This window comes from Herpailurus yagouaroundi, unplaced genomic scaffold (genome assembly GCF_014898765.1).
Source record: "Herpailurus yagouaroundi ecotype Mexico unplaced genomic scaffold, PumYag 100, whole genome shotgun sequence".
NCBI lineage: Eukaryota > Metazoa > Chordata > Mammalia > Carnivora > Felidae > Herpailurus > Herpailurus yagouaroundi.
Genome location: NW_024412391.1, coordinates 65,313,717 through 65,378,592, shown reverse-complemented (window position 1 = coordinate 65,378,592; position 64,876 = coordinate 65,313,717). Strand labels below are relative to the sequence as shown.

Sequence of the window (64,876 nt, the reverse complement as noted above, 5' to 3'; positions counted from 1 at the left end):
TTTTTTTTTGGCTTAGACAACAGAATTTAATATTCTCACAGTTCTGGAGGTTGGAATTCCCAGATCAAGGTGCTAGCTGATTCAGTTCCTAACAAGAGCTCTTTCCTGGCTTATAGACAGTCATCTTCTCTCTGTGTCCTTACATGGTGGAGAGAACTCTGATGTCTCTTCCTCTTCTTATATGGATGACACCACATAAAACAAACAAAAAACAACAAACAATCAAACAAAAAGGATGACATCAGCCTTGGATTAGGGCCCCTCCGTTATGACCTATTTTAACCTTTATCAGTTCCTTACAGGCCCTATCTCTGCATATAGTCACATAGGAGTTAAGAGCTTCAACATATGAATTTTGTCTTCATTACTGTACCTTTCTTATAAGTTTGAAATTGGGAAATATGAGTTTTCCAGCTTGTTTATTAATTTTTAGGGCTGTTTTGGTTTTTCTGTGTCCCTCAAATTTTTATATGAATTTTAGGATCAGCTTATCAATTTCTTTAATCCATGAACATCCATGAACAGCGATGTCTTTCCATTTATTTAAGTCTTCTTTAATTTCTTTGAATGATGTAAAGTGTTCTGTTCATCAGCCTTCCATTTCTCTTGTTAAATGCATTTTTAAGTATTTTATTTGTATGACATTATACATGGATACATGGTGTTATACATGGGATAATTTTTCTCTTTTTTTCTTGTTCTTTTTCTTTCTTTCTTTCTTTTTTTTTTTTTTTTTTTTTTTTTGAGAGAGAGAGAGAGCCCATGCATGCCAGTAGGGTAGGGGCAGAGGGAAGGAGAGAAAATCTTAAAGCAAGCTGCATGCCTAGCACAGAGCTGACACAAGGCTCAATCTCGGGACCAACCATGAGATCATGGCCTGAGCCAAAATCAAGAGTCAGACACAACTGAGACACCCAGGCACCCCACATAGGATAATTTTCTTAATTGCATTTTAGATTGTTCATTATAACTGTATAGAATTACAGTTGCTTTTTGTAAATTGATCTTGTATCCTGCTACCTTACTGAACTCACTTACTAGTTCTAATAGGTTTTCAGTAGTTCATTGGGATTTTCCATATACAAGATTATGTCATCTGCATATATAATTTTATTTTTTCCTTTCCAGTATGATTTCTTTCGTTTTTTTTTTTTTTTGGTTTTTGTTTGTTTGTTTGTTTGTTTTGTCTAATTGTCATGGCTTGAAACTCCAGCACAATGTTGAATAGAAATGGTAAGAACAGACACCCCTGATGATGCTGGCTGTGAGTTTTTTGGTAGATACTCTTTATCAGATTGAGTTAATTCCCTTCTATTATTAGTTTGTTCAGTGTTTTTATCTTGCAGGGGTGTTGCATTTTTTTCAAGTGCCTTTTCTATGTCTACTGAGCTGATCATGTTGTTTTTGTCCTTATTAATATATCATATTGCATTGATTTTCATTTGTTGAACCAACCTGGTCATGGTATATAATTATTTTTGTATGTTGCTGGATTTGATTTGCTTGTATTTTGATGAGGATCTTTGCATCTGTATTCATAAGGAATATTGACTGACCTTTTCTTAGGATGTCTTTGTTTGGTTTTGGTATCAGGATAATACTGGCCTCATAGAGGCCATTTGGATCTAATAATTTAATTTGCTGTTTTTTGTTTTGATTATTGTAGGCTTTCTGTGCTGAGGATCAGCCTAAGGTTTAAACTTAATGTCTTTTCTGAGTCTTTCCTTGGGGGTTGCTCACTTTCTGATTTTCCTTGTATGTGCAATTGTTTTTGAATGTCCTGGTCTTTAATGTCTGGCTCCCAAAAGAGGAAAAAGAAAAATGAAGGGAGAAGGGAAGGGCACTAGCCCTTTAAATCCCAGAGAAGTCACTTCAGCCTGAGGGGGAGGGTCTTGCAATATCTAGGAGAGGTGCAATAATGGTCACCTATTTATTGACTACACCTCTCTATTTAGAAGCAGCAGTCAGCCAGAAGAGCTCAGATATCTAATATTTGGAGGACAGGGTCCTTTTTTTGCCCATTCTGGCTCCTGCAGGTTGTGTGCAGACTGCTCCTGGAACATGTGCACAACTGCCTGTGAGGGGATTGGGATGGGGAATGGTAAATACACAGGCTATTTGATTTTATTTTAATTCCAGTATAATTAACATATAATATTATATTAGCTTAAGGTATACAATATAATTATTCAACAATTCTATAAATTAGTCACTGTTCATCAAGATAAGTGTACTTTTATTCCCCTTCATCTATTTCACCCATATATATATATATATATATATATATATATATATATATATATATGGTATATATACCATGCATATATATACACCATATATGGTATATATACCATACATATATGGTGGTAATATATATGGTATATATGGTATCCATATCCTTGCCAATGCTGGTTGTTTCTTGTGTTTTTTATTTTAGCCATCCTGACAGGTCTGAAGTGATATCTCATTGTGGTTTTGATTTGCATTTCCCTAATGATTAGCGATGTTGAGCATTGTTTCATGTGTTTGTTGGCCATGTGTATTCATGTCTTCTGCCCATTTTCTAATTGGATTGTTAGTTTTTTTGGTGTTGGGTTGCATCAGTTCTTTGTACATTTTGGATACTAATCTTTCATTGGATGTGTCATTTGCAAATATCTTCTCCCGTTTAGTAGGTTGTCTTTTAGTTTTGTTGATATTTCATTGACTGTGCAGAAACTTTCTATTTTGATGTAGTCCCATTAGTTTATTTTTGCTTTTATTTCCCTTTTCTCAGGAGACACATCTGGAAAAATATTGTACTGGCCAATGTCAGAGAAATTACTGCCTGTGCTCTCTTCTAGAATTTTTATGCTTTCAGATCTCACATTTAGGTCTTAAATCCATTTTTAGTTTATTTTTGTGTATAGTGTAACAAAGTGGTCCTGTTTCATTCTTTTGCATCTAAATGTCCTGTTTTCCCAACACCACTTATTGAAGAGACATTCTTTTTCCCATTAGATATTTTTGCTTTCTTTGTCAAAGATTAATTGACCATATAATTGTGGGTTCATGTCTGGGTTCTCTATTCTGTTCCATTGATATGTGTATCTATTTTTGTGCTACTAACATACTCTTTTGATTACTACAGCCTTGTAGTATATCTTGAAATCTGGGATTGTGATACCTCCAGTTTTGTTTTTCTTTTTCAAGATTGCTTAGGTATTCAGGGTCTTTTGTAGTTCCATACAAATTTTTGGATTGTTTGTTCTAGTTCTGTGAAAAAGGTATTTTGATAGGGATTACATTAAATCTGTAGATTGCTCTGGATGGTATGGACATTTTAACAGTACTTCTTCTTCCAATCCATGAGCATAGAATATCTTTCCATTTGTTTGTGTGATCTTCAATTTCTTTCATCAGTGTTTCATAGTTTTCAGAGTACAGGTCTTTCACCTCCCTAAGTTTATTCCTAGTTATTATTTTTGATGTAACTGCAAATGAGATTGTTTTCTTGATTTTTCTTTTTGCTGTTTCATTATTAGTGTATAGAAATGCAACGAATTTCTGTATATTTTGTATCCAGCAATTTTATTGAATTCATTTATCAGTTCTGATTGTTTTTTGGGGCAGTCCTTAGGCTTTTCTATATGTAGTATCATATCATCTGCAGATAGTGAAAGTTTTACTTCTTCCTTACCAATTTGAATGCCTTTTATTTCTTTTTCTTGTCTGATTGCTATGGCTAGGACTTCCAGTACTATGTTGAATAGAAGTGGTAAGAGTGGACATCCTTGTCTTGTTCCTGACTTTACAGGAAAATCTCTGTTTTCACCATTGAGTGTGATGTTAGCTGTGGGTTTTTCATATATGCCTTTATTATGTTAAGTATGTTTTATCTAAACCTACTTTATTACGAGTTTTTATCATGAATAGGATGCTGCACTTTGTCAAATGCTCTTCCTACATATATTGAAATCATCATATAATTTTTATTCTTTCTCTTATTGATGTGATGCCTCATATTGATTGATTTACAAATATTGAAACATCCTTGCATCCCAGGAATAAGTCCCAATTGGTCACAGTGAATGATTTTTTAATGTATTATTGGATTCAATTTGCTACTATTTTGTTGAAGATTTTTGCACTTATGTCCATCATAGATACTGGCTATAGTTCTGTTTTTTGTAGTGTCTTTATCTGGTTTTGGTATCAGGGTAATGCTGGCCTCAATACATAGGCAGTTTTAAAAGCTAACATATTATAAATTTGGTTTGTAACTCTATATTTTTCTATATATTTAAGACATTAATGCCTTTAAAAGAATTATTAGTTTATGTTTGGGGCACACATTGTATAATTTTGTGACATAACAACCAAAGGGACAGAGCTGTAAAGAAGCAGAGTTTTGTATGTTATTGAAATTAAGGTTGCATAAATTCAAATTAGTGTTACAACTTCGGCATGTTAAATGTAATCCCCATGGTAACCACAGAGAAAAAATAGCTATGAAATACACATGAAAGTAAATAAGAAGGGAATTTAAAGAGTTCACTGCAAAAAAAAAAAAAAAATCGGCCAAGCACAAAAGAAGACTGCAAGGCAGGTAATGAAGGTCAAAAATGTTATATGGCATATAGAAAACATACAGCACAAGGACAGAATTTAAATCCTCCATCAGTAATTACTTTAACTATAAATGAATAAGAGAGTCACAAAAACACAAAAACATATGATTCCACTTATATGAAGTACTTAGTGTAGTCAGAATCCTAGAGACAGAAAGAATGGTGGTTGTCGGGACTGGAGGGAAGGAGAAATGGGGAGTTATTGTTTAATTAGAGTTTCAGTTTTGTAAGACAAAAGTCATGGAGATGATGATAATGATAATTGCATAACATTATAAATATATTTAACAGCATACTTAAAAATAACTAAGATAGTAAATTTTGTTGTGTATTTTACTGCAATAAAAATTTTGAGGGGCGCCTGGGTGGCTCAGTCAGTTGATTGTCCGACTTCAGCTCAGGTCATGATCTCGCACTCCATGAGTTCAAGCCCCATGTCGGGCCCTGTGCTGACAGCTCAGAGCCTGGAGCCTGTTTCAGATTCTGTGTCTCCCTCTCTCTCTGCCCCTCTCCTGCTCATGCTCTCTCTCAATGTCAAAAATGAATAAATGTTAAAAAAAATTTTTTAAATAAATACAAAAAATTTTTGAAAAAAAAATGTTTAATGCAGCAATGGCTATGAAAGCCAAGTATTGGAAGCAACCTAAATGTCAACTGCCTAACATTTTTCGACCAAGACGATCCTTGAATAAGATGGGTTTGAACTGCGTGGGTCCACTTATATATAGATTTTTTTTGATACATACAGTACTGAAAATGTATTTTCTATTCTTTAGGATTTTCTTAATAACATTTTACTTTCTCCTAGTTTACTTTATTGTAAGAATACAATACATAGTACCTATAACATACAAAATATGTGTTACTCAACTGTTTATGTTATTGGTAAGGCTCCTGCTCAACAGTAGGCTATTAGTAGTTAAGGTTTGGGGGAGTCAAAGTTATATAAAGGGACTTCTGGGTGGCTCAGTCATTCAAGTGTCCGACTTTGGCTCAGGTCATGATCTCACAGTTTGTGAGTTCGAGCCCCATGTCGGGCTCTGTGCTGACAGCATGGAGCCTGGAGCCTGCTTCGTATTCTGTGTCTCCCTCTCTCTGCCTCTCCCCCGTTTGTGCTCTGTCTCTCTGTCTCTATCTCCCAAAAATATAAGCATTAAAAAAAGTTATATACAGATTTACAACTGCCTGGAGGGTCAGTGCTCCAACTTCGCATTGTTCAAGGGTCAACTGTACTTTATTACTATATTTCATAATGGAACATTAAACAACAGATGGAATGCTTACCAAAATATAATTATGAAGATCATATAGAAAAGTGGGGAAATATAAAATTTTAATATATATTAATAGTTGCTAATTACAAAAACATATGTGCTAGAAATTGCTTTTTTTTTTTTTTTTTTTTGCATTTAATCCATTATATACACTAAATCTTCACCACAGCATGACACTTTAGGAATTTTTTTATCAGAAGAGAAAATCAAGACGGGTGCCTGGGTGGCTTAGTCAGTTAAGCAGCCGACTTCGGCTCAGATCATGGTCTCACAGTTTGTGATTTCAAGCCTGCGTCGGGCCCTATACTGACAGTTCAGAGCCTGGAGCCTGTGTTGGATTCTGTGTCTCCTTCTCTCTCTGCCCCTCCCCTGCTCATGATCGCTCTCTCTCTTTCAAAAGCAAATAAACATTAAAAAAAATTTTTTTTAAAAAGAGAAAATCAAGGGACAGATTAAATGACTTTCACAAGACCAAGGAGTTAATTAGGGATGCAAAATAGTTTGGTTCCAAAGTCCAGTATTTTACTGTACTGCTATTATGTAAAACAAACTATATGCATATGTTATAAACTCGAAAGTAAAAGATAACATGCAAACATTAAATTGGCTATGTTAAGAGAATAGGATCATGTGACTTAATTTTTACTCTTTAAAAAAAATTTCTTTTAATGTTTTTATTTATTTTTGAGAGAGCAAGAGAGACAGACAGAGGATGAGTGGGGGAGGGGCGGAAAGAGGGAGACAGAATCTGAAGAAGGCTCCAGGTTCTGACCTGTCAACACAGAGCCCAATGCAGGGCTCGAACTCCAAGATCTTGACCTGAGCTGAAGTCAGATGCTTAACTGACTGAGTCACCCAGGTGCCCCCATTTTTACCCTTTTTGTAACATGTACTCATTGAGAAAAAAGTGGAAAATACAAATGAGCAAAAAGAAAATTAAAGTTAACTGTCATCTCAGTCCCCCTAGATTTAATCACTGTTACATTGTTTCCTATTTAAAAACTTCTTTTACTGTTATTTCACCATGTTTTCTAATTAGAATAATAAAATAGATGCATACTACACATGATAATAAGCCAAGGTAAACAGTGGAAAATTCAGTTATAGTTTCCTCAAGGAGCATAATAGACAGTCATAAAGATTAACAGGGCTTACAATGTTTAAATGTTAAACAGAACTCTATTAATAGCTGGTATTTATTAATCATCTATATGTGAAGCACTTTTCTTTTTTTTTATTTTATTTAATGCTTATTCATTTTTGAAAGAGAGAGACAGAGCACAAGCAGGGGTGGGGCGGACAGAGAGGGGGACACAGAATCTGAGGCAGGCTCCAGGCTCTTAGCTGTAAGCACAAAGCCTGACACTGGTCTTGAACTCATGAACCGCGAGATCATGACCTGAGCCGAAGTTGGACACTCAACCGACTGAGCCACCCAGGCACCCCATTGAAGCACCTTTCTTTTGATGACTCTAGAGAAAGTTTCAGCTGCCTCTCAGTTTTTCTAATCCCTCCTTTAATTCTGCCAATAAGGAGGAATGCTAATATAAATGAAAAGGAAGGTAAGGGTATTTACTGAATCATAAAACCCTTACAAATTTCTCTTCCAAGACTTTGGCACGAGGACAGTCCTGCATCTGCTCTTGCTTAGGCTACTCCTATGGTTAGGGTAGGTTAACTGCTACAACAAAACACCCCAAAACCTCAGACTCTCAGTAAGTTTCTCACTTATGTAACAGTACAAAATAGCCATGCCTAGTTGAGGAGCTGTGTTACAAAACAGGACTTCCAGTTAGGGAATGGAATGTCTGTTTAGAAGCTAGGTCTGGAAACAGCTTAATCATTTCTGCCTGTTTCATTAGTGAGAATTCAATCACAGTAGACCCACATAACCACAGGGGATGTTTAGAAATGTAGTCTCGTAGCATGCCAAGAAGGAAAAGAAAATGGGGTTTGTTGTAGAGGTAAGTGGTAACAGTAACCACATATGTCTTAGGCTGGCCTGGGAGGAGTGGATGGATTATGCTATGTTCTAGGTTTAGGATGAAAAATTTCCTTTTGCTGGTATTCTTTAAATTTGTCTTTCTTCATCATCAGAATTTGAAAATAAGGTTAGGGATAAAAGAAACTACTCACTTGTTTTGTTTATAATCCACTAAAATATATCAGTCCAAGATGTAGGCTCAGTACAAACCAAGCTAATTGGATTCCTTTTCTAGAATATCTAGATACAAAGAAATAAATCAACTTTTTTTTAATGAGCTACCAAAAGGATGTCTCTGTGACATCCTTTGTCACAGAGAAGAGCCTGAGAAAATGAGGCTAAAACATAGACTCTGAGTCAAACGAAAAGCAAAGAATCCTGATACTCGTGAAATAAAAATAGAAGGCGCTCTTTCTCATTCTTTAGGGAAAAAATATTTTAAAAAATATTAACTTTCTCTTTAAGAATGAAAGTTAGCTTCTTACCACTAAAATTTGTTAGCTAGATAGAAAGCCAAAAGAAACACATTTTTGTTTAACAACTTACTTTTCACAAGATAAAAATTTTCTTTGTGAAAATAAAGTTACTAGTTTACTTTTCTGTTACACAAATGAAGACTTTAAAGATTTTATTGCTTCAAATGTTTGTGAAAAATTATTTACCTAATTTAAAAAGTCACAAAATAATAATTCTGAAAATTAGATAGTTTTACATTGTATCTGTTTGTGTAAATTATGCAACAATAAGCCTCAGCTTTTTTTTTTAATGCGTTGAACCCTAGAAACTACAGTTTTAACTATTTTGTTCTCTTCCTACTACAAGTAAAAATTTAATGAAATGATTTTAAACAGTTTTTGCCCCTAGAACCCAAACACAATGCAATGTGTTTTGTTTCATTAAACTTTTCTTCCTCACAGTTAACTCAAAGTTAGTTTCACCTAGGTCTTCTCTGGCTTCAGTTACATGAGCAAGGTTTTTGTTTTTGTGGTTTTGTGTTGTTGTTGTTGTTGTTGTTGTTGTTGTTGTTGTTTAGGTTAAGTAGATAAGGTTTCTGTCCTTTGCAATGGAAAGAATTTTGACAAAACAGCACTTGCTTGATCTCATTCTCCATTCATAGGGCCTTCTTCAAGTCATCAGAGGGTGACTGGGACAAAGCAGGATTCTAGATGTTGAGTCTCAGACAAGCAGCATCACCCAATTTCAAAATGACTGGCAGCCTTTTTTTTTTTTAATCCCCACAATAATCCTGCAAAATATTGTTACCCCATATAGTATTCTTAATGCCCTCCTCAAATCTCCTAGCTATGTCCTATTCATGTTATAGATAATGTTGTCCTAATGTATGTACCTGTAACTTTCCAACTTAACAGCTTTCTCTTGGCTAGCCTGGGTAGGCCAGAAGTGCTGTGGAATCCCTAGAAGTAGCCCCTCAGCCATGATGAAAGAGAGTTAAGAAATAAGTACCATTCTGTACTCATACAACCATTCTGTTTTTCACTTTCAGTATTCAATAAGTTACATGAGATATTTAACACTTTGTTATAAAATAGGCTTTGTGTTAGATGATTTTGCCCAACTGTAGGCTAATGTAAGTATTCTGTGCACATTTGAGGTAGGCTAGGGTAAACTATGATGTTCAGTAGATTAGCTGTGTTAACTACTTCTTTTAAATTAAATTTTTAATTTTAATTCCAGTATTGTTAACATACAGTGTTATATTAGTTTCAGCTGTGAAGTATAGTGATTCAACAATTCTGTTCATTACTCAGTGCTCTTCATAATAAGTGTACTCTTTAATCCCCATCAGTTATTTTACTGATCCCTCACCCAACTCCCCTCTGGTAACCATCAGTCTGTTTCTTGGTGGGGATGGGGGGAGAAAAGAATCTGTTTCTTGGTCTGTCTCTCTTTTGTCCTTTACTCATTTAGTTTCTTAAATTCCACATATGAGCAAAATTATAGGGTATTTGCCTTTCTCCGATTTATTTAGCTTAGCATTATGCTCTCTATCTCCATCCATGTTGTTGCAAATGATAAGATTTCATTCTTATTGGGGTGCCTGGGTGGCTCAGTCGGCTGGGCATCCAACTCTTGATGTCTCCTCAGGTCATAATCCCAGCGTCACGAGATCAAGGCCCACATTGGGCCCCACCCTGAGTATGGAGCCTGCTTGAGATTCTCTCTCTCTCCCTCTTTCCATCTTCCCCACTCATGCTCTTTCTCTCTCTCTCCAAACTAAAAAAAAAAAAAAAATTAAGACTTTATTCTTTTTTATGGCTGAATAATATTTTATTGTGTATAGATACCACACCTTCCTTATCCATTCAACAAAACTAAAAGGCAGCCTACTGAATGGGAGAAGATATTTGCAAATGACATATCCAATAAAAAGTTAGTATTCAGGGGCGCCTGGGTGGCGCAGTCGGTTAAGCGTCCAACTTCAGCCAGGTCACGATCTCGCGGTCCGTGAGTTCGAGCCCCGCGTCAGGCTCTGGGCTGATGGCTCAGAGCCTGGAGCCTGTTTCCAATTCTGTGTCTCCCTCTCTCTCTGCCCCTCCCCCGTTCATGCTCTGTCTCTCTCTGTCCCAAAAATAAATAAACTTTAAAAAAAAAAGTTAGTATTCAAAATATATAAAGAACTGATACAACTCAGCATCCAAGTAAACAAATAAACCAGTTAAAAAATAGGTGGGAGACATGAACAGACATTTCTTGAAGGAAGACATACACATGGCCAGCAGACACATAAAATGATGCTCAACATCACTAACCATTGGGGAAATGCACATCAAAACTACAATGAGATATCACCTTATAACTGTCAGAATGACTAAATTAGAAACACAAGAAACAAGAGTTGGTGAAGATGTGGAGAAAAAGGAACCCTCTTGCACTGTTGGTAGGAATGAAAACTGGTGTAGCCACTGTGGAAAACAGTTTGGAGGTTCCTCAAAAAAATTAAAAAATAGAACTACCCCTTGATCCAGTAATCACACTACTCGGCATTTACCCAAAAAATGCAAAAATACTAATTCAAAGGGATGCATGCACTCTTACATTTATTGCAGCATTATATACAATAGCTAAATTTGGAAGCAGCCCAAATGTCCATCAATAAATGAATGGGTAAAGAAGATGTGGTATAAACTGCTTTTTGGATTTACGTTATTTTAAATTCATATTGGATTTATCGGGATGGGACCCTATTAAAAATTGAGGGAGATCTGTAGAGGATTACTGATCTTGGCTCTGGTTTATATTTAACAGAGCTCTCCCATTCCTAATGAAGAAACAGTAGGAATGGTACATGAATTTCAGTTTTTAAGCTAGCCTCTAAAACAAAATTGCCCTGCTTTCTAACTCCAATGAAAGTTACTAATGACCTTATTACCTATAAATCCTGGGTTGTATAAAAGCATTATATAACAAAGAATTAAAAAAATTTTTTTTCTAATGTTTATTTATGAGAGAGAAGAGAGAGAGACAGAGTGCAAGTGAGAGAGGAGCAGAGAGAGAGAGAGAGAGACATAGAATCTGAAGCAGGCTCCAGGCCTGACGGCAGGGCTCGAACCCACGAACCATGAAATCATGACCTGAGCTAAAGTCCGGCACTTATCTGTCTGAGCCAACCAGGTGCCCCTATAACAAAGAATTTTTAAGTGGAATTATTTCTTTTTAAAAATCATTACCAAGGCATGTGGGTGGCTCAGTCAGTTAAGCGTCCAACTCTTGATTTTGGCTCAGATCATAATCTCACAATTTGTGGGATTGAGCCCCATGCTGGGCTCTTACTGACAGCACAGAGCCTGCTTGAGATTCTCTCTCTCCCTGTCTCTTTGCCCCTCCCCCGCTCTTTCTCAAAATAAACAAAAAATTTTTTTATTATTATCATAATTCCAGGGCAACATGACAAATACACAAACCAGTGTCTGTGATATTTTATTATCACAGTGATTAAAGTGATAGCCATAAATTATCATTATCTCTTAGGAATGCATGAAAAGAGACATGACATGCAATTCTCTTTTGTCCAGTTTTAATTATGTAAGTACATTATAAATTTTCAGTTTTTATTATGAGTACACTGTTCAGAATTTAATTGCACGTGTAAAAACTTTTAAAGCTGTTATTTTGTCCATAATTTCATATGCTCCTATCATCATTAGTGCCCGAGTTAGTTGGTCTGTTAAAGCAGCTATAGTTAGTGACAGGTTGTTACTTTCTGTTTTCCACCTATTAAGTGCTTGGCGGACTCTCTCACTTAATGAAACAGTGCTGAAAATTTTAAAGATAATATTATTTTAATGACCAATTAAGAACATTGTTTTAAGTTACTTCAATATTACTCCCCTACATTTTCAAACCAATTTACCTGATTGAAGTGAGGATTAAATTAATTGATGAAGAAAGTTTATATAAAATTTAGCACAGAGCTTGGCAAATAGTGAATGAATGTTAGCCCCATGCCAACCCTTATTTCCTGGTAGGAAATCAATTCAATTAACATTCAGTTCTAAGAGATTTACTCAAGATCTCAAAACAATAATTGTGGGTTATTTATTCTCAGGCAGTGTATTACTTCTATAGTACTACATGCTTAATAATTTAATCTCATGACACTCTCTTAGTTAAATATATCTATTTTACCAGTGGAGAAACTGAAGCACCTGTAAGTTAAGGGACTTATACAAGGTTACAAAACTCGTTGTGATTTAAAGCCAAGCAGTTTGCCTTGAGAGCCCTTACTCTTAACTACTCTACTCACATGATTCACAAATACATAGTAAACTAAAATCAGAGTCTTTTACAGCAAATTAGAATTCATGTTAATATGACTGTTTCAAAACCTTATAATATCAATATGATATAAACCAACATGAGAATAAGCTTATACCACATATTGTCACTCATACATACCTCTTTGTAGGCATATCTGTTTCTGAGATTGCCAAGCTTGGTTTTTGACACAAAAACTTAAAATTTGTTTCAGTGATATTTTTGGCAACTATGTTGAAGATCTTCTCTAGGATTTTCTCTACATTTGAACATAAAAGAAAATATAAGCCATCTCTTTTGAAAAATATACTCTACTTTGGGTTAATATTAAATCTGGGTTCCTTATTCTGTGCTCCTATCAAATGTCCATGTCAAGTAAAATTGAAAAGAAGATGCAGACCTAATTTACAAACTGAAATTTGAATCATTTGTTCTATTTTTTCTAAAATCTGAATAACCTACAACATAAAATGGCCATTTAAAAGTATATTATAGGGGCGCCTGGGTGGCGCAGTCGGTTAAGCGTCCAACTTCAGCCAGGTCACGATCTCGCGGTCCGTGAGTTCGAGCCCCGTGTCGGGCTCTGGGCTGATGGCTCAGAGCCTGGAGCCTGCTTCCCATTCTGTGTCTCCCTCTCTCTCTGCCCCTCCCCCGTTCATGCTCTGTCTCTCTCTGTCCCAAAAATAAATAAACGTTGAAAAAAAAAATTAAAAGTATATTATAAGTAACCTCAAAGTGATTTTGAAACCCTTTCTTTAATCCTTTCATGGCTTGAAATGAATTTAACTCTTTCCTTTGATTCTGGCTTCTTAATGGGCTTCTTCGTGTACCACCATGAGAAACCGAGTTCACATCTACTATAGATATAGTGTGTATATGTATATTTTATATTCAAATGACTTATTTAATGAATGCTAGCTTAGATGTAAGTAGAGAGTTTTTAGGTTTTTTTTTTTTTTTTTTAAGCTTCTAACTATCTTGGACTAGATTTATTTCGTTGACTAAGGTACTTTGGGAAGTTTCAAGAACTATCAATCTCCCACCCCTCTATAATCATCTCAGTCCCTCAGGCTAGATTGTATGCTAATGATATAAATGAAAGTCCAATATCCTAAGCAAAATCATAAGGAAGAAACCCCATGTTCTTTGTTAATTGGGGAATAAATACATTTCTCATGACAACTTCCTCTCTACTGTCCCTGGGTGCCTGCAGTATGAAGGCCCCTTGAACATAGAAAGGAAAGGGGCACCTGAGTGGCTCAGGCAGTTAAGTGCCCAACTTGGGCTCAGGTCATGATCTCATGGTGGTTTGTGAGTTCAAGCCCCGTGTTGGGCTCTGTGCTGACAGCTCAGAGCCTGGAGCCTACTTTAGATTCTGTGACTCCCTCTCTCTGCCCCTCCCCTGCTCGCACTCTGTCTCTCTCTCTCTCTCAAATATAAACACTAATTTTTCTTTTAAAAAAGGAGACAAATGGCTAGGGTTCTCTCATTTTTGCTGACTTTGATCTGTTGCCATTTCCCATTGCACTTTCCCCATTGAGGATAGAATGACATGAGTCCTCCCTCCTTGGGAACTTGAGTAACAGAATTTTAGCAGGGAAGTTCAATTGTGTAACTATACAGCCCTTCTCTAAAGTACTGTATTCCTAACAGTATTCCTATACTTTATGGATCCTTGGAAACTTCAAAAAAACTTTATTTTATAGAAATAGTTACCACAAAATATACCTTTTTAATGAAAATAATTAGGAGAACCAACTTGCTTAGCAAGTTAGAAAAAACAGCTACTGTGACTTTTAATTTTATCTCTTAGGTTCCTTCCATCAGTGAGGCCCAAATCTTGCAAAAAATTCTGACTGGTAGTGATGCATATGCATGTATATTGTGGCTTAACGATATGTATATTTTAGTGACCCTACCACTAGATTATGAGATTATGCTGATGCAAGCTTCTGATCCCACAGACAGGGAACATAGTAGAATGATTTGGGTGGAGAGTTTTGTATATTCCCTTTCCCCAAATCTGGATCAGTACGTATTAAATTGATTTAATATTTCTTAAGTACTGCGTTGAATTGGAAGACCAAAATCTGAATCCAGTCTAAGGACTGGCTATAAGAAACAAAGTCAGAGTCCTAGCAAAAAGCTTAGTTGTTGGGAATCTAGCCCCAAGGAAAAAATTGGACAGTGAAACTTCCATCCCAGAGGCTTGGAGAAACCAGTCTCCATCTGGTCCAGTGGAAAGACACTTAAAGAAAATGGACCTTCTGTGTGAAATAATCAGGGACAACCAAAGGAATGCTTAAGGACAAAGAATGAAGACTACCCACAGACTGCAGATAGGTGATCATAGTGGGCCAAAACCTGATTGGGTTCAATGGAAAGATGGAAGGACTTTCTTCAAGGCCAGATGAGAGTTTTAGAGCAACTATATATGGTGATACAGATCAGAACCAGTGAATAAATTTTTGTGTGGAATATCTAAGTTTGGCCACAACCATAATGAAAAACTTGTTGAAGGGCATTGAGGCCAACAGGTGGAAAGCAGCCCAACCCTCCACTTGGGTTTGCCTATTTTCAATGGTTTAGTTTGTGTGGACACAGATTAAATAATATGAATTATCAAAATAAACTCCTAACCTTCAGAAAAGGGAAGATAATGAATATTTCCATGCCTATGCCAGATTGAAAACCTCTAACGAAAGAAAACTATTTTCTAATTTATAGATGATACTAGAAAATGACATGTAAACTAGTGAATCACTCACTTATCACTTACCATCTCTTTGATCTGCCCTCTCTAGATAGTGTGCAATCGTATAGAGTTGTTTTCCTTTACAGATTTCCATAGGAGGTCTCAGCAAAGTGTTATCATCAAAATTTATCTCCTTCGGTGAAAAAAGGTTGTGGATATCCCTAGGCAGATCTGTCAGATTATTTCCTAGTAGAAAAAAATTATAATTGAATTATACCTTTCTGTATAAAGAAAAATATGAAGATAAACAACTATTTATGGAGCATTTACTGTGTCTCACTGGCACAGTACCAGAGGACCCTCACAGTGCTGGCAGATGTAAATTCTTACTGAAGTCCACTTGCTAGGCGTGAAAAGGAGGATGTATAGAAACTGAGCTGTGGTTCCATTCTCTCAGAGGATGGAAAAATGAGTTAAGAGGCTGTCCTCTTACAGTACGGGAAAGTGATGGTAATTTTTTAAGGATAATTAGATTGTTTAGAATAATTTCAGATTTACAGCAAGTTGCAGAAATTGTAGAGAATTCTTGAATATAGATTCCTCATCCAGATTTAGTTTCCCCTAATGTCATCATCTCACAATATCATATTATATTTGTCAAAACTAGGAAACTAACATTGGCACATTACTATTAAACTTCAGACAATTTTGGATTTCATTAGTTTTTCTATCGGTGTCCTTTTTCTGTTCCAAAATCCATGCCAGGATAACACATTGCATATAGTTATGTCTTCTTAGTCTCCTCTGGTCCGAGACAGTTTCTCAGTCTTTCCTTGTTTTTCATGATCTTCACAGTTTTGAATAGTAATGACTAGGTATTTTGTAGAATATTCCTTAGTTTGAATTTACCTGATATATTTTCTCATGATAACACTTGGGTTATGGGGTTTTTTGGAAAGAATGCCACAGAAGTGAAGAACTCTCATCATATCACAGCAAAGGTACCTAATACCTGTATGACATCACTAGCGATGTTAGGCTTGATCCCACAGCTAAATTAGTGTCTTGCCAGGTTTCTCCAATATAATGTTGTCATTCTTTTCTTGTCCATACTCTATTTTTTTAGAACTGAGTTCCAAACTAAGCTAAGTCTAGTCCACCATCAAGGAGTGTGAATTAAACTCTACTTCCCTAAATATGTTTTCAACATCACCTTACTCAATATAAACTAAACATAAAAAGTAAAGTTGTGGTAACTGACAAGGTAAGAATTTGTAATCATTTAGAGAGGAACTGGCCTAAAGTTTGCCTTTATTTATACATTTATAGTTATATTATTTATAGTCATAAATAAAGGAACCTGCTTCCTTTTAATGAAGAATGGCATTCAGAAACCAAGATCTGGGGGCACCTGGGTAGCTCAGTTGGTTGAGCATCCAACTCTTGATTTTGGCTCAGATTGTGATTTCATGGTTGTGGGATAGCTCTGCACTGGGCATGGAGTCTGCTTGAGATTCTCTCTCCCTCTCACTCTGTCCCTCACTCCCTTGCTTGTGCATGCTCTCACTTTCTCTCTCAAAAAAAACAAAGAAACCAAGATCTGGAGATCTGGATACTAGTTTTGCTCATTGCTTTTGGGAATGGGTATGTGCAGATAGATGTACAAATACATACCTACATATGTATATGGGGTTTTATAAACATTGTAAGCCCATAATTATAAATATATAATGTTTATGCATATGTATAATAAATATAAGTCACAACATATTCTATTTAGGGTTTGACTTTAATTTAGCATAATACATTAGAGATTTATTGGTGTCTATTGACATAGCAATAGTTTGTTCCTTTTTATTAATGAGAAGTATTCCATTATATGGATGTGATAATGTATCCATCCACTAAATAAGTGATGTTTAGAATGATTCCACTTGATATGAATGAATAAATAATGAAAAATAATGAAATGAAATGAAATGAAATGAAAAATAATGAAAAATAATGAATAAAACCACTCTATATATTTGTACTCAGTTTTTTATTGAATCTAAATTTTCATTTCGCTTAAAAGTGTAGTTGGAGTGTGATTGATGGGTTGTATGGTAAATATACATATAACTTTATAAGAAATTATGAAACCGTTTTCTAGAGTGTGTACCCTTTTGCATTCCTACCATCAGTGTATCAGAGTTCCAGGTGTAGTTCTTGGTAATGTCAGATTTTAATTTTAGTTATTCTAATACAAAGATCTCATTGTAGATTTAATTCATATTTCTCTCATGACTAATGATATCATTATATTTTCTTATGCTTATTTGCCATTCATATACATTCTTTGTAAAGTGTTCACAATTTATGCCAATTTTTCTTTTTTTTCAAGTTATTATTTACATTCCAGTTAGTTAACATACAGTATAATATTAATTTCAGGTGTGGAATTTAGTGGCTCATCACTACAAGTGCCCTCCTTAACCCATCACCCACTTAACCCATCCCTCACTCATCTCCCCTCTAGTAACCTTCAGTTTATTCTCTATAGTTAAGAGTCTGTTGCCTGGTTTACCTCTTTTCCCCCCATGTTCATCTACTTTGTTTTTTCAATTCCACATATGAGTGAAGTCACATGGGATTTGTCTTTCTTAGACTTATTTCACTTAGCATAATACTCTCTAGATCCATCCATGTTGTTGCAGATGGCAAGATTTTTCTTTTTTATGGCTGAGTAATATTCCATTATATATATGTCCCATATCTCCTTTATCCATTCATCAGTTGATGGAAATTTTGGTTCTTTCCGTAACTTGTATGCCAATTTTTATTGAGTTAACTGCTCAGTGTTGACTTTTGACAGTTATTTTTTATATATTCAGCAAATATTTTCTTCCAGTCTGTGGCTTTTCTTTTCATTCTTTTAACAACACTTTTTGAAGAGCAGAGGTTTCTAATTTTGATGAAGTTCAATTTATTAATTTTTTAAGGATTGTGATTTTGGTGTTATATCTAAGAAATATTTGCCAAGGTTACAAAGATTTTCTTCTATGTTTTTATCTAGAAGTTTTATAGTTTTAGCTTTTACATTTAGATCTGTGATTCATTTTGAGTTGATTTTTTTATATGGTATGTGGTGTGGATCAAAGTTTTATTATTGTTGCAGTTTATCTTGTTTTTTGGCTTCTGGTCATCTAGTTGCTCCAGCACCATTTGTTGAAAATACCATCTTCTCTGTTGAATTACATGTGCATATTTGTCAAAAATCAATTGACCATATATGCATGGGTCTATTTCTAGCCTATGTATTGTGTTCTACTGATCTATGTCTGGTATTTTGCCAATACTACACTTTACTACCATAGCCTTTCATAAGGCTTAAAATCAGGTTTCAGGAGTCCTTCAACTTTGTTCCTTTTTCAAAATAATCCTAAAATTTGTATGAATCACAAAAGACCCCAAATAACCAAAGCAATCTTGAAAAATAAAAATACAGCTGGATGTATCACAATTCCAGACTGCAAGATATATTACAAAGCTGTAGTAATCAAAACAGTATGGTACTGACCCAAAAACAGATACATAGATCAACAGAACAGAATAAAAAACCCAGAAATGAACCCACAATTATATGGCCAATTAATTTTTGACAAAGCAGGAAAAATATTAAATGGCAAAAGAATGTCTCTTCTACAAATGGTGTTGGGAAAACTGGACAGCAACATGCAAAAGAATGAAACTGGACCACTTTCTTACACCATACACAAAAATAAATTTAAAATGGAATAAAGACCTAAATGTGAGACCTGAAACCATAAAAATCCTACAAGAGAACACAGGCAGTAACTTATTTGACATCAACTGTAGCAACTTCTTTCTAGATATGTCTCCTAAGGCCAAGGAAACAAAAACAAAAATAAACTATTGGGACTTCATCAAAATAAAAAGCTTCTGCACAGTGAAGGAAACAATCAGCAAAACGAAAAGGCAACCTATGGAATGGGAGAAAATATTTGCAAATGACATATCTGATAGTTAATATTCAAAATATATAAAGAACCTAGGAAACTCAACACCCCAAAAATGAGTAATCCATTTTAAAAATGGGCAGAAAACATGAATAGACATTTCTCCAAAGAAGACATACAGGTAACAAACAGACATGTGAAAAGATGCTCAACATCACTGATCATCAGGAAAATGCAAATCAAAACTACAATGAGATATCCCCTCACACCTGTCAGAATGGCTAAAATCAACAACACAAGAAACAACAGGTATTGGCAAAGATGTGGAGAAAGGGGAACCTTGTGCACTGTTGGTGGGAATGCAAATTGCTGCAGCCACTCTGGAAAACAGCATGGAGGTTCCTCAAAAAGTTAAACATAGGACCTTACGATCCATCAATTGCACTACTAGATATTTACCCAAAGAGTAAAAAATATTAATTCAAAGGGATACATGCATCCCGATGCTTACAGCAGCATGATCAACAATAGCCAAATTATGGAAACAACCCAATTTCCATCGACTGTTGAATAAAGAAGATGTGATACATGTAATACAATGGACTATTACTCAGCCATAAAAAGAATGAAATCTTGTCATTTGCATTGACACGGATGGAGCTAGAGAGTATTACGGTAAGTCAGTCGGAGAAACTGACTTCACTCATACATAGAATTTAAGAAACAAAACAAAAGGGTAAAAAAGAGAGAGAAAGGCAAACCAAGAAACAAATTCTTAAATATAGAGAACAAACTGATGGTTACCAGAAAGGAGGTAGGTAGGGGGGTGTGTTAAATACGTGATGGGGATTAAGGAGTGCACTTGTAATGAACACCAGGTGATGTATGGAAGTGTTAAATCACTATATTCTACACCTAAAACTAATATTACATTTTATGTTAACTAAGTGGAAAATAGTGTGAGATTGGCATAGGTTTGACATACAGACTAATGGAATAGAATTGAGAGTCCAGAAATAAATCCACATATTATGACCAATTAATTTTTTTTCTCTAATTTATTTATTTTTTATAATTTACATCCAAGTTCATTAGCACATGGTGCAACAATGATTTTAGGAGTAGATTCCTTAAGCCCCTTACCCATTTAGACCATCCCCCCCCACAACCCCTCCAGCAACCCTCTGTTTGTTCTTTATTTTTAAGTCTCTTATGTTTTTTCCCTCTCCCTGTTTTTATATTATTTTTGCTCCCCTTCCCTTATGTTCATCTGTTTTGTATCATAAAGTCCTCCTATGAGTGAAGTCATATGATATTCATCTTTCTTTTGAATAATTTCACTTAGCATATGCCCTCTAGTTCCATCCACGTAGTTGCAAATAGCAAGATTTCATTCTTTTTGATTGCCATGTAATACTTCAGTGTGTGTGTGTGTGTGTGTGTGTGTGTGTGTGTGTGTGTGTGTGTGTTTATACCACGTCTTGTTTATCCATTCAACGTTTATTTATTTTTGGGACAGAGAGAGACAGAGCATGAATGGGCGAGGGGCAGAGAGAGAGGGAGACACAGAATCGGAAACAGGCTCCAGGCTCTGAGCTGTCAGCCCAGAGCCCGACGCGGGGCTCGAACTCACAGACCGTGAGATCGTGACCTGGTTGAAGTCGGACGCTTAACCGACTGCGCCACCCAGGCGCCCATTGTTTATCCATTCAACCATCGATGGATATTTGGGCTCTTTCCATACTTTGGCTATTGTTGATAGTGCTACTATAAACATTGGGGTGCATGTGTTCCTTTGAAACAGCATACCTGTATTCCTTGGATAAATACCTAGCAGTAATATGGTAGCTATATTTTTAATTTTTTGAGGAACCTCCATACTGTTTTCCAGAGTTGGCCAGTTAATTTTTAACAAGGGTGCTCAGATCATGCAAAGGGGAAAAATAATCTTCAAAAAATGGTGCTAGAATAACTACAAATCCACATGCAAAAGAATCATAGTGGATCTCTTACCTCACACCAAATATAAAAATTAACTCAAAATGAATTAATAACTTAAAGAGATGTTTTTATTTTATTTTTGAGACAGAGACAGAGCATGAGCAGGGGAGGGGCAGAGAGAGGGGGAGACACAGAATGTGAAGCAGGCTCCAGGCTCTGAGCTGTCAGCACAGAGCCTGACGCAGGACTCGAACTCATGGAGTGTGAGATCATGACCTGAGCTGAAGGTGGACATTCAACCGACTGAGCCACCCAGGCGCCCCAAACATAGGGACAAATCTTAGTGATCTTGGATTGTGCTAATAGATTTTTAGTTATGACACCAAAAACATAAGCAACAAAAAGAAAGACTAGATGATTGGAGTTCATGAAAATTTAAAACTTTTATGTATCAAAGGACATTATCCAGAATGAAAAGACAGTCTATAGAAAGGAAGTAATTAATTGTAAAACATATCTGATAAGGATCTAGTATTCAGAATATATAAGGGGCTCTTTCAACTTAGCAACAAAATAACCCAATTAAAAACCAATTTAAAAATGGGCCACAGACTTGAATAGACATTTCTCCAAACACATATGCATATGGCCAACAAGCACCTAAAAAAGATGCTAAACATCATTAGTCATTAGGGAAATTTCAATCAAAACCATTTCACATTCATTAGCATAACTGTAATCCAAAACTTGTAAAACAACAGATATTGACAAGGATATGGGGAAACTGCACTTGTTGTACATTGCTGGTGTGACTGTAAAATGGTTCTACCTCTGTGGAAAACAATTTGACAGTTCCTCAAAACATTATACAAAATTACCATATGACACAGGAATTCTATCTCTAGGAATATGCCCCAAAGAATTGAAAACATACCGAAATAAACACATGTGTGAACATGTTCATAGCAGCATTATTCACAATAGCCACAAGATGAAAGCAGCCCAAATGTCCATCAGAGGATGAATGGATCATCAAGCTGTATTATATACATACAGTGTAATACTATTCAGCCATAATAGGAACTACTCATACAAGCTACAACATGGATGAAACTTGAAAACATTAAGTGAAAGAAGTCAATCCAGAAATGTCATATATTATACAATTCCATTTGTATGACACATCCATAATATTAGGCATCTTCATAGAGGTGTCCTGTACATTGATGGTTACAAGAGGGAGAGGAGAGGGGAGAACAGAGAGTAACTGTTTAATAATGAGTAAAAGCTTCCTTTGGGGTTGATGAAATGTTTGGAACCAGATAGAGGTAGTGGTACATTGTAGTACTTTGTTAATGTGCTAAATGCCACCAAAATTGTTCACTCTAAAATTGTTAATTTTATGTTGTGTGAATTTCACCTAAATTATAATAAAAAACACACTTAGGCACAACATAGTCAAACTGCTGAAAACCAAAGATGAGAACATCTTGAAAGCAACTAAACAAGAATAGTTCAACAGAAGACAGAAAAAGAGTTAACAGAGGAGAGAAACAGAAAACAAGTGGTGAAATGGCTGATCTAAATCCAACTATACCAATAATTACATTAAATGTTCATTGACTGAATACTCCAGTTAAAGGCAGTGATTGCCAGAAAGGATGAAAATCAAGGCCCAACTACATTTTGTCTACAAGGGATGTACTTTATTTTGTAATACTTAGTTAGCTAATCAGTTATTATTTTACTTAGAGAGGAGCAGAGAGATGAGAGAGAATCCCAAGAAGGCTCCATGCTGTCAACACAGAGCCAGATATGGGGCTTCATCTCATGACTTGAGCCAGAATCAAGAGTCAGAGGCTTAACCAACTGAGCTATCCAGGTGCCTGCAAGGGATATACTTTAAATATAAAGACACATATGTTGAAAGTAAATTGATAGTAAAGATATACCATGTGAACAGTAAGCTTAACAAAACTGGAGTGGCTATCTTAATATTAGATAAAATACCCTTCAAGATAAAGATTATTACTGGAATAAAGAGGGACATTTGGGGATTTCAGATGATAAAAAAATGTATTAGAATTGAAAGTCATAATAATCATATATGTGCATTTTCTTATAACAGTTCTTCAAAATACATGAAAAAAGTTGACAATGAAAGCAACAAATACACAATTACACAACCATAGTTTTGGATTTTAATGCTATTTTCTAAAGCATAACAAGATAATATACCAGTAAAGACAGAAGATTCCAACAAAACTATCAACCATCTGGACTTAATATGATATTCATAAAACACTGTAGCTAACATTTCAGAGTATATTTTTTAAAGAGTGTATAGTGTGTGATTGCACTATTGATGGGAATGTAAACTGGTGCAGCCACTCTGGAGAACAGTATGGAGGCTCCTCAAAAAATTAAAAATAGAATTACCCTATGACCCAGCAATTGCACTAGTAGGTATTTTCCCAAAGGATACAAAAATATATATCTGAAGGGGTGCATGTACCCCAGTTCTTATAGCAACATTATCAACAATAATCGACAACAGTCGATAAATGGATAAAGAAGAGGTGGCATATATATACAATGGAATATTACTAAGCCATCAAAAAGAACGAAATCCTGCCATTTACAATCATGTGTTTGGAGCTAGAATGTATTATGCTAAGCAAAATAAGGCAATCAGAGAAGGACAAATCCCATATGATTTCACTCATATATGGAGTTTAAGAAATGAAACAGATGAACATATGGGAAGGGGGGATGGAGAGGAGAGAGGAAAACAAACCACAAGAGACTCATAAAATAGAAAACAAACCGAGGGTTGATGGAAGGAGGTGGGTGAGAGATGAGCTAGATAGATAATGGATAGGAAGGAGGGCACTTGTTGTGATGAGCATTGGGTGTTGAATGTAATTGATGAATCACTGAATTCTACTCCTGAAACCAATATTACACTGTTTGTTGACTAAAATTTGTATTAAAAAAAGGGTGTATGGTGTATCTATCAAGGTATCCTATATGCTGAGCCATAAAGCTAGTCCAAATAAATTTAAAAGGATTAAAATCATTTTTTTACTGACCACAAGAAAAGAATTGCTTTTCTGCTAAATGTTTATCAACAGCAGAATATGAATAGCACTGAGAGTGAATTGTCCACAGCCACCCAGAGTAACATGAGTGAATTTCACAAACATAATGTTGAGTGAAAGAATCCAGGTATAAAAGAGTATATACTTCATGACTTCATTTAAGGCCCACTATTGGAAATCATGATAGTGTTTACCCTTGGTTGAGAGAAAGGGGAAAAGTGACTGGAATGGCATAAGAAAGGATTTCTGGGAATGTCTTGTCTCCTGATCGAGGTTCTGAAATATGGGTTTGTTCAGTGTGTGAAAGTTCATTGAGCTGTATACTTAAAATATGTACTTTTAAAAAATTGAATTATAATTGACATATAACATTTTAGTTGCAGATGTATAACATGATGATTCAACATTTGTATATTGTGAAATGGTCAACATAATAAGTCTAGTTAACATCCATCACAACACATAGTTACAGGGTGCCTGGGGGACTCAGTCAGTTGAGTGTCCAACTTCTTCTCAGGTCATGGTCTTGAGGTTCATGAGTTTGAGCCCCACATTGGGCTTGCTGCTGTAAATGCAGAGCCTGCTTTGGATCATCAGTCCCGTCCCCACCTCTCTCTCTGCCCCTCCCTCGCTTGCCCTCTCTCTCTCAAAAATAAATGAGCATTTAAAAAAATACATAGTTACAAATTCGCAATGAAAATTTTTAGGATCTATTCTTTTAACAACTTTTAAATATACCAAAAATATTATTAACTATAGTCACCATGATGTACATTACATCCCGGAACTTATTTATTTTGTAACTGAAAGTTTGTACCTTTTGTTACCCTTTATCCATTTTGCCCAGCTCCACCTGTGGCAACCATCAATCTGTTCTCCTTATCTATGAGTTCAGTTTTTAGATTCCACATGTAAGTAAAATCATACAGTATTTGTTTTTGTCTGGCTTATTTCACTTAACAAAATGCCCTCCAGGTCCATCTATGTAGTTGCAAATGGCAAAATTTCCTTCTTTTTATGGTTGAATAATACTCCAGTGTGTGTGTGTGTGTGTGTGTGTGTGTGTGTGTGTGTGTGTGTGTGTGTACAAGCCACATTTTCTTCATCCATCCATCCATTGATGGACACTTAAGTAAATAATGCTGCAATGAACATGAGGTGCACATATCTTTTTGAGTTACTGTTTTCTTTTCCTTCAGATAAATACCCAGAAATAGAATTGCTGGATTATATGGTAGCTCTACTTTTAATTTTAATCTCTTGAGACAGTATGTACTCTTTTTGTTATGTATATTATACTTTAATAAAAATGTTTAAAAAAAATTTTTTTTCAACGTTTTATTTGTTTTTGGGACAGAGAGAGACAGTGTATGAATGGGGGAGGGGCAGAGAGAGAGGGAGACACAGAATCCGAAACAGGCTCCAGGCTCTGAGCCATCAGCCCAGAGCCCGACGCGGGGCTCGAACTCCCGGACCGCGAGATCGTGACCTGGCTGAAGTCGGACGCCTAACCGACTGCGCCACCCAGGCGCCCCTAAAAATGTTTTTAAATACGGCAGCAACAAAGTGAAAGAGAGAGGCTATATAGGTAGGAGTCCTTTCAGAGGCTGTTACATTAGTACATGTAAGCAGTTGTGCTATTTAAAATATTTAACAACTGGGGCGCCTGGGTGGCTCAGTCGGTTGAGCATCCAACTCTGGCTCAGGTCATGATCTCATGGTTTACGAGTTCGAGCCCCGCTTTGGGCTCTGTGCTGACAGCTCAGAGCCTGGAGCCTGCTTCAGATTCTGTGTCTCCCTCTCTCTCTGCCCCACCCCCATTCATACTCTGTCTCTCTTCCTCAAAAATAAACATTAAAAGGTATATTTTAAAAATTTTCTTTAAAAAAAATTTAACAACTTATTTGGCACAAGCACTGACCCATCAGAACAGACGCCAGCTGTAAACAACAGATAGAACAGTACTAGCTTAACTAGCTGTCTTACAGGTAGGAGAAGATGCAAACCTGCAGGGTAGAATTATCAAGGCCTGTAGAGAGAACTGTAAGGCAAGATAACTGTCCTTCTCCATGAGGACAACCACAGGCAGTTTACATGCCAATCTACTTCCTTTCATTTGTTATTTTGGCTTCTTGGAGAGAGGCTCCAACACCTGTTTAAAACCTATATTGCATCAGTTTTTGTGCTTAGTAGTTAACTGTTTAATCCTCACAAATCAAAGAGTAGATACCATTTCCATTTACAGATTAGGAAACAGAAGGTTAACGTTAAAAAAAAATTCCTGTTGAAAGATGGAGCTAGAATTCTAAGGTCTGTTCCACTCCAAAACCCATGCTATGAGCCCATGCTATAAATCCCTTTCATTGGTATATTACCTCACATTTGTGAAACTATTTTCATAAGTTTTATCTAATTATATTCCCACAAGTCTGTTAACAAGCAGAAGTTATAAGCTTTCCCATCTTGTTGATGGTTCATAAGGGTTATCTTCCTAAATTTGCTAGTTTGTGACAGAGATGATTATTTCACAAGAATATATGAACATCTTTTGCTTGAATAATGCTTTCACAGTATGCTACCTGCTTTCAAAGTCTCATTCAGTCTGTAAACAAATCTATAGCATGGATATTCGGTTAGCTTCACTTTATAAATAGAGGAAACAGATTAAATGACAAGACTCGAACTCACCCCTTCTAAGTTCAAACTTGGCAATAAAAGCTGGTGACTTGTAGCATGCCAGTTGCTTAGCGACTGTCACTTAGCTCCAAACCTACTTCTTAGCATTTCTTGACAGTTTTTCTTTTACTGTCACCCTGGCAACACTCTTACTCCATCAGCAACACGAACTGAAGTTTGTACTTGTCCCAACCCTCACAGAACTAGCACTAGCGCGCGCGCAGTCTCTCCCACGCACCCGCACACTCTCTTCTTCCTCTCTCTCCCTCCCTCTCCCTCTCTCTCCCTCCCCTTCCCGCCCCCCCCCAACCTGAAGTGGCCGAAAGCTAAAACTCCTGCAGCAAGCTAAAACTCCCTCACTGTGAGATCATGATCTCCGCAGGTGCCGCTCCTGCACTGTGAAATCATGACCTCCGCAGGTGCCGCTACCCGTCAATCAGTACTGCAGCCGCCAATCAGTACTGACTGCGGGGCAGGTCATGATCTCACAATTCAGGAGTTTTCGCGGGGGGGGGGGGGGGGCGGCAAGAGAGAGACCCCTTCCTTCAAGCTTCTGAGTGTTCATAATTCTGTCTTTTCTACTTTATTCTCTTACCCATAGGGTAGTTATTGCTTCCTGCCATTGCTACTTTACCATGAACTTCGAATTCTCTTTCACTCTTTCACTTCTGTAGTTAACAACATGTATATATACTTAGTTATTAAGTTGTGATTTCTGTCTCCTGGTTGGATCCTGACATATATTTTTCTAATTCTCATGCGGACCAGCAGAGAACACGCAACACTTGCAGAAAAGTCTTTGATCTTCCCATTCTGTCTTGATTCAGTACCAGAAAGCCTCCAGAGAATTATGCTTCTGACGCGTCGTTGTATTTTCTAGTGGGTCAGAGGGCTCTTGTCAGCCTCTGATTTTTTTGTGTACAAATAGTAGTTGAGTGGAGTGTATCCTGCCCTTGGACAAACTAGGTAACCTTAAAATATAGAAAAACTTGGCCAAAACACAAAGGTTGAGCAAAAAAATTCAGTTGCCAGACTGAGTTTTTACAACTCACTTCAAGTTGTTGCAAAATTAGTAAAATGACTGATATGTACCCGCACAGCCAGTTTACCGGGAGTTTGGGAGGTTCAGGAGAAAAATGTCAGTTCCGTTATATCTAAGTATTGATGCATTACTGTACGTTTTACTGTGTTACTAGGACTACTGACCAAAAAAGATGACCTTTGTTGTTTTATTCTGAAAAGCCTCTAAATCTAAGAAGATGCAGGGCTCCGGTTGTAAACACTACTTCCAACTGAAAGATAGAATTTCATAAATACAGTGGTTCATGTGCTTAGCTGGTACAACCACTGGAGATCAATTTGCCCAAATCTGGTAAAGTTGAAGATGTGCATACCTTCTGATGCAGCAATTCTACTTATAGCTATACGCACTAAAGAAACTCAAGCAGAGGTACACAAGGAACATGTACAGGATGTTTATAGTAGCAAACACATTGGAAACAACCTAACTGTCTACCAACCAGGTAATGGGTTGTTATTTAACCGTATAATTGAATATCATATAGGATTTAAAGTGAATGAAATAAGTCTATGTATATATTAATATGGATTAATTTTAGAAATATGACAAATGAAAAAAGCAAATTTTAGAGTAGTAAATCACTATCATATAGCATGATAAGATTTAGTAAAATTTAAAAACTCAAAATAGTATTACTTGTTTATGGTTATATATATGTATAAAAACATGGAAGGAAAAAAGATACATACCAATTTCAGTATAGTGGTTACTTCTAGTTTGGGTAGAAGGACAAAAGAAATTTCAACTCCATTATTTTATTTCTTAACAATTAAAAAATATATCGAGTAAATACAACAAAAATGTTAACATTCCTTATATCTGGGAGTAGGTACCTAGGTATTTATTATTTTCTGTAAGTTTTTCATAATAAATTTTCTGAAAGTATTTCATAATAAAAATTATTTTTTTAAGTTTATTTATTTTGAGAAAGAGAGTACGAGTGGGGAAGGGCAGAGAGAGAGGGAGAGAGAATCCCAAGCAGGCTTCATGCTGTCAGCCTGGAGCCCAACATGGGGCTCAAATCCCATGAACCATGAGATCATGACATGAGCCAAAATCAAGAGTTGGACACTTAAGTCACTGAGCTACCCAAGCACCACCATAATAAAAATTATTAAGAAAAATACCAATCTGGTATTTATTGTGCTTTGGAAAATCATTTCTGATACCTTTAGAGTGAGTGATTTACTTTTTTGTTGTTATTTAATGATTTACTTTGTAGAAGACTATAAGGTATCTGAGTATTGTAATGTACAAGGGTAGGATTAGGGGAGCCAGAAAGGAAAATACAGAAAATGCTGACCTAAGGTTGTGTAGGTAAGTTTGTGTAGAGGGAGAGATGAGGTCAGGTTCAGAAAGGGAAGAAGTACTGACTGACTGGGTATAGACAGAGAGGACAGAAAAGAAATGAGAATATGTTCAAGGTGCTCAGTTTGGTTATAACGTCTTTCAGGAAAGCAACAGGACCTTATGCTGTGCTCTTATTTTCTGTACCTCAGATGTGCATTTCCTTCCAATGAGCACTTAATGCATTATGTTAACTGCTGTTCTGTCTTGTCAGCAAAATTTGCAACCTAGACACGAATACTCTACTTACTGATTATGCTTATTGATTACGCTTGACACTCGCCACTGAAATTTAGTTGCTGGAGATCATGTAAACATAGAAAAGATGGTGGCAGATAACATATTTGATTGTTGTATGCATTTAAACTAACCAAACTTCTCAATTCCCCTATATTTCTTGGAATCTCTCTGATTGCATTATTTGAGATATCAAGTCTTTTAAGCTGAGTCATATTAGACAGCTCTTCTGGAAGTCTCGTTAACTGTAACAAAGATTAAACAATTATATTTTTAATAAATATTTCTATGACTAAAACCTTGTCTAAAATGGAAGTTTGGTTTTTTGGTCTTAAAGAGGGATATTTTCACCCTCCTTGCTAAAATCCACAATATATTTTGTGGCATCCAAGTGCCTCCCCGGTCTGACCAATTCTACCCATTCAACCCTATGGCTTATTAACCCACTTTCCTCACTCTCCCAGAACTTGATGTTCCTTACTATCACTTTCTTCCCTCCCTAAAGTCTTTACCAACTTTTCTGTACCACATTTTATCTCTTTATTCCTGTTCTCATCAGCAGTGCTTTTTAAAGTCCCTTGGTGTATTTTCCTAGGATTTTTAAATGACATAATATACATTTTATACTTTTTGTGTACACATTCCCAATCATGATATATTTTGAGTAAATGCTCAGTAAACCCCTTTAGAATGGACTCACACAGGTTGGCAGTATAGCCTCAAAAAAGCATTGCAAAATAACAGGAATTAAGATACCCTGATATGGTGAAGAAGAAATACATGTATTCAGAGAAAATATGGCCATCACAAATGGCTTTTGAAACAAAGGAAGTTCTACAAGTGAACAAAAGAATTTTGAATTGAGAAATAACCAAACAAGGTAAATACTGAATATTGTGCTCAGTGTTCTTCCATATATAAAAGAAGCATAAAAGACAGTCCCTAACTTAAAGGAGATTAGAATTTAGTTCAGGAAACAAAATACACACATATGAAACCATCAGAAAAGAGTATTAAATGATAGGTAATCCAGTGCCAAAATAAAGGGTACAATAACAGATATGTGGAAGTTTAGAGAATGTATATCAGTACAAATCAAAGAACTAAAGGAAATCTTCACGTAGCAGATAGGACTTGAATGTCCCCTTAAGAATGAATAGGATTCAGGGTACCTGGGTGGCTCAGTTGGTTAAGCATCTACCTTTTGGTTTCAGCTCACATCATAATCTCACACCACGTGGGATAAATAAATACATATTTAAAAAAAAAAAAAGAATGAGTAGGATTGAGTAGAAGTCATAGGACACTGAAGACAAGACAAATACCATGCATAAAAATGGGCCAGAGAGAAGGTGAACAGCAAAGACAGGTGATAGGAAGCAGAGGAAGGTATGTTTGGAGAAAGAAGATGGAACTGGGCCATGGCAGGCCTTAAGAGTTGGCCCTAGGAGGTAGGAGTCAGGTCAAGACAGGTGGGTAGGTTCATAATTTGACTTTCCTTCAGGCAAATATTCTTTTTCGCTATTTGCTCAACATTTATTAGATGAAGTACCTAAGAACTGTGTGCTAGTAGAGCCACTATGAAAGGAAGACTCCTGTTGGGTATCCTTCACTTAGCCAAATAAAAGCCTTCTGATGAACCTGAACTTATCTTCTTTAAATGACTGTTTAGTGACCATCTGCCAATCCTTTAGGCACTTCACTTTCACCTCAAGTGGGTTATCAAAGTGATATTTCCAATTATATATATATTTTGAAAAGAGTTCTTATAAATCATTTTTCCATCTGGTGATTTTTCTTTTTTAAAAGGTATCCAGCTTTATTTTACATGGTTGCCTACTCTTTCTTTCTTTCTTTTTCTCTCTTTTTCTTTTAAGGAAGCTCTATGCCCAATGTGGGACTGGAACTCACAGCCCAAGATCAAGAGTCATATGCTCTATTGACTGAGCCAGCCAGGCACCCCATCTGGTGACCTTTGAAGTGATGTTGTAATAATGTTGCCCTTGGCAACCACTCGCCACAAGTAGGCTATAGGTATGCAGTCTGGATTCCTGAGAATAGTACTCTGTAATTTTCTCAGTAAGGAAATCTGATAGCTTTGACAAGTCCTGATGAAATAGGAGACTGAATCAAAGAGAATACTCAGGAGGCTCCTGGAGTAGTCTAGACATGAAGTAAGTGATAACCATGGACCAGTTGGAGACAGTGACACTGGAAAATGAAGAAGTTGATCCAAGAACTTTTTCAGAGGAAAAAAATGAGACGATTTTGGTGTAAGTTTCAGTATAACTAGTGATGGAAAGGGAAGAAAGTTAATTTCATGATTTCTAGATTTAGTAGGTCTGAAGAAAGCAGCATTACAGACAGAAATGGAGTTGTGAAGAGAGTTACATTGGAAAGAAAGGAGTTTGATTCTGAAGTCATGTTGAGTTTGAGACAATAGAAGAACAGGGAATTTCCAGGGAAACTGAGAACTATGGGACTAAAGTAGTAGTGGAGATCAGTTCCAGTTACGCAGATTTGAGGGTCATGTGCATGGTGTGGTGAGGTCTGGGATGAAGTTAATAAAAAAGAGGAGATTAAGGACACAACCTTGTAGATCTGCACAGTAAAATACAGGAGGAGAAAGTGAGATGATTATAAATCAGACAAGGAATTAGTTGATTATAATGCAGAACCAAAAAGTGCCTGTTAGTGCAATAACAACTTTTGAAACACATGCATCATTTTTCACTCCAGCTACTTAAGCAACTATTCCCTGGAGTAGCCTTTCTGGAAATGTATTATATAGCAGGTGTTGGGTTTAAAAAGGGTAAGTAACTTTGGGAAATGTGAGTTAAATAGAAACAAACCAATTACTTTAGTGCAGGACTCTACAGAGCTTTTAATACACTAACGTTCATTGTGATTCTTTAAGAGAAGAAACCAGTACTTCTCAAAGCTATGTAATCACAGGAACCCCTCTCCCCCCTACCCCACCCCACCCACCTATTTTTAAGGAGCAGTTCACAGGACTAGTGTTTTTAAGGACAAACTTTGGGAAATCTTGCTCTAGATAATAGTCCAGCTCTATCAAAGCACTTTAATTTGACTGATGGTCAAATTAAACTTAGCCAGATAATAGCTGGGTCCTTTTCATTAGTGTACTAAGATCTTAATATAAATCAACATTGTTTGATTTTTTTAAAGTATTTCCATAAAATTCATTCTTATGTTCAAGTAAAATGCTAAACTATAAGAACATTTATTCCCATTTATCTAGCAGTTCTTTAGGAAAAGTTCCCTAAGGAAATAAAATATGAAGAAGGTTGTTTTTATGAAGTTCATCATAGCCTTATATATGATGAAAAATTATAATATCTCTAAATACTTAATAACAGATGATTAGTTACATAAATCATGTATTGGCTCTAACAATTAATTACTGGGAAGATTTGTTATATTATGTGGAAATGCTTACATTAAGTGAAAATAGAAGAAACTAAAATTGAGTGTAGAAACTTTTTATAATTGCTTACATAAACCACATACATAAAAAAAAAACACTAAAAGTAAGTTGTATCAACATATGACCAGTGGCCCATAGTTATATTTACAATAGTATCCTTCTGGAATGATTTTTTTTTTTTACTTTTCTCAATTTTTCCAAATTTTCTGTAATGTGTTTATATTATAATCCATGGCTTTAAAACTCCTTTTTATAATTAAACTGAAATAAAAAGAAATCTATAAAATTGACAGCTTTAGTTACTTAGAATTTCATTTTAATGAAATATTTTTCTGTGAATCTTTCATGTTGAGAAATATATTTTTAAGGCATGTTTGGGGTTTAAAAGAAAAAAGCCTATTTAAAACAAATAAAATATTCCAGCTAATTTTAAAACATACACACATACACTACAGTTTAGATTCTAATCCCCTCCAATGCCAACTTCCTTCCAAGGCCAAAAATATAAGTTTCTTGCCTTTCTTCCATTTATCTGATTTATATTCAGCTCTTCCAGTGATTGAAGTTGGCACAGCTCAATAGGAAAATACATAAATTGATTGCTTGAGATGTTTAATTTCTGGATTCTTTTTAGGTTACAGATATCTGAAAGGATATTCTGTATTTGGTTTGTTGAAAGATCAAATACTTGCAAATTTTCTAAGGTACATACTTCTATAGGAAAAGCTTCAAATTTATTACAGCATAAAATCAGAACACAGAGTGATACCATATTGGAAATAAATGGTGGAATTTTCCTTATTTGGTTTTTACCAAATCTAGATATTCAAGATTAATAAGAGAACATAAATACTCAGAAAATATGAGGAGTTTATTTTTATTTAACTCTAAATGAAGCAATTGTTTAATGAAAGATATATCCACAGGTATTTCTGAAATATAATTTCCATTAAAATTCAAATAATAAAGAGAATCTAAGGCACACAAACCTACTGGAAAAACATTATTCTGTTATAACTCAATTCAACTTTAGTTATTTTTCTACAATTTTTTACTTCAATGGGAACATCTGTGATTACATTTCCTGAAAATTCTAGACTGAACATACTACTAAGATGTGAGATATTTTCAGGTATTCTCACTATATTATTTCTGTTTACATGGAGTTTTCTTAAATTTTTTAGCTTATGGATGTTCTTAGGAAGTTCTGTTAATTTGTTATTACTAAGACTAAGGCATTCCAACATTACACAGTGGGAAATTTTCTCAGGTATTTCTTTTAATTTTTATCAAGTATTAGAATTCTGAGTTCCTTAAAATTCTCAATTTTCTGTGAAATAACTTCCAGTTTATTATCAGTTAGTAGGATTTCTTTCATTTTGAGCAGTTGAAAAATCTCCACAGCCAAAAAAGTAAGTTGATTATGATCCAGTAAAAGTTTTTCTAAATGTTTAAGCTCCCTAATTTCTTTTGGCAAACTGCTTATCAGGTTTCCAGTAAGGCTTAGTGAAATTAACTTTGGAAGGAAGCACAGAGCTTTAGGAAATATTGTTAACTGATTATATTCCAGATTGAGAACCGTCAAGTTTTTCTTTTTTTAAAAAAATTTTTTTCAACGTTTATTTATTTTTGGGACAGAGAGAGACAGAGCGTGAACAGGGGAGGGGCAGAGAGAGAGAGGGAGACACAGAATCGGAAACAGGCTCCAGGCTCCGAGCCATCAGCCCAGAGCCCGACGCGGGGCTCGAACCCACGGACCGCGAGATCGTGACCTGGCTGAAGTCGGACGCTCAACCGACTGCGCCACCCAGGCGCCCCGAGAACTGTCAAGTTTTTCAAACTAGACAGAATGTCTGGTATATGTCTTAAGTTATTTTTAGCCGAACTTAAAATTTCTAAGTTTCCAAGACTTTCTAACCCAGAAGGAAAATTCTCAATATAATTGTTATTAAAAAAGAGTTGCCTGATATTCCCAACCTGTGATATTTCTTTAGGTATATGTGATATTTGATTATGACTGACATTTAATATCTTTAAATTATGAAGTAACTGAATTTCAGATAGAAATGATGATAACCCATTTCCTTGCAAGGATAGAATTTCAAGTCCTAGCAGATCACCTGAGTCTGCCCCTTTAAAACTTTTGATTTGGGTCTCATCCAAATATAGATATTTTACATATTTGGTTTTTAAGATGTCCTTAGGGAATTCTTGTAAACCCTTGGCCTTGAGGTTAACTGTAAAGTTATCTGATCCTAAGCCAAGTCCTTTCTGATTTTCCTCAGAGAGTTGTGCACTGTTTTTTTCTAATGTTTCATGAGATAAGCCAGTGAAAGCCTGATTTTCAGCAACCATCTCAATCATTGATAATGGTGGACTTTGTGAAATAGCACTTTTTTTTTTTAATTTTTTTTTCAACGTTTTTTATTTATTTTTGGGACAGAGAGAGACAGAGCATGAACGGGGGAGGGGCAGAGAGAGAGGGAGACACAGAATCGGAAACAGGCTCCAGGCTCCGAGCCATCAGCCCAGAGCCTGACACGGGGCTCGAACTCACGGACCGCGAGATCGTGACCTGGCTGAAGTCGGACGCTTAACCGACTGCGCCACCCAGGCGCCCCTGTGAAATAGCACTTTTTGACTGAAAGGTGTCATATAGAGTGACATATATATATATATGATGTATCATCATATATACCCAATTTATAGAGTGACATATATATATGATATATCATCATATATACCCAATTTATAGAGTGACAATATATATATATATATGATGTATCATCATATAAACCCAATTTATCATTTCTAAGATGTGTTTCACAAATCTGACTGGAAGGTTTCCCATTACAAACTTCCTCTAATGAATTTGATGTTTCTTTAATAAATTCAGGCTCTTCTGACCATGATCCAGATTCTTTCCTACGTTGACTAGTGATATCTTCTAGCTCTTCTGAAGTACCCTCCTTTTCAGACATCTTATTTGCTGGTATGTTTTATACCAAAACAAGACTGTAACTCAATTTTAATTTTCATGTTAAATTTCTCCTTTGAACCTACAAAACAAATGTGGATGTTAAAAGAAGAGATATAATAAAGATATCAAAATTACAAATTAATTTTAAAATAATTCGTATTCCATAATGAATAATTTAATAGATATAAAATAATACATTTATACCTAATAAGTTAATTTTACATATGATTGCTAGTTAAAAAAATAGTTTATTGATTACATACATGTATCACATGATACTTTTGAAATCACATTAAAATTATAGAAAAGAAAGGCATCTGGGTTGTTCAGTCGAGCACCCAACTTTGGCTCAGGTCATGATCCCACGGTTTATGAGTTGGAGCCCGGCGTCAGGCTCTCCACTGTCAGCGCAGAGCCTCCTTCAAATCCTCTGACCCCCAATCTCTCTGCCCCTCCCCAGCTCCCACGCACCCTCCCCCTCTCAAAAATAAACATTTGGGGCACCTGTCTAGCTCAGTCAGTTAAGCTTCGACTTTGGCTCAGGTCATGACCTCGCAGTTGGGGGGTTCAAGCCCTGCATAGGGCTCTCTGCTGTCAGCGGAGAGCCTGTTTCAGATTCTCTGTCTCTCTCTCTCTCTCTGCCTCTCCCCCTCTCATGTTCTTTCTCAAAAATAAACATTTTTAAAATTTTTTGATGAATTAACATTTAAAAATTTTTTAAAGGTTTCTCTTTCTAAAAAATTATAGAAAGGAATAAAAAAAAGTCAAAGAAAATGAGAAAAGAGATGTGAAGGAATGAAAGAGTTTAGCAAATTTTTGGAAGATGGAACACCAGACCTCCCTGACATGCACAGAGTGCCATTTGCATTGTGGACATTATAGGTTTATATATGGTACTGAAGTGTCTTTTCCTAACAAATTCATTACATTATGATAACTTTCTAATAGGTGGAAGTAAAATATCTTAATAAAGAGATGCTTTCTGTAAGAATAACTAGAAGTAAAACAACTTTTTAAGAACTGAAGCTTGACTGCGAGTCTTTTGTGTGATTTCTGAAGTACCCACACAGCTGGCAGGACCCCCTCAGAGGTCTGGATCCCAGCTCTGTAGGTCTGTCCTCTGGGTGTGGAGTTCTTAATAACCCAACCTCTTTCCCTGGTCCCTTCATCCTTTACCATCTTCTGTGTTACTGAAGTTCCCCCTTTACTTTTCTGGTCTCCAATATTTGTCTGCACAACTCCATATATTAAATCCTTTCTATTAAACTGGTATGGTGTCAACATTTCACAGACTCTCCAAGAGGATAGAAAAAGAGGGAACATTTTCCAGCTTGTTTTATGACACTCACATTAACATTGACATCAACACGTAGTACGGACAGTATGAAAAGTTACAGGCCAACTTTACTCAAGGCAAGAATTCTAAACATTATAAAAGTTTTAAATATTATAAAAGCCAGCAATATGTTAAATGCTGTTTTTTTCTGCTCTCTTTTCTTGCCAAAAATGCATAAGCTCAGTCAAATCAGGAAAAAAAATCACACAAATCCAAATTGAGGGACATTCTGCAAAAAAACTGATCAGTTATCTTCAAAAATATTGAGGACATAAAAGACAAAAAAGACTCAGAACTGTCATAGACTGTCAGAGACTAAGGGGACTTGACAATTAAATGTAATATGGGATCCTGGGTTACATTATGATACAGAAAAAAGACCTTAATGAAAAACATAAATTTCAAATAAAGTCTGTAGTTTAGTTAGTAGTATTCTTGTTTTGATAATTGTACTATGATTATGAAAACTGTTACTATTAGGAGAAGCTGGGTGAAGGGTAGAAAGGAATTCTCTTTACTATTGCAATTTTTCTGTAAATCTAAAATCATTTCAAAATAAAATAAAAACAAGACCTGAGCTAAAACATTCTAAAGTCTATTTTATCTGAGGTAGATAAGTTGTTCAGTTTTAAGACTGTGTTAGGCATGCTTGATAAAATTTGATAATTTTTTTAAGTTTATTTATTTATTTTCAGAGAAAGAGTACAAGCAGGGGAGGGGCAGAGGGAGAGAGAAAATCCCAAGCAGGCTCTGCGCTGCCAGTGCAGAGGCTGATGCGGGGCTTGAACCCACGAACCAAGAGATCATGACATGAGCCAAAACCGAGTTTGGGATGCTTAAATGACTGAGCCACCCGTGCACCCTGATTAATTTTTAAGACTTATTATCAACAGAATGAAAGTAGAGAGAATAAATACCAGACTTGTAAAGAGAAAAACTTTAAGGAGAAACACAGGAGAAAAAGAGGAGAAAAGGAAAAGAGGAACAATAACAATATTCAGTCAGAATTTTTAAAAAGTACTAAAGGAGAGAAAAAGAAATTGGACAGAAAAATATTTAAAAGTAAGTAGAAACAAGTCCAAGCATATTATGATCAAAATAAATGTGAATGGACTAAATAACCAATTCAAAGTCAGATTAAAAACAAACGAACAAACAAAAAACCTAAGTGCTATTTATGAACCATGACTCTAAAGCATAGGATCATAAAAAGGTTGAAATTAAAAGGAGGAACCAATGTTATATATGGATTCGATTTATGACAAAGGTGGCACTAAGATCACTATAGAAAGTATGCCTTTTGATTCTGGGTCAACTGGGAATTCATATAGAAAGAAAAAGATATTTGACTCCTATCTTGCCATCCACAAAAATCAATTTTAGGTGGATTATAGATTTAAATGTGAAAAATAAAACAGTGAGATTTCAAGTATATGAAATTGGAAGATGTCTTCATGACATTAGGATAGAGAATGAATTCTTTTTTAAAATATATTTTTAAGTTTATTTATTTATTTTGAGAAAGAGAGTGCACATAGGGGAGGGGCGGGGGTTGGGAAGAGAGAGAGAGACAATCCTAAACAGATTTCACACTGCCAGCATGGAGCCCAATGTGGGGCCTGAACCCACGAACCTTGAGATCATGATCTGAGCCGAAACCAAGAGTCAGATGCTTAACCAACTGAGCCACCCAGGTGCCCCAAGGATAGAGAATGAATTCTTAAGTGGATGCAAAAAACATAGTTTTTAATAGTAACATATTAGAAATAACATAAATGTCCATTATAGGAGGCATATTAAATAAATTATTTTATATCATGCATAGAACTAATTTCAGTAGAGCCTTAACCACACCAGGCCAGACTGTGATTTAATCAATATATTTTTGGCTTTTGTTTAACTTAGTGCTAAAGATTATTAAAATTATCTGTGTCCAAATCATCTCCACTCAAAGTTTCTCAAAATGTATGGCCTTTGGCTTTAACTTTAACCATGGCTGAGTCCAAGTATTTGGGTTTATGATTTTCTATTTCCACAATGTGTTTTGTAGTGTTTTAATTTTATGGTTTTTGCTTTTTGTGACTTGAAAAAGTCTTCTATATTTACTTCTGTATCATACGAGAACATGATCCCCTCAAATTCAAAGTCTGAATTTGTAAACTTGAGGAAAGTTTAACAGTTTATTTACAAAGGTATGGGTAGAGTGTAGGGAAATCACAGAGGAGAGTGTTGTATCCTAGAGCTAGTACAGTAAGCCCCACTGATACTCCTAAGCCTGAAGTGGAAGTGAGAGAGAACCCAGACAGTACACTGTGGACAAAGGACACCTGACTGGAGCTTGGGACCTGGTGAATGAACACAGCCTGCAGCAATGCTATAGCAAAGAGAGCCAGGGGAATAAATCCTCATTCTCATTCTCCTCCATTCTTAGCTTCTGCTGCAGCTCCCTGTTGGCTAAACTAATAGGGAAGCCAGAGAGTATGAGGGACCCTTGATGAAGTCCCTACAGTTTAGCCCTTTGGGGCACAAAGCAGAATCAGAGAATGGAGATTACAAAAATGGCCACAAGTTTTCCAATGTCTGTACGTGTCCCAAGAAGTAGAGTCTATTTCCTCATCTCTTGAATCTCACGTTGGCCATGTGACTGATTTTGGTCAATGGGGCATTAGCAACCAAGATACAGACAGAACTTTGAAAAGCACTCAGACACTGGGAGACTGACTGTCCTCTCACAGTTTTTGAGACCCCTACCATCTATGCTGTGTGAAGAAGTCTGGATAGCTTCCTGGATGATGAGAGACAGTTGGCTACTGACTCCAGCCTTCAGCCAGCCAACACTCAGAAGCAGAGTGATCTAGGTGACAGACAGCTGACCACAAATGCATGAGTGAGCCCAGCCACCAATATCAGAAGAATTGTCTAACTGAGCCAACCCCAAATGGCTTACAGAATCTTAAAGTGTTTCCTATGCAGCAAAGACTAACAGATGATGTAAGTGGTAAATGGTATATATCCAGCACAATTTTTTAAAAAAAATTATGCTTTGTCTCTCACAGTTAGTTCTTAATCCATTTGGAAATTATTTTGCATATGCTGTAAGGAAGGGATCTAATTTAATTTTTCTCATATGCCTAGCTGGTTTGCAATATATTCAATAGTAAATTCTTTCTTCACTTATTTCTAATGCTGCCTCAATCATATGTGTAGAGCTGTTTCTGACTTTCAGTTCTATTCCTTTTATATATTTGTCTAAGTTTGCATCAAAGCACATGTTTTAATGATTATAACTTTATAATAAATCTTGGTACCTGGTAGAGATAGTCCTCTTCCCTTATCCTTTTTCTTCAAAACTATGGTGGTTATTCTCAATCCTTTACATACCCAGATCAATGTCAGGGTCCAAGTTCCACAAAATATCTTGCTTGTATTTCAATAAGAATTGGATTAAATTTGTGAACTAATTTGGGAGAGAAGTGATACATTTATATTGATTCTTCCTATTTAATAACATGGTATATCTCTTTTGCTATTATGAATGATATCTGATTTCTATGTCTTTTTTTAGTTTTTTAAATATTGGTATATAGGAACACTAATGGTTTTTGTTTGTTGATCTTGTCTTCAGTAATATGACTGGGCTTTATACATCCTCCTAGATTTTTTTATAAAGACAGTGTCATAAATATTGGCAGTATTTGTTTCTTCTTATCCAATTCTCTGACTCATGTATTGTCTTAGTGCATTTTTCAAGCCCTTCAGTAAGTACAATGTGGAATAGGGGGAATGATAGCAGCTATCTTTGTCTTATATTTTTAATCTGCTAATGTGGTATATTACATTAATAGATTTGCTTTATTGAACATCTGGCACTCTGAGGGTAAATCAAACTTGGTCATGATACATTGCTTTTTAATTCACTTCTGAATTACATGTAACATTTACTCAGAGTTTTTATGCCTATATTATTAGCAATTTTGTTGATAATTTTACTTTTTTGTAATGTTCTTATCCAGTTTTGTTGTCAAGGTTAACCTCATAAAGTAAGCTAATTATCTATTTGTTGAAGCATTTTATGTTATAGGGATAATCTGTTCCCTACAAGTTCTGTAATTTTTTAAAAATTTTTAACATTTTTTATTTTAGTTTTTGAGAGAGACAGAGCACAAGCAGGGAAGGGGCAGAGAGAGAGGGAGGCACAGAATCCCATGCTGGCTCTAGGCTCTGAGCTGTCAGCATAGAGCCCAATGCGGGGCTTGAACTCATGAATTGAGAGATAATGACCTGAACTGAAGTTGGATGCTTAACCGACTGAGCCACAAAGGTACCCCTGTAAAAATTTTTTTTTGATCTCTTACTTATTATATGTGATGGTTACTGGTTTGTCCAAGTTTTCTTTTTCTTCTCAAGACGTGGTGAAGTAACTACCTTCTCCTGGCTTCATATTTCTATATAGAGGAAACTCCATCTGTGTAATGCCCTTGGCCTTGAACCTCATCTCCAGAATATCTCCTTTACAGAGAACACTTGAATAACTAATGACCTCAGCTCCTTCTGGGTTCCCTCCAGGTCTTTCTGCCTACAAGATATGTGTTCTAGTCAGCTGGCTTGCATAGAATAAAAAAAGGATTGAATACTTGTTAAGGGAGCCAAGATTGTCCATCTGTGTGATGATAAAGTAATTATGTCAAAATTGGGGGGGGAACTGGGGTACCTGGGTGGCTCAGTTGGTTGAGCATCCAACTTCAGCTCAGGTCATGATCTCACAGTTCATGAGTTCAAGCCCACGTTGGGGTTTCTCTGATTCTGGAGAAATTAAGTCTCTGGGGTGTTAAGGGTCCATGGTTTATGGCTGTAGAGTTTTGACCTCGACATTTTGCAGCAGCCCAGATTGTGCATTTGACTTTTGTGGGATGGCTTTTTCAGGTGGCTGTAGCCCTAGGGCTTTCTTTGTAAGTGTGGCATACATGGGATTGTGATCTTGATGGGTTACCACAGTTCACGGTAGTTTTTTCCCCAGGTGTATGGTTGTGTTTCTGCAAAAGGGTTGTTTTTATTTTTTTAATTGTGGTAAAATATATGTAAAGTTTATCATTTTAATTATTTTAAAGTGTGTAGTTAGTAGCATTCGGTACATTCACATTGTTGTGTAACAAAAGAGCGTAAGATGAAACACTTAACGACACAAGGGCTGCTCTGGTCTTTGTGTTAGATACCTACAAATTAATGGTGAATGCTGCATCCAGTTTGGACTGGTAATAGAGGAGAAATAGAGTCAGAGATGAGATCGCTTATTCTATTGGCCCAAATTAGGTCAAATGCCCAATCTTGTATCAATGACTGTGGCCAGGAGTCAGAGTAATATTATTTTAGATAGTATGGCTCACCCCCGTAGCCAGGGTTAGCATTTGCCTACCCCAAATATCACAGAGGAAATGTGTGTGTGTGTGTGTGTGTGTGTGTGTGTGTGTGTACACATGCGTGTTCAGGGAGATAGAGCAGCCCAAACCCAAAGGAAGAACAGATGCTGAAGAAGCAACTATGATGTTCTCTATAAATGCTTCCTAGAGATAACCAGTGGTAATATCATACATACTACTATTGTTTTTTGTTTTTGGTTTTTTACAAAATTGAGACCTTACTATATAGCATCATTGTCTACTATGGTAGCAGTAGCTACACGTGGCTATTTCAATTTAAATTAAAGAAAATTATAATTTAGCTTCTCAGTCACACTAGCCACATTTCAAGTGTGTAACAGCCAAATGTGCCTAGTGACCACCTTACTGAACTGTGCAGATATTGAACATTATCATCATCACAGGATATATACATTGTAGTTAACATACTGTGATTTGAAATAAAATACTTGAAAAGCATTATCTTTCCTGCCTGCCAAATTCTGTTCTCGTCTGTGTTATCAATTGTATAACCATTAGCATGTAAATATTTTGAAGGCTGATCCACATAGCAAAATAACATTCTTAAAATCTATAGGAGAGAGTCTTTTTCCCCCCTCATTTTCACAAGCACTGAGAGACTCACTTAAAAGTAAATACGGGGGTGCCTGGGTGGCTCTGTGCCTGGTAAGCTTGCTACTCCTGATTTCTGCTGTAGTTCATGAACTTTTGGTTCCTGAGATTGAGCCATCTGTGTGCTGACAGCACTGGAGCCTGCTTGGGATTCTCTCTCTTCCTTTCTCTGGCCCCTCCCCTGCTTATGCACTCTCAAAATAAACATTTCTTTAAAAAAGAGTAAATACTGCCAACCTAATAGGCAAAAACAGATCCCAACTCTGTTTTCATAAACACTAGCCAAGTTGGACAATTCTATGTAATTTGTTACCTATTTAAAAGACCTGGACACTAACCGCAGGACGTTTTAATATCTTGCAGCATTAACAAATTGTTTCCTGGAGTGTGGAATAAAGGCCCCTCAACAGAGGCTAAAGCAATGTGAGACAGGACTCACACATGCCAGAGGTGGGTATCCCTGGGGCATGAAGAGAGAGGACATAAAGAGCTGTAGGTGTTGAGGGGAAATGGGAGAAGAAGACTTGGTTTTGGATTTGAGGATGGTGGCCTAAATAAGTCACAGCTCTTTGCTTCACCTGGAGCCTCTCAGAGGCTGCGACTCAAGTCGCAGACAGGACAGGGATGCGGGCAGGGAAGCATCCAGCAACTCGGGCGATAGCGGAGACCTGCTGTCCCGCACTGACGCCACCCTGTGCCCCCAGCGTCTCTGATCCGCCGCGCCCCTGCGCGTTTCTGAGCTGGCCTGGGTCACACTACGACACCGGCGGGGAGGCCGGGGTCTCCATTCAGTTCTCCTAGAGGGACGCGCGCCAGCGGCCACGTTTAGGTTAGAGAACTCCAGGTGCTTCTACCGAGCATTGTTTTCCTAACTGCGAAGTGAACAGCAGGCTACAGAGCCAGGTGAAAATGGTACTTAGTGACGTGGAAGACCCAGTCTATCACTGTTCTCTCAAACCGCCTCACGGAATCTCTTTTGGTCTCAGCAACCCATCTGGCCATTCTTCCACCCCAGCTGGGGTCCCAAACCACGAACCAGGCTGAAGGTGCGCTGCCAGGGCCCAGGAATAACTGAGCTTGCTCATCTCGTGAGGTGACGACTGCACCACTGTTTAAAGGGATCGCCGACAGGGGCGCCTGGGTGGCGCAGTCGGTTAAGCGTCCGACTTCAGCCAGGTCACGATCTCGATCTCGCGGTCCGTGAGTTCGAGCCCCGCGTCAGGCTCTGGGCTGATGGCTCAGAGCCTGGAGCCTGTTTCCGATTCTGTGTCTCCCTCTCTCTCTGCCCCTCCCCCGTTCATGCTCTGTCTCTCTCTGTCCCAAAATAAATAAACGTTGGAAAAAAAAAAAATTAAAGGGATCGCCGACATCCCAAGGGTTTGGAGATTTGCAGGCGGGTCTGCCTTTGCAGTTCCAAGGATGGATACTGGGAAGAGAGTGTGGACACAGGACAGGGGGCTGCTATTTGAGAAGGTTCCAGGAGTGACTGTGACCTGCCTTCTCCTTTCATCTAAACGAGAAAGGTTGAGGTTACAAGACTGATTTGGTTCTAGACTAGTATAACCAAACCATGGCATTTATCAGAAAAAAAAATATAGGGAGTTTTTGTAGTCATAAATATGAGATGTAATTGAAAAACCTGATATAAAGTTTTTAGAAAAAAGAAATAGAAAACTTAAAAATGATCTTGTTTGGTTTACTAATACAAATATTTAAAATATAACAAAACTGAACCAATGAGTTTTACTACAACTGAATAAAGTATTCTAAAAACATTGCTTGAATTCATTCATATCTTTTCATGAACACTATCACATCCCTATTTCAAGGTGGTGTTTAAAATTTTCTTAGAGTACTAAATTAACAGAAAATCTCCAATGCATATTATCCATAGACTCACGTCAAATGCTCTCCTTTCATTTGCAGAGGCCTTTGCAGAGTAGGGCACTCCACCTTGGTGAAGTCACCATTCTCCTGGTTACCAGGGTGGTTGACCTATCACTTTCCCCAGCCCTTTTCCATAGCTTGCAACAGTTCAAATTGTTTTAGTGTATGGATCTCCCAGGCCCTGTCACCGCCAAATGCCAATTTGAAATTTGAAGTTGAAAAATGAATGCAATTAGCTTCTTAGAATATATGGAAAGCATTGAGGTTCCCTTTTCTATAATTCTACATGTGTAGCCTTTTAGTATCCTGTTTTGTGGATTTAATTGGCAAGTTGTCATCTGCTTAAAGTTAAGAACTTTGTGACTAATTGGAAATACATATAATTTGCTTGTGTTCCAGAAGTCTATATTTTGTCTTTTTTAAAACTGAGATATAATTGACATATAACATTAGTTTCTGGTGTACAAAATAGTGATTTGATATTTGTGTATGTTGCAAAATGATCACCACAGTAAGTCTAGTTAACATCCAACACCATACAGTTACAAAAACTTCTTTCCTATGAACTTCTAAGATCTACTCTTTTAGCAAATTTCAAATATACAGTAGTATTAACTATAATCACCATGACTTATTAACTATATTAACTATATTCCCATGACTTAATTCATAACTGGAATTTTGTCCCTTTTGGACTTCTTTCACCCATTTCACCCACCCCTTACCCCCTGCCTCTGGCAACCACCAATCTGTTTTCCCTATGAGCTTGCTTTTGTTTCTGTTGTTTTAGATTCCACATATAAGTGAGATCATATGGTATTTGTGTTTCTCCATCTGACTTACTTCACTTAGCATAATGCTCTCAAGGTCCATCCGTGTTGTTGGTAATGGCAATATTCCTTTTTTATGGCTGAATAATATCCCATTGTATAAATATATACGTATGGCTCTTTTTAAAACCCATTCATTCATTCATTGATGGACACTTAGGTTGTTGTTATGTCTTAGCTATTGTAAATAATACTACAGGGAACATGAGGGTACATGTATTTTTTTTTTTTTGAGTTAGTGTTTCCATTTCCTTTGGATAAATACCCAGAAGTGCAATTGCCAGATCATATGGCAGTTCTATTTGTAATTTTTTGAGGAAACTTCATACTGTTTTCCATAGTGGCTGTACCAGTTTACATTTCCACCAGTAGTGCACAAGCATTCCCATTTCTCCACACCTTTGCCAACACTTTTTTTTTTTTAATTTTTAATTCTATTTTAGAGAGCACAAGACGGGGAGAGGGTCAGAGAGAGAGACGGACTCATAAGCAGGATCCACGCTCAGTGTGGAACCCAACGCAGGACTCAATCCCACAACCCTGGGATCATGACCTGAGCTGAAATCAAGTCAGTTGCTCAACTGACTGAGCCACCTAGGTGCCCCATTTTCTTTTTGATACTAGCCATTCTAACAGGTGTGAGGTGATATCTCATTGTGATTTTGATTTGCATTTCCCTGATGATGAGTGATGTTGAGTACTTTTTCACATGCCTGTTGGCCATCTGTATATCTTTGGGAAAATGTCCATTCAGGGGCCCCTGGATGGTCAGTCGGTTAGGTGTCTGACTTCAGCTCAGGTCATGATCTCATGGTTCGTGGGTTGGAGCCCTGCATTGGGCTCTGCACTGACAGCTCAGAGTCTCGAGCCTGCTTCAGATTCTGTGTCTCCCTCTCTCTCTCTGCTCTCTTTCAAAAATAAATAAACTTTTAAAAAAATGTCTCTTCAGATCATCTGCCCATTTTTAAATTTTTTTTTTTTTTTTTTTTTTTTTGCTATTGAGTTGTATGAGTTCTTTACATACCTTGGGTATTAACCCCCTTATAGATATATAACTTGCAAATACTTTCTCCCATTCTATTGGTTGCCTTTTCATTTTGTTGATGGTTTCCTTTGGTGTGCAGTTTTTAGTTTGATGTAGTCCCATATTTACTTATTTTTTGCTGCCTTTGCTTTTGGTGTCAAATCCAAAAACTCCTCACTAAGAACGATGGCAAGGAGCTTACCCCCCTATATTTTCTATTTAGGAGTTTATGGTTTTGGGTCTTATATTCAAATCATTAATCCATTTTATGTTAATTTTTGTGCATACTGTTAAGACAGTGGTCCAGGTTCCCCAGCCCCATTTATTGAAGAGACTGTCCTTTTCCCATTGTATATGATTGACTCCTTTGTTGTAAATTAATTGGCTAAATATGTGTGGCTTTATTTCTGGGTTCTCTATTATATTCCACTGCTTTTACACTAATACTGTTGGAAATACATATGATTTGATGGTGTTCCAGAAGTCTGTATTTTTTGTTTTTTCAATCAAGGCATTAAAAGCTGCTGCTTATTATACTTACTTTCCTTACTCAGCATAAAGCAGAAGTGAAAAAAGCTTCTTAATTTTAATATGTCAATTTATATTACCTTTGGTCTTTGGAATACAGGTAGTTTTCTTATCCTTTTTTTTTTTTCATTCCCTTTCTTTTAGGGAGTTTATGAAGTTTCTGACTTGTGATTTAAACTCCACATTAAAAAGCAAATTAGATTATCTTTACCTAGAACTGTCTCAAAGTTTATTCATAACTAGAAAATAAGTTTCAAAAACATTTTGTCATGCTCTCATCATAGTGTTTATTTAATCCATCTTGGAATTGTAAATGTGAATGATATATTTTACCATTTTTTTCAATGACTGATTATGACTTAAGAAGGGAAACTTAATAACTTGATAGCAGTTAGTAAAGCCCTATTTTTAAACTGTTATGTAACATAAGATATGTGGTCCATATATTTTCAAGTAGTAAATGATTTATCAAGTAAGCCAAAGTTCAGATAATATTAATTAAAATCCAACTTTTAACTATATACACTTAATTACTTGTGAGTGAAATAGTTGAAATAAATTAAAAACCCATACTGGCTTTTCTTCCTCCTAGTGGTTGTGTGTACAAAACTATTCCAACATTAACTGGAAGCAAACAATTTAGAAAGGAAAAATAGCACACATTTGACTTAAGTGAAATTTTTTTTATCCATTTTTCTGTCTGCAGATGACTTATCCTTTCATGGCCTCACTGGTATATATTCAATAAATACAAACACAAAGTATAATCAACATCTGTAAAATGTAACTGGGAAGGCGTGTTATTAAAACATCACATAGCACATTCCAAAAGTCAACAAATGATTTGCTAATTACTGGTGTGGGATTTATACTTGCGTTATTTGCTCATACAATTGAGTTGATGACATAATTTTATGATTTCTAACTAAAGCTTTTAGTATGCTCTGGCGGAGACTTCCTTTAAAAACAATTGCTTTGGATATGCATTATTTTTAACTACAATTTTCATTTTTACCGTCCTGTTGGAAAACTATTATTTTTTCCCCCGTTGAATTGGAGCACATACAGTCTACTCTCTAAGCAAGCAGGAGAAATTATACCAGTAAAGCACTGCAAATGAGAAAGTGAGGTCAGTGGGCTCATCCTTTGAGTGTCCTCAATGTGGAGTCAATTCAAAGGGGGTAAATATTTTCCAGACTGTTTTACCAAAAGATTAAACCAATTTTTAGTAGCAACCAGAAATATTCTTGTATGTTGTCTCAGTCCTGTGCCAACATTGATTTTTATTAATGTAATTAGTTATTTCATAGAATTTAAATAATTTAACAAGATTTTGCATTTTTATTAGCAAAATTTTATATTTCCCCATATTTTATTTATTTTTGAGAGAGAGAATGCAGGGGAGGGGCAGACAGAGAGGAAGAGAGAGACTCCCAAGCATGTTCCACACTGCAAGTGCAGAGCCTGGTGCGGGGCTCAAACCCATGAACCGTGAGATCATGACCTGAGCCAAAATCAAGAGTCAGATGCTTAACCAACTGAGCTACCCAGGTAGGTGTTCCCCCCATAATTTAAAGTTGTCTGCATTTCTGAACATATAGTCTCTCTGTTAACCTCTGACTACTCCCTACTGGAATTTGAATACTGACATTTCTACTAAATTTTTATATATTTTTGGTAAATTTTCAACATTTACATAACAAGTTATGATCTTTTATTTTTTTCTTTTCAATTTTTTTTAAGTTTATTTATTTGGGGAGAGAGCACAAGTGGGTGAGGGACAGAGAGGAGAGACAATCCCAAGCAGGTTCCACTCCATCAACACACAGCCCATTGTGGAACTCGAACTCACAAACTGTGAGATCATGACCTGAGCCAAGATCAACAGTCAGACGCTTAACTGACTGCACCACCCAGGCACCCATGATCTTTTCTCATATGTGCTTTTAAAATTTATGTGTAGTAAAATTTCCTATTTTGATGTACAATTTCATGAGATGTGACAAAGATATACTATTTGTCAATCACAGTCAAAATATAGAACAGTTTTTTTACTTTCCCAAATTCCCTCATGCTTCCCCTTTATAGTCCCACATCTCCTCACTCCCATTCTAATCCTCTGATGATTACTAATTGTTTTCTGACCTTATTACAGTTTTGCCTCTCCCAGAATGTCATACAAATGGAATGTTACAATTTGTAACTTTTTGAGTCTGGCTTCTTTCAGTTAGTATTTGAAATTCATCCATATTGTTCATGAATTGTTTATTCTTTTTTGTTGCTGAGTAGTATTTGATATGGATGTATCTGAGTTTGTTTCATTCACCATCATAGGATATTTGGGTTGTTTCCAATTTGGGGCAGTTATCAATTGTTATATCTCATATGAATTGTGAAAAAAATTGAAAGTGTAACGTATATACATCTGATTACAGATTTTTGTGTGAATATAAGTTTTTGTTTCTTTGATAAATTTCTAGGAGTGGAATGACTTGGTTCTACAGTAGGTGTTTTTTTTTTAACTTGGAAACTACCAAACTCTTCCAAAATGGTTTCACCAGTTTGCATTCCTGTTAGCCAGGTATGAGATTCGGTTGCTCTAAATTCCTTGATTCTTTTTCTTTCCTTTGTATTGTGTACATTTAAAAGGCATTTTATTCTATTAAAAAAATACTTTTAAACATTTATTCACTTTTTTGAGAGCCAGAGAGAAAGCGTGAGTGGGGAAGGGGCAGAGAGAGAGGGAGACACAGAATCTGAAGCAGACTCCAGGCTCTGAGCTGTCAGCACAGAGCCTGACGCGGGGCTCAAACTCATGAACCACGAGATCATGAACTGAGCTGAAGTCAGCCACTTAACCAACTAAGTCACCCAGGTGCCCCTAAAAGGCATTTTAGACATCTCTTATCTCTTATGATATCCATAAATGAATGTGCTCTGCCACTAAAATATACTAGTCTCTTTTTCTCTGTTGACATTTAGATTTAATATTTAATTTTTGGCCATATGAAATTTATTGAATACAAACTATGCAGGATGGTACCAAGCTATTTTTTTTTCGCATACTGATGTCCATTTGCCTAATGAGATGCTTCGGAGCTGCTCTACCTTTGCCCGTTTCTCAGTGGAACTCAATACATTTCGCCAAATGATCTCCATTCCTTATATTAGGCAGTATGATACCATTTTCCAGTTGCCCAGGACAGAAAGACGAGATTTATAACTCTTATTTCGCAAACCCAAAAGGTCACTGGGTTTTGTCAAAACGTGAATCCACTTCTCCCCACTGTCTTATACTTTCTCACTCAGACCCCTTTTAGCCCTTCTGTACACTGGCCCAGGGTGATCTTGTAACACACCAATCTAAGTTAGTCAAGTCCCAAAGGCTCCAATGGCCCCTCATTAGCAGGGAACACAACATCCTTCAAGATATGGTCGCTTTTTTTTTTTTTTTTAAACCTCTTCATCTCCCTCTCCTTTATCTGACAAATGTCTGAATACAGAAGCCAGACTGCCAAATTTTGAATTCTGACTCTAGGATGGTTTTTGGCCTTAGACAAGTAACATAACCTCTCCATATACAATTGTCTTCAAAGTTATACAATATATGAAAGTAAAAATATTTACAACACTGTTAGTAAGTTTGACTCCTAAGCTTTTTAGAAGAAAACAAATATCTTGTTATGTTTTTATTATAATCTTACACCACGGTCCTGGTTCATTAATACCCTGAGGCAGACTACCTAGATATGAATCTGAGCTCCACCGCTTAATATTCTCTTTGGCAAAAGCTACTTAACTTTCTGTTTCTTCATCTGTAAAATGGTAATAACAGTATCTGCTTCAGAGTGACTATTGTAAGGGTTACATTAATTAATATATCTAAAACAACTGCAAGGCACATAGTAGGCACATTTTAAGTATTAGCTATTGTTATTATTTAACTAATGGGTATGACCCTAATTTCCCATCCATGGTTGGTGCCCTTCCAGCAAATCCTGAATAACCAATGCTTCCTTCTAACATAGAAATTGGTACAATGTATTACAATTACCTTTCTCACAGTCTAAGAAGTCTGAAATATATTTCATTTACCTCCAGGCCGCAGGCCTCTAAGAACTCCTAGCACTTACCCTTCTTTTGCTTTAGGGCCTTTTCGGTCTGCCTACCTCTGCACTCTGACCTTATGAATACAAACTTTAAATGAGAATCATACCATCACAAGTGGATTTTTGCTGAGAAAGTATTTTTTGCATGGACTCAAGTCACTTTAATTCCTTCACCAGTTTTCTACACAGCAAAAACAATTTATATTTTTTCCATTTTCATTTTACTAAAATTATTTTCATTGGAAGTATTTTTTACTAAGTTATAAAGCAAGGAATTGATTCATCAAACAGTTTTTTGCATATATCAAATTCTTCTAATTACAGTTTTTGCTGTTGGGTTCCTCAGGATCAAATTTTATTTTATTTTTTCATTTATTTTAAGTGTATTATTTATTTTGAGAGAGAGAGAGAGCGAGCAGGGAAGGGGCAGAGAGAGAGAGAGGAAGAAAGAGAATCCCAAGCAGGCTCGGCTCTGTCAGCATAGGCCTAATGCAGGGCTTGATCCTTCGACTGTGAGATCATGACCTGAGTTGAAACCAAGAGTCAGTCGCTTAACCAACTGAGCCACCCCAGCACCCTTCAAATTAAATTTTAAATTTTATTGAAGCAATTTATCCATTAAATTTGGTCAAGAACCGTGGGCCCCTGGGTGGCTCAGTCGGTTGAGTGTCTGACTCTTGATTTCAGCTCAGGTCATAATCTCATGGTTCATGAGACTGAGCCCCATGTTAGGCTCCAAGATGACAGAGCATAGCCTGTTTGGGATTCTCTCTCTCTCTCCACCCTCTTTTCTATCTGCCCCTCCCCAACTTGTGCTCGCTTTCTCTCTCTCTCAAAAGAAATAAACTTAAAAAAAAAAAAAAAACCTGTGGCCAGTTTTACTTTTTTACATATTTCTATCAAGTCTAATTTTTGGGGGGGTCAGTTTTGGTAACTTTAAATCTTACAAGATGTAACGTTCTTTGCCAAGTTTTTTTCCTAATACATTTATCATGTGCAATGTTAACTGTTCTGGTTTTATTTCTACAATGGAAACTCATTTGTTGTGATTTGGATAAACAATTGTTTAAATTTACTTCTTAGCTAAAAATGAGAAAATTGTATCAATTCTCCAGGACCACTCTTGAGGTCAAAACGTCTCATCCCATTTCCCTTCTCCCTCATATGTTTCTGTCACTCCCATCCCTCAGATGCGAGCTTAAGCATCACTGGCTCAGGGGTGCCTCTCCTGATCTAAGGCTAGATCAAGTGTCCCTCTTTATGCTTACATAATACACTTATTTTTCTTTCATCACACTTACTAGATTTTATAAATATATATTTCCATGAGTATTTATTGTCTCCCTCATTAAAATTTGTTCCCTAAAGGCAGGGGCTTTGTTTTTCTTGGCAATGGATCCCTGGCACATAAAAGGCACTCAAATTTATTGAAAAATGATGAAAAGGAAAAAGGTGTCTTTTATCCCCAGTGCACATATAATGCCTGGCCAATCCTAGGCACTCATTAAAACCTACTTGCATTTCTCCATTATTGGTTATTTCTGGTTTGTTATGGTCTGACAGACAATGATCAGTTTTTCCTCTCAATACCTTATTTGAAAATTGACTTTTTTTTTTTAACGTTTATTTATTTATTTTGAGAGAGAGAGCAAGCACAAGCAGAGGAGGGGCAGAAAAAGGAGAGAGAGAACACTGCCAGCACAGAGCCTGATATGGGGCTTCATCCCATGAACCAAGAGATCACGACCTGAGCTGAAATTAAGAGTCAGACACTTAGCTGACTGAGTCACCCAGGTACCCCTGAAAATTGACTTTCTAATGCTATATATTTTTAAGCCTTTAATAGCCATGCTACGTTAATAGTCTTTCTTTCCCTTCTCTACAAGGCTGCATTACTGTGTAACTCCAGGAGGGTACACTGTATTCTATGGGGCAGGGAGTTGTTTGATGTAGTAACATTGCATCCTCACCTCCCTCTGTGAAAGGAAAAGCATTCAGCTAACTCCTAGTTAAAGTTGGTTATAAGAGTTCTAAACCCTAGCTGTATATCAAAATCACACTGGATACTTTACCAACAGAAATCCTTGAACCCCACCCTAGATTTATTGAGTCATAATGTATTGAAACTCCTCACGTGACTGCAGTGCCAGGATTAGGAAACACTGGGTTGGAGCACAGGATAAGTGTGGGAAAAGTGGTTACACATTAATTTGGATAGGAACATTAGTGACCATGTAATTAAGGGCCCTGCATTCAATACTGAGGACATGGAATTTAATTGTAATATAGTAAGGAACCATGAAAAGCTTTCAGAGGGTAATGAAATGATCAGATCCATAAGAAAGGTGAACTTGGCACCAGTGTGGCAGATAAGTGGGCAGAGTGTACAGCCTCAGCCAGGGGAGGCAAGGGAGGAAGTAACACCAAACCTAGGAACAGGTGGGAAGGACTTCAACTAAGGCGGATGCAGGGCAACTAGAGAGGAAGGAAATGGGAAAGGACTCATAAGAAATTTGACAAGATTTGATAAGTGGAATGTCGAGGGTAATAAAGGGGAGAGAAGTTGAAGACCACTCCAAGATTTCCAGGATAAGCAACTGGCTGCAATTTGATGGTGCCACTAACCAAACAGAATACAAGTGGAAGGACAGAATTGAGAAAGTAAACAAATTCGGTTACCAGCTGTGATGAAATAGACGTTCTTTTTGTAGGCCATTTAGGTGGAGCTAGAGCAGCAAGAAATTGGAAATTAAGATCCAGAGTTCAGAAGAGAATCTGAGGCTGAAATATTAGGTTTGGGAGTCAACAGTTGAGGCCACTGGAAGGTATGAAACTGAACAGAGCACTGTCTATGTAGAATCAAAAGTATTTAGCATAGAATTAGAGATAAAGCAGGCTTTCTCATTCAATTTACTTAATCATATATAATTTTAATAAGGCTCAGACAGAGCACCATTAGAAATAAACAGAAATTAATGTGAAGGTTAAATTCTGATATATAAAACTTATCTGCAATCTTTAGGACAGCTTCAAATATGACTATTGTATCTCTGAACTTACCTACAACATATCAGTCTAGGGGCGCCTGGGTGGCCCATCAGTTGAGTGTCTGACGTCAGCTCAGGTCATGATCTCATGGTTCAGTTCATATGTTCAAGCCCTGCATTGGGCCCTGTGCAGACATCTCAGAGCCTGGAGCCTGCTTCGAATTCTGTCTCTCTCTCTCTGCCCCTCCCCTGCTTGCACTTTGTCTCTCTTTCAAAAATGAACATTAAAAAATTTTTTTAAAAATTTAAGAACATATCCATCTACTGGCTCGGAAAGACCAGTTTCTAAGGTTATTAAATAGCATCATAATTCGGCTCCTCATCTATGATATCAGTACTCCCCTAAATGAAACAGATATTTGGTGATCTACTTTGACAAAGGCAATATAATTCATCAGGCTAAATCATAAAAATACAACATGTACATAATAAATGCAACTACTGATATCCAGAGACTGTCACTTACTCTGTGTGTCTATGTATGAGTGTACTTATGTGCCAGACACTTTTGTGTAATTTACTTTAATAATCCAAATTCATTATTGCATCTGGAATCATTTCAACAGAAAAAAAACCCAAAACTTAAGATTCCTAGGCCCTGTTACTTCTAGAGAGTGAATGAACTTGTATATACTGAGTCCCAGCAATCTTTGTTTAAAGAAGCATCAGGTTCATTTTGATGCAGGGGATTCAAGAACTATACTTTGAGAAATACTAGCTTATACTAGTTACACATTTTAACTAAAAATTTTAAAAACATACTGAGAGATGTTCATAGATTACAGAAAAATGTTTGAAATAACGGTGTTATGTGGTTTAAGTAGAAAATAGATTTTCTTTATTCAAATATGTTGAGTTTCAGTATATTCTGAAATGACACACAAAGTTATACCAAAGCTATATTTTAATTTCATTACATCCCACTCCAAATTCTTTACCATTTACCAAAAATAACTTTTTATAAAGCTTACTATTTTGTCCAATATTATACAGATGATCAATCTACATATTTTTATGTGTTTCTCTCAAAAATTAGAATAGCTTATGAGGATATTATACAAAACTAATTGGTATATTACACACCAAACGTAAGTACAGATTCTGTACAATGTAGTAGTATACATTCATATATTACAAGAGACTAAGTGCCTTGTTAAAAGTGATAGTTTAAGAAATCTTTCATGGAAAAAATCTGCATTACAAAATGTGGTAGTTTAAGTATCAGCTGCTTTCCTCTCATGAATTTCTTTCGGTGGGCATTAACTGTCCATTTAGCTTCATTAATAGTTTTACCACAAGGCCAGCCTATAAAGTAAAATATATGTGAACAGTAAATGTAAGGATGTGTAAATGACATACATGGCAGTGAGCAGTTCCCTATCTATCTGAAAAGAAACTTTCTTATTATAGGAAGTTTATCAAGAATAGAGGGGGTACTAAGGCTTTGAAGGGATGCAACTAGTGGCTCAGATAGAATACTTATCAAGAGGGAAGGATTACCTGACAGACACCTGGATAAAAGAGATAGGGAATACTAACTAGAATTAAAAGAAATGCCAGAAAACAGAGTTTCATTGTTATAAAACTAAATAAATTATTCAGATAAGTTTCTGGCTTATTTGCTTAGGAAAGGTCTGCCTTTTATCCTTGGTCTTAAATATCTTAATTTCACATAATATCAAAGGTTTTCCTTGAAGTAAAATGGATTGTCACTTAAAAAAAAGAATCTTTACTAATACAATAGTTCATTATTAGAAGTCCAGAGCAACTGATAAGTACTTACCTGTTTTGTGTGTACTATAAAGCTCATTTTATTTTCCATACTATGGATCTGAAAACATGCATCAGCATCTCCCAATTGCCACATAAAACAACCATACTTAAGACTGATGAGTAAGGCCTGCAATATAATTAGAAATTGTTATATTGAAATGTATGTTAAAAACAACACCTATCTTCTCTTCCTATCTACAATGATCTAGTCATGTCCAAACATAATGGTTTTGAATGTTATAATAAATTGTTTTCAAAGTTCCCTCAATAACCTTACAGAGCCTCAAGTACAGAACCACATAGATGGTAGACTCTTAGGAGACTGCCTTCAGCAATGGTATCTTTTGTATCACACTGACAAACATTTTAAAGATGCCCATTCTGTGGTATGTATACACATACGTATAAACACACACACACACACACAAATAATATTCAGCCATCAGAAAGAAGAAAATAATGCCATTTTTAACAACATGGATAGACCTTGAGGGCATTATGTTAAGTGAAATAAGTCAGAAAAAGACTAAACAGGATATCGCTTACGTGTGGAGTCTAAAGAAGCTGAACTCGTAGAAACAGAGAGAAACAGAATGGTGGCTACCAGAGGCTGGGGGACAGCCAACATGAGATGTCGGCCATGAAGTACAAACTTTCAGGTATAAGATGACTAATTTCTGGGGATCTAATGTACACCATGGTGACTATAGTTACTAATACTATATTATATAGTTCATGTTACTGAGAGAGTAGATCTTACGTGTTCTCATCACAAAAAGAAAATGGTAACTATGTAACATGGTGGAGGTATTAGCTAATGCTATGGTACTAATCATTTTGCAATACATATCAAATCAACCCATTGTACACCTTAAACTTACACAATGTTATGTCAATTATGTCTCAGTAAAGTTGAGAAGATGCCTATTCTCTCAGTGACTTTCAAGAAAATTAAATGTACAAGTTTTTACTTTCCGCACGTTAAAAAAAAATCCCTTTCACTTTCTTCAGTACCTTTTGAATATTCACATAGTACTTTCAGATCTGAAATTTATGTAATGAGGTAACAGGTTGACTTAAGCAATTCCATCTCACTGAAAATAAGTATAGTGATATATTTATGGTAAAAATAAGCATAATTTTAATAATTAATATAGCCTTCATAAATTCATCAAATTATTTAAAACCAGTATTAGAACAACCTATTTCTGGGGTGCCTGGGTGGCTCAGTCAGTTAAGTATCCAGCTCTTGGTTTTGGCTCCGGTCATGATCTCAGAGTTTGTGGCTTCAAGCCCCATGTGAGGCTCGCACTGACATTGTGGAGCCTGCCTGAAATTCTGTCTCTCTCTGCCCCCCACTCAAAATAAATAAATAAATTTTCAAAAAAAAAAAAAAACTATTAAAAAAAAAACCCTATTCCTACACTTTCCTAACAAAAAACTTAAATTTAAATAAGTATTCAAGGGGCGCCTGGGTGGCACAGTCGGTTGGGCGTCCGACTTCAGCCAGGTCACGATCTCGCGGTCCGTGAGTTCGAGCCCCGCGTCAGGCTCTGGGCTGATGGCTCGGAGCCTGGAGCCTGTTTCCGATTCTGTGTCTCCCTCTCTCTGCCCCTCCCCTGTTCATGCTCTGTCTCTCTCTGTCCCAAAAATAAATAAACGTTGAAAAAAATTAAATAAGCATTCAATATACTTTTTTGATTATTTTAAAATGAATCTCTCCTAGCAACTTGCATTTTCTTGCCCTAAAAATATATTATTTATATACACATATACAAAGAAAGTGTTTGTGCATCCTTTAAAATACACGTTTAAAAACATTTGCTTTCAGGGGCACTTGGGTGGCTCAGTTGGATAAGCGTCAGACTTGAGCTCAGGTTTGTGAGTTTGAACCCTGGCATCGGGTTTGATGCTGTCAGCGCAGAACCTGCTTTGATCTTCTGTCCCCATCTCTCTCTGCCCCTCCCTCCCTCCCTCCCTCCCTCTCTCTCTGCTCCTCCCCTGCTCACATTCTTTCTCTCAAAAATAAAGCATAAAAAAATTGCTTTCTATGACTAGCAGTTCTTAAAATGTTGATAAAATGTTTATTTTTATTTATTCTGAGAGAGAGAGAAAGTGCATGCACAAGCAGGGGAGGGGCAGAGAGTGAGAGAGAGAAAGAATCCCAAGCTGGTTAGGTGCTCAGCACAGAGCCTGAGGTGGGGCTTGATCTTACAACCATAAGATCATGACCTGAACTGAAACCCAGAGTAAGATGCTCAAATGACTGAGCCACCCTGGCCCCCTTATTACAGGTAATTAATGTTATGTGAAAAGGATATGGTTTTAGGGCATTTTAAAAAATAATTTTCATACTTCTTGAAGTTTATTTATTAATTATGAGAGAGAGAGAGACAGAGAGCAAGTGTGGGGTGGGGGGCAGAGAAAGGGAGAAGCATAATCCCAAGCAGGCTCTGTGCTGTCAGCGCAGAGCTTGACAGCGCAGAGCTGGTGCTGGGATGCCTAGGTGGCTTGGTTGGTTGAGCATCCAACTTCAGCTCAGGTCATGATCTCGCAGTTCACAAGTCTGAGCTCCTCACGGGGCTCTGTGCTAACAGCTCAGAGCTTGGAACTTGCTTCAGATCCTGTGTCTCCCTCTTTCTCTGCCCTCCCCCCTACCCCACCTTGCTCGCACTGTCTCTCTCTCTAAAATAAACATTAACAAAAACTAAAAAAAAAAAAAGAGTCCAGTGCTTAACAGACTGAGCTACCCAGGCACACCAAGAACCTCACTTTAAAAATGCCCTAAACTGGGGCACTGGGTGGCTCAGTTGGTTAAGTGTCCGACTCCTGGTTTTGACTAGGATCATGATCTCCCATGCGTGGGTTTGAGCTCCCACCCCACATAGGGGTCTGTGCTGATAGTGCAGAGCCTGCTTGGGATTCTCTCTCTCCCCCTCTCTCTGCCCCTCCCCTGCTTGTGTTCTCTCTTTCTCTCTCTCTCAAAATAAATAAATAAGCTTAAAAAAAAAGTGAGGTTCTTAAATGAAACAGTACAATTAATTTACATGAGTGTATATTATGTATAATGGGAAACTAAGAACATCTTCTTTAAAATTAGCCACCTGTATTTATATTGTAAAATATAACTTTATGGATATGATATGCTAACATAGCTATTTACCAAGGAACACGTTGAAACATTTGAGTCAAGATATCGTAATACCTTACATTGTCTATTTTTTAGATCAGATGCTTGAAATTTGTTTAATCAAGAAGCAAAAAATAGTCCATTAATATGGTCTCAAAACAGTTTAATATATAGAAAAAAATACATCTGTAGTATAAGTCCTCAATTATATGGGGGGCTAAATTACAAAAATACTGGGGTTGTAAATTAAAAAAAAATAAAGGTTTTGTTGCTATGCACAAAGGAAGAGATTGAGAAACCCACAATAATGAAAGCAGCTCAATGGAACTGAAAAGTCAGAGTCCATATGGTAGCTTTGAGAGATACAGTGTATTCTAGAAGGAAAAAGTAGTTCTCTTTACGACATAAAACCTACAAAGGGTCAAGTTGTTTAGTGAGGGAAATCAAAAGGCACAAGAGAAAATGTCAAGAATAGTTGAGAGCAGAAAAGCGAAAACCACAGAAGTGACAAGTAGCAAATAGCCAGCCAGTGGACAGAAGAAACAGTGATGTTGATAACTGATCAGGAAGAATGACACTATGTGGATATCTAAATAACCAGTTTTATTTCAGAAGGGCATTCATTATGGCCAACATAAACTGACATCAGCAAAGGGTATCTATTGCTTGGGTGTGGCAATAGTACTATTATGGTTAAAGATATATCAACAAGCACAGTTAGTTATGAAACAGAAATACATTCACTATAGTAAAACAATGATTCACAACACAGTGCGTTATATACTCAATAGTGTCTACATTTATGTAAGTATGCTCTGATGAGCATATGAAGTTGGCTGAGTTATACTCCCTAATGGGAAACTCTCTTATTTCAAAGAGAAACAAGATATAGAAGGTAGAAGTAATTGATATAAAAAACACAGCTGTATTCTATGGGTTTTCACGAGAATTAATCTCTGAAGCTACTGTATCCCAAGCAGAGTTTTAATGTAAATGAAGGTATTTTTGCAAATGAAGTTGTTTATTCTAAATTTGTCAAATTCAACCCTAGCATATCTTGATGACTCTAACACAACTGAGGACAAGCTGCCTGTTCCCACCTTTGATGATTAGAAAATATAATCATCTTAAAGCTTTCATAGGTGCTGTAAATTTATCAGTGGTTTACAGAACACAAGGTAATGATCAGGTGGACAGAAAACATCATTACTCTTTGGTTTAATCACCCAAGGACAGCATTTTAATTTATATTTCTAGATATCGAACATCTTATCCTAAAAAAAGCAGACTATTCACTAATAACATTGTTATCATCCTCTGCCTGCAATTGCTATCTCACTTACTCAATTCCTGGACCATAGTATTATTCATGTGAAATGTTATAATGCTGAACCATCATTTAGGAACTAAATAAAACATTTTATTGTTGCCTAAACCTGGAATGCTGCCAAGGCAAATATAAACTATAGCTTAGAGAAAAGGCTCAGCATCACACCCACAGCGTCACCATTCAGTTTGGTAAAGGATTTGTAAATGTTGTATAAAATGCCCTGAAATAGCAGAGGAGAAATTTATTGAAATGGTGAGGGGAGTTTCTCCTTTGATTTTCTTTAATAAACTTAGTACAAGAGAAATAGAAAACTGGTTACAAACTAATTAGAAGCAGCCTATTTTTTGTGAGTAAAGTAGCTTAAAAAGAAAATGATAATAAGCAAATGATCCAAAAGCAAGCTGACATCAGAGGCTTCAAAAAAAATCAAGTTCTAGATAAACTACTGAATTCAGTCCCTATTCAGCCCTATGTCTGTACATATTCTCTACCTCCATTCACGGGCATATCTAACAGCATGGTAAAAATAGCTGTTGCCCATAAGGATGATCCTGAGTTATCATGAAGTGACTAAACTACTTTCAGAAGTTATGTGATTACAAAGTAAGGGTTATAAAAATGATGAAAATAAAAATTAGGTTTATGATAAAATTTCCTAATCTAAAATGACTTTTCTGGGGCGCCTGGGTGGCACAGTCGGTTAAGCGTCCGACTTCAGCCAGGTCACGATCTCGCGGTCCGTGAGTTCGAGCCCCGCGTCGGGCTCTGGGCTGATGGCTCAGAGCCTGGAGCCTGTTTCCGATTCTGTGTCTCCCTCTCTCTGCCCCTCCCCCGTTCATGCTCTGTCTCTCTCTGTCCCAAAAATAAATAAACGTTGAAAAAAAAATTAAAATGACTTTTCTAATTTTTTTAAAAATGTATGTTTATTTTTGAGAGAGAGAAAGAGAGAGACCAAGTGCAAGCAGGGGAGAAAGGGAGGCAGAGAGAGAGGGAGACACAGAATCCGAAGCAGGATCTGGGCTCCGAGCTCCCAGCTATCAGCTCAGAGCCCAATGTGGGGCTCAAATTCACGAACCGTGAGATCATGACTTGAGCTGAAGTCGGATGCTTACCCAACTGAACCACCCAGGTACCCCTAAAATACCTTTTCTAATGTATAAGCTTAGTTATTACTTTAACAGACCATTTCAGGTCTATTCTTAAACAAATCTGAATGAACAAAATAAATTTGATTTTTATTAGCTATTAAAGCTAGAAAGCTGTTCATCCAGATAAATGTGTGAAATATGCTAAAAATGATTGATAATTCCATATTTTATATATAATGACTTTGATTAGAAAAAGGAATATAATATAGTAACAAGCCTCTGATGGGAAAGGTCTGAATCCCTTTCATACTTCATCTTGCCTATTCCCCAAAAGGCTCTTATAACTAATTCTGCTTTTCAAAGTGAATCCCTTGTGACAGGCATTACATTTTTATTTTTTCTAATGTTTATTTATTTATTTTGAGAGACAAAGAGCGTGTGCAAACACAGGGGAGGGGCAGAGAGAGAGGGAGACAGGAAATCCCAAGCAGGTTCCGTGCTGTCAGTGCAGAGTCCAACACCAGCCCGATTTCACAAAACATGAGATCATGACCTGAGCCAAAATCAAGAGTCATATGCTTAACCGACTGAGCACCCCAATATATTTTTCTTTTTTTAACCTGTATTTTTTCATTTACACTTAATTGATTTTTAAAATAGGTAATATAGGGGCGCCTGGGTGGCGCAGTCGGTTAAGCGTCCGACTTCAACCAGGTCACGATCTCGCGGTCCGTGAGTTCGAGCCCCGTGTCAGGCTCTCGGCTGATGGCTCAGAGCCTGGAGCCTGTTTCCGATTCTGTGTCTCCCTCTCTCTCTGCCCCTCCCCCGTTCATGCTCTGTCTCTCTCTGTCCCAAAAATAAATAAACGTTGAAAAAAAAAATTAAAAAAAAATAAAATAAAATAGGTAATATAATCACAGTTAAAAAATTTTTAAGTTGCAAAATGGTACTTAGTAAAGTTTCCCTCCTACTCTTGTTTCCAGTTACCTGGTTGCCTTCTCTAAAGGCTTCATGAAACTTTTTATTCAAACACAAGCAATATGTATTCATGTAAATATGGTCTTGACTTCCCCTCATTTTTACACAAATAATAGCATATTACATATGGTCCACCACTGTACTTTTTCACTAAATATATCTTGGAAATCATTCTCTACATTCTTCATTCTTTTATATGGCTGCACAGTATTTCAATGTAGAAATGTACTATGATTAATACATTACATAATTATAGAATACAATTAATGTTAATAATTAACACTTTGTTGACAATCATTTACTTTTCATCCCTCTTCCTTTGCTATTATAAATAAAATTGCAATGAATACTTTTATATATATGTCATTTCTAGATTTTTCAGGTATGCTGGTACAATTTTTTTAAGACATTGGTCAAAAACAGCTGTAAAGCTGAAAATCTACCTTAGTTTCCATGTTGAGAAGATGAAGTCCTTTTATATTCACTCCTACATACACAGGGATGACTTTATGATTGCTGGGGCTTGCCTTTGTAAATATCTGTCCTGTGAAAAAAGCTGCTCCATATGTAGGAATTTCCCAACAATTCTGTAAGAACATGCGCTGAAGGTGATGCATTTCTTTACTGACACCCTCACTTGTACTAAGATTCTAAAAACAAGTAAGGTAAAATAAAAGAGATGTGAAAAGAGAACACACTTTTGATAATCCAAGTAGGTCAACTAAGCAGTTTCTAAAATCGTGGCTGCCCCTAGAGAAGAATAAAATTGTGTGAACTATCCCAAGAGCAGTTCTTAATACTTCAAAAAAGAAAGAAATATCAAAGTATAAAAATAGTGCTTGTCTATTCTATTAGGTTTTAAGTGTCTCATGGACAAGGATAGTGTATAATTTCATGGTGTGTGAGGTGTGTGTTTAATCTCTAGTTCTTACCACAGTATCCAGCATATAGAACATGGTGTGTGAGGTGTGTGTGTGTGCGTGTGTGTGTGTGTGTGTTTAATCTCTATTCCTTACCACAGTATCCAGCATATAGAAGGTATTCAGTAAAAGATTCCACATTATTAAAAATAAAAATATGCTACTTTCAGTTTCATGTGAACTAGAAGATGAATTTTTAATTTCAGTACTATAAATTTAATGTAACTACATTTAAAACATATTACACGATTTAATTTACAAAATTTCAACTAGGGTATAAAATGTCTTTTTATTTCTGTTAAACAGCTTACCTTATATTCATGAAGTATTCGGTTTGTCCAGTGAGGTGCCTTACTTTTCAATTTGGTAATAGGTACAATGGATTTTAGGTTTTCTTCACTGTAAGCAAACAGGCCAACATGCTTTAAATAAATCATCTTTAGTAGCTAAAGTACATAAATCACTCAGAAACAAATTGCTTTAAATAACGTGATTTTTTTTTAAGTAACATGATTTTTGAGCTGAAAAATATATATTGTAAAATATTAGAGAACTCTAAAGATTTTAAGCAAAAGCCACAAACCTAACATTCTCATTTAAGAGAATGTTTCTTCTTTCAATAACCACAAAATACTTTTGAAAATTGAAAACTACAATAAACAAACTTCAGTGTTTAAAAGCTCAGTGTTTTTTCTCAAAAACTGAAATCTGCCTTATGACATTTTCTACTAATCAAGTCAGGTTTTAATGAACTTATA

General features: G+C 36.4%; 2 protein-coding genes across 6 annotated transcripts in view; both read right to left on the bottom strand.

The window, feature by feature from the left end:
- Window positions 1–11,956: 11,956 nt before the first annotated feature.
- Window positions 11,957–36,219, bottom strand: LRRD1 (leucine rich repeats and death domain containing 1). The gene is given in 10 exon segments (XM_040471594.1): window positions 11,957–12,143; window positions 12,786–12,903; window positions 15,424–15,585; window positions 29,728–29,926; window positions 33,647–33,945; window positions 33,948–34,130; window positions 34,133–34,411; window positions 34,414–34,720; window positions 34,954–35,529; window positions 35,874–36,219. Coding segments are annotated over 10 exon segments (2,547 nt in total). The 5' UTR covers window positions 36,111–36,219.
- Window positions 36,220–55,709: 19,490 nt separating this feature from the next.
- Window positions 55,710–64,876, bottom strand: part of KRIT1 (KRIT1 ankyrin repeat containing) — a 42,411-nt gene continuing 33,244 nt past the window's right edge. For all 5 annotated transcript variants that reach the window (XM_040472705.1, XM_040472706.1, XM_040472704.1 and 2 more), the window contains 4 exons: window positions 64,430–64,517; window positions 63,642–63,848; window positions 56,683–56,799; window positions 55,710–56,204 (listed from right to left, as the gene is read on the bottom strand). In XM_040472705.1, coding sequence (XP_040328639.1) covers window positions 56,136–56,204; window positions 56,683–56,799; window positions 63,642–63,848; window positions 64,430–64,517 — 481 coding nt within the window. In that variant the 3' untranslated portion in view covers window positions 55,710–56,135. The remainder of the gene's footprint in view (window positions 56,205–56,682; window positions 56,800–63,641; window positions 63,849–64,429; window positions 64,518–64,876) is intronic.